Below are 71,683 nucleotides of genomic sequence, written 5' to 3'. Positions count from 1 at the left end.
TCATTCATTTTTAAGATGATTGGGGACCATAATGAAGAAGAGATAAAACCTGGAGGGAAGAAAAACGGGTGTCACTAAAGAGAGCTGAAAAATTTCTAAGAAGTCATGAGTTGTGCCTGTCACATGAAAATACTAATCGAAGAGTATAGATGCCGGTCAGGTAGTAAACCCAATTCGTGTTAAAATCATTATTACTTGAAATTAATAACAGTGGAGTATGTTTGGCCTCATGTTTGAAACGAAAAGAGGTGTCTCTATTTTCCATGCAAGGTAACAAAATTGTACTCCATCTGGAACAGGCGGCCCGGGAGTAGACATAACAGAACCAAATTTTGTCCTGATTATGTTGACATGATTGTCTACAGATTTAAACCTCGTTCGGACGAGAACCCGAGTTCCAACCGAGGTTTCTGGGGAGGTTTTTACGAACTTGTCAGAATTTAGAGGATTTTCGTTTGGTTCTTAATAATCCTGGCGAGTCTCCGATTGCCTTCGTGCGTTTCCTGTAAGCTGCCAAGACCTCCTAGATCACGAAAAAAAAATTCACGATGGTCTTCTGAACAACTGCTTGAGAGCAACACGACAAAAACCAGAAAAAGGGCGCTTTGTCTCGATTTTCCTTCATGTCTCATATTACCCCGTTCTACGGTACCAAGCAGTCGGAGAGTGTAGTCATTCCAGTCACCCCAGTCTAATTCATCAAAGTTCAAGATGATCAAGAGTCAGTCCAGTCTAAAGTCTAGTAGACAACCTAAGTCAATCTAAGCAAGCAATACAACGGGGGCCAAGGCGGCCTTGACCTCCACGATGCACTACTTAGATGTCAGGCCCTGTTTGCCATGCGCTGGTGGACGATAAAGCAGGTGGCACCACAATCATTCTCAGGAGAATGTCTCAACAAGTGGTCGGTCGAGCTTGAACGAATTCCAGACATTCCCAGGGCGTCTGACCAGTACAGGCACTACGCGAACATAGACAAAAAGCTGCGCCGGGTGACAACCTGTGGCCAGGCGAATCAGGCGTGGAGCGGGCTGAAAGAAACACTGAGGCAAATCAAAGGGGCCACTCCTTTCACGTTGGCGCAGGACTTCCTTTTCCGCCTGGACGAGAAGACCCCAGACAAGCAGGTACACAACACTGTAATTTGGCTGGCCGGTAGCACCCTGGCCGCGGTATCCAGTGACACCCCTGCACCACCCCTAAAAGCTATTAAGCAATAAGGGAAGGTGGGGTACCATGTGACACGGCCACCATGTGACATTGGCTTTTTCTCCCAAACGGCTCGCTGTCCAACAGCGGTAAGAAGACTCAAAGGAAGGTATCAAGAAGGGGCATCGACGTCCAACAGGCCGTGACTGTGCGTCGTACAGGGCGGAAATCGAAGACACGAGAAATTAAAACCCCCCCAAAACAGGTAATTGGAACTTTTTTCCATTTCACGCCGCGTCCGCTTTTCACCTTATAAACGCACATAAACGGCCTATGCCTTGCAGGATGTTCTCCTTTGATGTTTTAAGCGTAAAATGAGCTTGGGCTCGCTTCTCTACCACAAGGGATAAGGGCGCAGTTGTTAATTCCTCGAAAGCCACCCCTTCGGTCACGATGTGACACTCGATGTGGGGCACGATGTGACACCTTCTCTAATCCGCGATTTTCCTGTTTTCCCCAATAAATCCTGCTTTTGTGTGTCGTTGGCGTGGGATATTACACTAACCCTTGTGTCAATGTGTTTGAGAGAGGTTAGGGGTGGCTGGGCGTCTCTGGGGGCTCGAAGGCAAAGCCCAGCGCCGCCTGGTGGCCAGGTTTGGAACTACAAAGGAGTTGGCCTCTGCGGACGACACCCATGGCCGGGCGCGGGCCGGGCCGACGTGCAGTCTGTAGCTTCCTTCACAAAAATAAGTTGATTTTTTAAAATAAATTTTATTTTGATTAATATAGATGTGTTTCCTTGCTTTCCTTACCATTTTTGAAATACATCTACGAATATTTCCATTGAAAAACAGCAATTTTTACACATTAGTCTGAGGTGTCACATGGTGCCCAGGGGCTGTCACATGGTGAACTCAGTGGTACACCATGTGACATTTTACATGCACCCATTCAAACTGGGATACCTTCGCAACCAACCGAGATAAAATGAAAAGCTCAACGGGACTTTGAAGCTAAGGGACCCCCCTTTGTCGGCACGAGCAGTATGGATCCGTACAATTGTTAGTTTCGTATTGGCGGGCATCCGCCTAAAAGTGTCACATGGTACCCCACCTTCCCTTACTTCTTGCAACAACAAACCAAAAAAAAAAAAATTGCAAAAAAAGTTGGAGATGGGAAAGCTAGCTTTACACAATGTTTTGGAGTAAGTGTTGACAACAGGATGAGGGACAAAAATAAAAGCAAACCCCAGAGGGCAGTGAGAGGAAAGGGGATTGTCGGTATATTGCCCAATCAATACCAGCCCGATGTAAGAAATGCTGTAGAGCAGGCAGGAATGCGAGAGCATCTGCAAAATTTACATGGATTGAATCTCACCCTGTGGGATTGGACCGAGATCCAAAACGACATGTGTGCTTCTTGCGAACTTCAAAGAGAAGATGTGGTCCAAGCAAGAGACACAGTAGAGATGATGGCTGAAACTGAAACCGAAGCGACTGAAGCTGAGGAAACTGCAGAAGATCCGACTCCAAAGGCCCTGGCTCAAGTGAAAAAGCTGTGGCCTTTCCTTTTTTCTCAGCGCTGTCTCCAAGACCATCATCGGAGGTTGACAGGTAGAGATTGCCCTGAGTAAGTTGCATGAGTTTTCTTACCCGGGTGGAAGGATCTGCAGTCTGAACAGCACTTCTTCACTTGCGTTTTACTGAACTTAACTTTGTGTTTAAAGTAACTGTAAATTATAGAAAAAATGGAAGAAAAGCCGAGATTTTTCTGTGTTTAAACTATTCTGTAACCGTAAATTTCTACAAAAAGACTATAGAATTTTGTACAACAAGTGTAGTTAAACTGCAGAAAAAGTACCAGTTTTTTCGCCCAACTACAGTTTTGACTACAGTTTAGACCAATTTCACACTGCAGTGAATGTACTTCTAAATCATAGTTGCACCTACAGAATTCACTTAAAGAAAGAATGAAGTTAAAGTGTAAGGGAGGGTGGGGCACCTAGTGACACTTTTTGGATTTTGGCACTCACTTCGATACTGTGCGAGAAATGAATCTACTTACACCTCAGAAAGGTTGCTTTGATCCTTCCTTGATCGAAATAACATGTTGTGGCGTTTTGACAACACCTATTTCTATTATTTACATAGCTTCCCGCAGACCTCTGCACTTGTCACTTGGTGCCCCAGCCCGGGGCACCTAGTGACAGGACATATACCTCACATTACCAGCATAGAGCGACGCTCCAGCTAATTGAAAACTATCCGTTTTGGACTCTTTAAGCTTTTTAAATATCAAACCATTCTGAACGGCGCCATTTTCCCCAAGAAACTGCATTTTACTAAATTGCCAATCAAATTCAATGTTCTACGAAATTGTCGTTAAAAGTAGTCTCATTTATGTTTCGTTGTGTGACAATCGGTGACAATTTACTTCGCGGTTGCCAAATCGATGTTTTGAAACGTTTAAATCCTTGAAATAGGTAAATAGAGTGTGTCTGTCACTACCTGCCCCGGGGGCTCATTTTCGTTCAAAATTTGATATTAAGGAAATGAAATCACATGTTTGAGCTGGTTCAGCGAAAACAACTTACTAAAGGTCCTTATTATTCATTAAAAGTGCCAGAACGATCGGCAGTGCAGTTTACAGGAAGAAGGGCGAGAAAACATTTTGTTAAAAAGTCGTAAAATCTGTGATTTTGGGTTATTATTTTCTTGCTTTTATTCTAGGGGCTAAAATATTTTGTTCAAAGTATCACTTTCACTTAAACATGATTCCACAGCACAAGACCTTTAGATTAGCCACCTCAAGGTGTCTGAAAGTGCCATAGGGTGGCTAGGGCACCCCTGTGTCACTAGGTGCCCCTGTCACTAGGTGCCCCACCCTCCCTTAGTGTTAAAAGTACGTGTTAAAAAATGAATTTGAACGTTCAATTTTCCTACTCCTGTCTGATACTACTGCCCCCTTCGACCTTCCATGGTCAACTTCCTTATAGTCTGATGATGAAATCAGATTTTCTGCGGGGAATCGAACCTCGCACCTTTTGGTTGCGGACCAAGTGCCTTATCCACTTTTTTTTTGTAAAATGGTCTACGCCGCCTGCCTGGGAGGGTAATCCACCCAACGTGACCACATAATAAGGCCTGGTGCCGGTGGCATTAGCAGGGAAACTCAGTTAAAACTGCAGTTTTTCTTTAGATTCTTCTGCACTCTTTGTTCTCGACACTATCATGCAGTCTAACTGTCTCAGAACTAATCATTAACTGCACTTACTTCTGTACTTCATATGTATTGTAGTGACTGTAATTTTAACTAAGTCAAAACTGAAATCCTTCTGCAGAGGCGCTCTGTAGTAAGGCTGAAGACCAGAACAACAATTTATAATCAGTTTAAAGTCTGTGACCAATGCACATAAATTGAGGTTCTCAACTCTAATACTTTTGCAGTTACTTTTGAATCCACAGTACTGTTCCAATACTGCAGTTTTTCCACTGAGTTCAAACTACACACTGTTAAAAAAATCAGTTGTAATTTTCATAACATTGGTTGGCATTTTTTTTCACAAACAATTGTTATGAAAATTAAAATCACAAATGATTGAAAATTGTTTTACAATCACGTTATGAAAAATCACATCATGTTATGAAAATTCATATTCGCGTTTGCGAGGTCATTTTAGGGCAGTTAAGCAAAAGGACGACCAAGTGTTCATGTATATGAACACCTATGCGGCCTTATGCCATTTAGTGAACCGATTCTGCTTTTGATCAGTGGGTTTCGAACCCGGGAGCTTTGACTTGTGGTGCGCGCTCTTTACCGCTGTGCTACCACGTCCCACGGGAGGCGGAGGGTCAGCTACTGATGACTCTACCAGCGCCCCTTGGCCACGCCTCTTGAGCTAGTTATGAAATTTACAATCGGATTCGGAGAATTACTATTGTGTGCTCAAAATCAACACTTAAGATTCGCAATTTTCAGAACATGGTTTGAAAATTACCAACAATTGTCAATTTTACGAAATTGTTTCGAATTTTCGCATCAAGTCCTGAAAATTGCAATGTTTGTAAATTTCATATCCGTGTTCGGAAAATTGTCATCAAAACTGTTTTTAAAATTCATAATTTTTTTAACAGTGCACTTGAACTGCAGATCCTTCCACCCGGGTACATTGAAGGGCATATATACACCTCAACTCTGAGGTATGTGAAAATGTCTGTAGTTACTGCAGTATCTAGAATTTTATGTTTGCTTTTGTGAAAACAATTTTCTAATAGCTACAGCTCCTTTCTGAAAGAAATATTTTTAATTTAAGACAAAATTTGCCGAAGTTGGTTTGCAGGGATCCTTAACTTAACATTTAACTAACACTGCTTTCATAACGTAACATAAGACAATGTCCGCTAAAGGTTAAGGGTACGGACTTATGAAAGTACTTGCAAAAGTATATCCAAACAAATTCGAGACATAAAAAAATAACCTACTCTTTTGAAAAGATGTTAGAAGTTAAGGGTAATAACTTTAACTCTTATGATAACGTTATGATGCCCTTATGAGGTAAGTTAAGGATCCCTGTTGGTTTGTCATTCCAAATTGTCACTTAATGAACAATTAATTCAATTGAAAGTTGATGTCCTACGCGAAAAAAAAAAGAAAACACGAAATTCTAGATGAAACAGTTACTACACCAGTTCATTGTATTTTCCTCAAAAGTCAAATTTTCCAATTACAGAAAAATGGACAAGATGAAAGAGAGATTATGTTAAAATGACACTATTGAATAACATGAGTGCCAAAGCTACAGTCTGTTCTCGAGGCTGTTTTATCAGCTGAGTTTAAAAAGCTACCGTTGCCAACAAGTTGAACAGCAAAAATGGTTCTCTTACCAATTGATTTGTTAGAGGAGTGTTTTTTCCTTAAACTGTCTTCTGATAGTGCAATTTTCTGCTTTGGCCAATTTCTCCAATTGCCAGGTGACAAAGGTGGTGCTCTGAATCGGCAATCCATGGTTTTGAAGCATTTACTTGATTCAATGACAAAAATTTGGCTCATCTCATCAGGTTCCCCATAAAATGTGTTGAGTACTTGTGGATTCCATATGAAAAATACTTTCTCACTATGATGTCTTCATGAAGCCTGAAAACCAGAAAACTTGAAACAGCCATAACTACTTATTCATCTTAGAACGCCGCTAACGGTGGTAATGATAATAAATGGAAGAAAATCAGCGAAATAAATTTCCGAGACCTCGGAGAAACCTGTTTTGTTTCTTGCCATACATTAACAGAAAGCGTAATTAAAAATAAAAAATAACTTGACACCGTACGGCTGTGGCTGGCTGCTGCTTACGCGGGGCGGCGGGGCGCGGCGACCGCAGCGCACTCACGTGGTGCTGATGCGAAGTGCTGCCTGATCAAAACAAAAAAACGCAGACCGCTTTCGCTACGAAGCAAGAACATGAAGTCAAGGCAGATTGCGTAATTTTTTTTATAAATCGTTGAGTATTTTTTTTTTTTGATAAATTTGATTAAGTGGCACCTATTAAAATTTTCATTGCTTTCAAGACGCATGACCATCAAAATCAAACGTGCACTGTGAAAAATTCCGTACTTTTGTACGGAAATGGTACAGAAAAATATAGTACGGAGGTACGGAGAAAAGTACGGACCCATGCACTCTCAGACCTTCACTGATTATTTTTACTATATTGTAGAAAATTTACTCTACGGCTTACTGATTTTAGAGCGTTACTATGATATAGTAAATATTTTCATTAACATATCGAATAAATTTTACATGAGATACAGATAAATTAGCGGTAACAAATTTGGTAATTATAGACAATCTTTTACTTACTTACAGAAAATTTACAATATCAGTAGAAATATGATGACAAATTTGTTTATAATCAAAGAATTTATTTTCTGCAAATGTAGAAGATAAAGTTTGTGCTCATAAACAATTTGTCGATGACTACTTTGTGATCTTCAGTAAATATTTTCAGTGAAATTTTTCTCCGTTCAAACAAAGTTGATTGGAAGGTAATGCGCTTAGTCAAAATGATCCTACAAAACATTCTTAGCTTCGACAAGTCAAGAAAGGACTCAATGTAAGCGGCTTTTAAGAGATGGTTGAATTGTGACTTTTAGCGGAAACATCCAAAAAGTTATTCTGACTCTTTAAAATCTTTTCTGTTAATTCTTGTATATATTATCTGTATGTAGAGAACATTTTGCCTACATTTATAGATCATTTTTACTAGAATGGAACAGTAATTTTTTTCTGCTTGATCATAACTGTAGTTGCAGAAAATATTATCAACAGACCACTTTTCTGTAAGGTTGCTGATTATTTTTTCTGTACTTACAATCAAAAGGACTACAATTGCAGAAAAAATAATTAAACTGTAGGTTTACTGAAAAAAATGTCCGTGGAGTGTCGGAGAGTGTGTAAATGGGTACGGAAAAAAAGTACGGAACGTTCCGTAGTTGGCAAGTACGGACGGTCTAGGCAAATTAGTGACCAGACATGTTCCGTATTTTCTCACAGTGTGTCCCCGATTTGGGATAGCAGAAGACATATATTTGGCATCAGTAACAACTTTGACCTTTCAATCACTAACAACCATTTATCTTCTAACAACAAGTTATTCATTGAGTGTCACATGATATCATTCCATGGATATCTTAGGCTAATCGAAGTCCCCCCCCCCATTTTTTTTGTTTTTACATACTTGAACTATTGTTTGGGATACCAGATAAATGAAATAATCATGCTGTTAGGTTAGGTTATCGAGTGCCAGGCCTGGTGGGCTCCTAGTCCTCGGCATTTCAAGCCTAGGTAGAGTATCTGTGTGTGCACCACAATAAAAATGCTCTTTGATAATTTTTTCTAATGCGATGACTTGCCCTGTAATTTGTTGCATCATCAAATTGGTTGTCGCCCACTACTACATATCTTAAAGTGTAAAATTTTTATCCTGCACCCATCAAATGGACCATTTGTTTCATGACTCAGACGATTGTAAGTAACAATACTGCAGCATAAGTAAGGATTAATAGGCCTCTAAAGCTATTAAGTGCGGCGAGGAGCTTCTTTCCTTGGTAGGGCTAAATTGCATTACTTTATTAGAACTCCATCTATTAGTGCGGTTTTGATACGACAAGGAGAGTACGGTCATCTTTTGTTCAGTTGTATTGCGACAAATAAGACGACATATTTCAGTACAGATCTGTACTGTACTGTATCGTACCTTGTTTCTGTTTGTTGTTTCGTATTAGGGCACGGAAATTTTTGCAGTGAGTGATGACCAAAACCTGTGTAGCAACCAAAACAACGATGGCTCTGAACGTGTTCATCTGCTGCTTTCCAAGTGGAAAGGGGCAAAAGTAGCACAACCAATGGTACTTCTGTCTTTAGAACACATTTTCAAACGGTTGACGACGTTTTGGACTGGTTGGAACAGTATAAGAAAGAGACAAGAACTGAATGGATAATCACGGAAAATCTCAAGTCTGTACAGAGGGTGGAGCTCCTTTATGTTGTACAAGGTGCACTCAGTTTGTATTCCTTTCGCTTTTCTTCCATTGTGTGTGTGCGCGTTTTTTGTTTTTGTTTCAGAGTTGAATTTCAGAGGTCTTGGTTTTGCCAATTGGGTAAAAACAAAATCACGGTCATTGACTGTCCCGTGGTCCTTGATGTTGTGATCAAAAAGGTAATCAGAGGAACTGTAAAAAATGACAGTGATTTTCTCACAAGAAGTCCACCATAAAATGTGATTACTCTGAAAGGAAAACATAATCATGTTATCTGCCATGAAACACTCAAATATCTCAGAGTTTCAGAGTGTACCATAAACTTATTTACTGATTACTTGAAGGATTTTATTGGTGCTGGTGAGGCTGTTAGACTCCATGACGCTAAAATTTTGTTAGAAGATGGGCCTACACTGTAAAACCAAACGTGGACAACTCCACATTTGAAATGCGGAGGAGCGGAATTTTCAGTCTCCACACTTGGAAGTGCAGAGTTTGCAGTCTCCACACTTCAAACGTGGAGTTGTCCACGTTTGCACCATGGTAAGAGATAGGAACCATGTGAGCTACTCCACACTTGAAGTGTGGAGGCTGCAAACTCTGCACTTGCAAGTGTGGAGACTTACTCCACACCAGGAAGTGTGGAGTTGTCCACGTTTGGTTTCACAGTGTAGAAAGTATGCAGATGCATAAGTGAATCCCACCAGATGCACAGCGTACCATCTCTATGATCAGCGGGTCGAAGCCAACTTTGGCAAAGTAATGAGGAATTCCACCTAAAAGAGGAAGAAAAGAAATCGTAAGATGGCCGCCGCTAGAACATCACAAACCTTCACTTGTTTTCGGATTGTTTCTGCTCTGCGCATGCGCAGAAGCCCCCGAGCAGAAAGAAATCCTGAAACAAGTGAGGGTTTGTTGTGTTCTAGCGGCGGCCATCTTGCAATTTCTTTTCTTCCTCTTTCAGGTGGAATTCCTCATTAGCTCCGATGATCCACTTGCTAAAGTAAAGGAAAGAGCAGAGGCATACGCAGCAGAGGGTAAGCTTAATTTATAAATTGTTTGTCTTGGTTGTCGGCTGAGCGATAGCGAAGCCTGTTACTCCAGTGGGGTTGAAAAGTTTTTTCTGTCTGTCTGTCTGTGTGTGTGTGTCCGCACTACTCCTCCTGAACGGCTCGGCCGATCTCTGTGAGATTTCGCACACTCTTTGGGTATGTCCTTGCCTCGGCACACGCGAAATTTCACTACCTTAGCTCAACTGGTTCAGTTTTTATAGCCGAAAAACACATAAAAAACGGCGAAAATTGTCTCTTGAAGGAACGGGGGTCTGGGGGGCGGAACCCCCCAGCCCCGACATGTTTAAAAGTTACAAGGGTCAAGATCGAGTTATCTGTAGATGAAGCAACTCTATCTAGAACGAAGGGGGGTCTGGGGGGCGGTGCGCCCCAGCACGCAACAAGTTAGAAGTAAGGGAGAGTGGGGTAATTCCGGACGTTTTTCTTTTTGGTCTTTCACCTTGATTATGCTTCTTGGGTCAAATGTTATTACAGAAGAGTTAAGTATGGACCTTTACCTTCAAAATGATATACATGAAAGCCAAATCTCAGCAACGGTTAGGGAGATATAGGCGCCTAACAAAAGCCCTGCACGTGTCCGGAATTGCCTTAGGCTGGGGTAATTCCGGACGACCTACGGGGCAATTCCGGACGACCTTAAAATTTGATACTACTCGAGCTTACTTTCGCTTGTTTTGAAAAGGGGCATGTTTTTAGAGGGTGTACAAGGACATTTGCTGCGAACTGAAGTGTTGGATTGTCACTCAAAGCATACTATAAGGAATAGTTTCTATCAAAACCCCTACATTGACAACATTGTCTTGAGTAAAGCTCTTAAGCATGGCTGCAATGCTATTTTTCGTTCTTTCTTTATCATTCTTAACGGTGGAGATGCATGTCCACAATTTTGAACCCACTACCTAATCATTATACGGGAAATTGAAGAAAATAACCCTTCTTGTCCGGATTTACCCCACAGGTAGTGAAAATCTTTGATGTTCAATTGTAAGAAAATGGCGAGCCTTACGAGCACTCCCGAAACGCCAAAGTGAAGTCCAATGACCATATAATGTGATAAAATTTTAGTCCTGGGACTGAACTTGACGGTAAGGTACGATAAGTACATGGAAATACTAGAGTCCTTAAGTGTCTAGAGAGGCGCGGGGCTGGAAAACGGTATGCGCAGTTCGTCATACATCGGGAAAGAACGACCGATTTATTTCTCATACTTCGTTTCAAAATGGCGTCCCGACGTTGCCCGAGGCGCACTCGGCTCGCGCTCGGCTCGGGGTTCGGTTCGGCCGGTTCGGGAGCGTCGGTGCTCGGCTCGGCTCTAGGCTGGACTCGGCTCGGCTCTAGGCTCGGCTCGTCTCTGTTCGCGCTCGCGCCCGAATCCGACTCGGACCAGCGTGACTTGAGGAGGGAGGGGGGTTCGTTACAAGATGGCGGGTCAGGGCGACATGCCCCGCGCCTCTCTAGACACTTAAGGACTCTAGGAAATACGAGGGACAGATGCAGCTTTTGCCTATTTTTGATGGTACTCAAATTTCGTGAAGCGACCACAGCCAAACGGTTTGACCTCCTACCTTAGCGATTTGAAATTATCATTTTTAACTGATTATCTTCCTCTGTTAGGCGGGCTTTTGAGTTATCTTCACTCAAACCCAGTGAAAATCGAAGTGTCCGGAATTACCCCGTGTCCGGAATTACCCCACTCTCCCTTAACCGCGACGACAGACAAACCATTGCCTGCCGAAGGCAGGCTAGCGCCGCAGGCCAAGGTAGGTAAGGGAGGGTGGGGCACCTAGTGACACTTTTTGGATTTTGGCACTCACTTCGATACTGTGCGAGAAATGAATCTACTTACACCTCAGAAAGGTTGCTTTGATCCTTCCTTGATCGAAATAACATGTTGTGGCGTTTTGACAACACCTATTTCTATTATTTACATAGCTTCCCGCAGACCTCTGCACTTGTCACTTGGTGCCCCAGCCCGGGGCACCTAGTGACAGGACATATACCTCACATTACCAGCATAGAGCGACGCTCCAGCTAATTGAAAACTATCCGTTTTGGACTCTTTAAGCTTTTTAAATATCAAACCATTCTGAACGGCGCCATTTTCCCCAAGAAACTGCATTTTACTAAATTGCCAATCAAATTCAATGTTCTACGAAATTGTCGTTAAAAGTAGTCTCATTTATGTTTCGTTGTGTGACAATCGGTGACAATTTACTTCGCGGTTGCCAAATCGATGTTTTGAAACGTTTAAATCCTTGAAATAGGTAAATAGAGTGTGTCTGTCACTACCTGCCCCGGGGGCTCATTTTCGTTCAAAATTTGATATTAAGGAAATGAAATCACATGTTTGAGCTGGTTCAGCGAAAACAACTTACTAAAGGTCCTTATTATTCATTAAAAGTGCCAGAACGATCGGCAGTGCAGTTTACTGGAAGAAGGGCGAGAAAACATTTTGTTAAAAAGTCGTAAAATCTGTGATTTTGGGTTATTATTTTCTTGCTTTTATTCTAGGGGCTAAAATATTTTGTTCAAAGTATCACTTTCACTTGAACATGATTCCACAGCACAAGACCTTTAGATTAGCCACCTCAAGGTGTCTGAAAGTGCCATAGGGTGGCTAGGGCACCCCTGTGTCACTAGGTGCCCCTGTCACTAGGTGCCCCACCCTCCCTTACGCCAGGCGTGGATTGTAGAAACAGGCAGCGAGACATCGCGAAGCCTGTTACGACAAGACGCGGTCTGGCGTAAACCTACCTTGTGTAACCATAACATCAATAATGTTAATTGCGGGAGTGTTTATATTCACGATGCAGGCACCAGTTTACAGAAGAGGGGGTGTGAAACGCCCTTTCCTTTGGTGCAATTACGTCGTAGCGCAATTAAGCGGCCCAGGACCCGCCCCGGGTCGCCACATCTGGCAGTCGCCCCACCGGACCAGGGCGCGGCCCTCCTGCGTTTCCACCGGCGCTGTGGAACTGCTACGAGAGGACGGTGCAGGGGCTGCCGAGGACGACCAATACCTGCGAGGCGTGGCATCGTCGCCTGGGCAGCTTGGTCGGTCGGTAGGCACCATTCGTCCCTGTACGTGTTCCTAGCCCAGCTGCAGGAAGAGATCGCAGAAGTGGACGTCCAGACCACCAGGGCGGAGGGCGGCCACTCTCCAACCAAGCGACGCAGTGCAGTGGAGTTGAGGGAGGTCCGCATCAACCGTATCGTGGAGCGATACGACATCTACAAGGACGGCGAGGACCTGCTGTCTTACCTGAGGGCGATTGGCCATAATCTTGCTGGACAATTCTGATGAATTTACGATGAATAACCTAAATCTTGCAGGATGATTCTGGTGAATTCGCATGAATTTACAATGAACAAAGGATTTAATCTTTTGGCACCTGGGGACGAAAGGGGCGGGACCGAGAAGGGCGTGGGTCGGGATAGACCGGGGACGAGTTACTTGGGGCGAGTTGTCCTAGATCCGCGGCTCCTGCTATGGCCCTCGGCGGGCGGCCACACCGAACCACACACATCGCACCACCGCCACCGCGCCGCCAAAAGTGGTCAAAGACACCACCGATCCGACGTCCACACACGGACAATTCGATTAGCCTGCTCTCTCTTTGTTGACTTTGGGCAAAGTTTTGGGTTGGAATTTGACTCGGAACTCGAGCTCCTGCCGCGCTTGCAGTGCACGTGCACTCGCCGCGGCCGCGTAACAATGCACCGTTCGCTCCACCGGGTTACCGCGGCAACAGGGCTTGGCGCTGCATGCGGGTGACCAGAATCTTCCGCAGGCTACTGATGTCCCTGACGGTGTGCGGCGGGGCCGGGGCAGCAGGTGAGCCTAATGCACACAGTGGTGTGGCGCTTGCATCGGCGCAGTCCCGCCAGCCAGGCTGCATCCAGAACGTCCTACCCAGTGGAGTTCCGATCCGGATGCAGCCCTAACGGCCGGATGCCTACTACAGTGCGCACACGATAGATGTTCACTCGAGAGTGAGAAAGAGACCGAACTAGGATTCGTCCGTCACATGCCCGCTCCGCTGTGGGGCCGGGCCGTGCGCCGGTCGCCTCGCTAGTCGGTACAGCTGAGAGATTCCAATGAGTCGTGTCGTCGCTCTGTATCTGTCGCTCTCATGGGGCTCTGCGCACGGGTGCGAGAGAGACAGTGCCGCCTGTTGCAGAAACCTTGCTGCACCCAATTGAATACTTCCAATATTTCTTTAGTGATGAACTGTTGCAGAAAATGGCTGATAACACCAATATCTACAGTAAGACTGATGGCAAGAAGTCAATAAATCTGACTTTAGGTGAGCTCAAGCAGTTTTTTAGGATATGGATGTATACGGGGATAAACCAGCTGCCAAGTATGAGAGACTATTGGTCCAAAGAAAGTAATGTGCTAAATGTGTCAAAAGTTATGTCATTCAACAGATTTCAGACTCTAAGATCTTCATTGCATTTATATGACAAAAGTCAAGAAACCCTTCCGGATCCTAATGACAGGTATGCCAAAGTCACTCTCCTGTTATCTCATATGAAGAAACAGTGCAACAGCTTGCATCAGGAATCAAACTTCTCAGTTGACGAGGCCATGGTGCCTTACAAAGGGAAGAACCAGTGCAGCAGCGCAGGGCGCCACGGCGGAGGGCGTGGAGGGCCTTATCGGTGGCGAATCGGGCGCCGGGCCGGCCTCTGCAAAAAGTTGTTCGAGGACCCTCGGCTCCAGTGGAGCAGGGGCCGGCGATCTGCGCCGCACCGGTGGCGCCGCGCAAGCGCTTGCAGACTTGCGGGTCAGCATAACTCTCTGAAATACTTTCAGCAGGCGTCGCAGGCGTTCACTGAGACGCGTTGAAACTATGGCGCCATTGCAGCAAGTAACAATGCGTGGAGAAAGGGGGAGGGGCAACAGTGCCAGGGTGCGTGAGGCGGAGCCAGCCGTCCGAACACTGCTTCGTCACTCTCTCTCGCACACCTACGGACAACCCCATGAGTGCGAGAGAGACAGAATGACGAAAGCAGTGCTCGGAATCAGACGGCAGGCGGAGCACGGCATGGCCCCGTCCCCGTGGCACGGCGCCAGTAGTCCGATTCGCTCTGTCTCTCTCGCACTCATAGAGTGTGCCGTTGAAGGAGCGAGAGAGACGGAGCGGCGAGTGCGTGCCTCGGAATCGGGGGAGAGGGGGGAGCCCCTGTGGCGGTCGGTCACGTTTGTGTCGGCTCCGTGTTCGTCCTTGATTTTTGGTGGTACAAAGTCGGTTTTCCGGGTCGAGTGTGGTATTGGTCGGTCCGTGTTCACCCAGTGCGTCGAGGGTTGAAGTTTCGCGACGATCGGAGCATCAGTGTTCGAGTTTTGTGCAAATTAGTGTTCGGCCCTTTGTTTACACGGCCTGCAGCGTCCCTCCGCTCGCACATGTGGCAACGTGTGTGCGTCGCAGCGTCCCAGCCCCAGCCTCCAGCCGGCCCCGCTGGCCGGCCCACCCCAGCGCTCAAGCCCCCCGGCAGGCCTGCTGAGGGGCAGCGGTACCTCAAGCAACAGTGACCAGTGTCCAGCCGGCGTCAGTGTCCAGTGCCCCGTGTTGTGAAGATCAGTGGTTTTGTTCTTTGTGCAATCGGATCTAACAAGTGTTCGACGGTGCAGTGGCCGGGTGTCGCCGCTCACCAAGTGCCGTTCAGCCATGTTCAACGAATCGTTCAGGAAAGCGCCCGCTTTGGTTTTCCCTGTGCGTCGCAGCAAGCCAGCTCCCCTCCACAACTCGGCCGGCATGTGGCGTAGCTACACCAGGACCGACCCGCGCCCGCACCCCAGCCTGGAGTCAGCAGCAGCCGAGGAAGGATACCTACGCCGCCTATGGATAAGTGCCTGCTCTGGTTTTGTTTTTTAGGGGTTCCCAAGAACCCCTATTGTCCGAGGTCCGTGGATTCCTTCCCCCCCCCCCTCTTCGATTTTCAAATAAACAACGCTTAACTATTTCAACCATGAAAAAAACGAAAATTCCAAATTTTTTCGAAAATTCATCGTGGAAATTTTCCGTAAACGCAAAAAACACAAATTTGCAACAATCGAAAACGAGAACCGTTCATGATATGAAAAAATGGTTCAAATAAAAAATGTGCCACTCCTCAAAACTAAACCTCCTGGCTCATCAAAGTAACAAGAAATCTTCTGTGTTCTGAGCAAATGGTTAAAACATGAAAAAACAATCTCCATGGCAACGGCATGGTCCCATCGTGCCACCCGTCAAAATTTAAAGTCGCCGATAAAGAGAAATCAAAACGCCGTGAAATTCGAAAATGCCAATGCTAACGCATTGCACGGTGTCCCGACGTTGGAACATCTTTAAAGTCTGTCACTAGTTAAAAGTTCGTAGCAGAAACGACGCATCAAATTAATTTTCGTGGGTTGGCACCGATTTGCTTGCCGTCTGCGCCCTTTCGAAAATCGCGAGGCTGAAAGAACGAGCAGGCGCCCATTGAAACTGCCCCTCCATTGTTGCTGAGGTTGGATTGTTTGGCATGCTCTCAAAGGCTGCGGTTGTCTTGTCATGTTTTCCTCGATTCTGTAGAACAGTTCTTACTCACAACGTAAAAACAGCACGATGGTTGGTTTGACAAACTTTATAAACTCGGGAAGGGTGATTTCGAAACGCCGCTGACTTTCGTTTAACGAACATGAGCACTGTAACTCGCGAAATGGAGTGAGACGGTCATAGTGTTAACTGAATCAGGTTTGACAGAACTCTTTTCTATTGCTGAGTTTGAATTTAGCGCATGCTCATTGAAACTGCCCCTCCATCGTTGCTGACAGGAGCAAAAGATTGGGCTTGGATTAAAGCTAGAGGCTTGAACTGTGACCATGTGCATTTATTTTAAAACATTAAGGTACAAATTATTTGCATTACAAAGTCGGACTTCTTTGAGCCGTTAGCAGGCGGTGACTTTGAATCAAAGCCCAAGTTTTTGCCTCTCTAGAGCTTAACAAGGCTGAAAATGAGCCCACAAAGCAGCCCTGCATTTAGAGCCTACCTCAGGCCTCTACTCCGATTAGCACGCTTAAATTAAATACAATACCTGTTTAAATTCAGGCCAAACCACAATTTCTACACATTTGTTTATATCTCATCTCACTTTTAAACCAGTTATGAAAACGGGAACACCGTGCAATGCGATTAGCATTGGAATTTTTCTCCTTTTTTTCGTCTGGCCGCACGCCGCCCGGGCTGTCGCCCCCCCCCCTCCTCCCGCCCCGCAGTAGGGCGAGGGCGTCGCAGCCAGCATGCAGGAAGGCGTCCCCACCTCCCCCACCCCCCGACCCTTGCGTAGGGGCGGGGCACGGCCTCATTTGCATGCCGCATGTCGTTTTCTGCTGGTTCGCTGGACCCGGCACTTTTACTTTCGGCGCGCAAGATCTGACACCATCGGGACGGTACCGGAGTCACCGGTCCGCGGCTGGAGCCCAAATGCTCTGGGTGTCGCGATCACCCTGAGATGCAGCGCCAGCGGACACACCGCAATGCCCGTCCAGTCCCCATACCCTTGCGACCGAAGAGGATCAGCCTTGCAGTACCTGGCACGGCTTCTCGAGGGGGCGCGGCACAAGCCGCACACAGGCTTGCATCGCGGGGGTGGGCCTTAGGCCTCGTATCGTTCCAGGTCTGACGGCGATGTGTCGCAGATGCCCGCTCTGCAATGTGTTTTAGGCCTCACAACCACAGCTACAAGGTCGCATCAAGAGGAGGGTAGGAGTGAAGTGGGTGAAGCAATTTGAATCCAAGACATACGGAACATGGCCCTGTGAGGACGGGGTGAAGCAGGGGAGGGCCGGACTCGGTATAAGCTCGCAGTGATGAACAGTCCAAAAGACTGCTCTCACTGGGACTTGGTGCGGTGTGGCATATGACCCCGGCCGCCGAGGTAAAGGTTCCTGCTCTTTGTACGGACGGTATGTCATGTTGTGCAATGCAAGCATGGCAGTTACCGGGCCCGAACGGCAAAGGATCATTTGTGGTCTAGCCTCTCAAGTTCAAGTTCAAGTGCCTCGGAATCGGACCACAGGATGCGTGAGGCGGGGCACGGCACGGCCGCATCACACGGCGCCGGAATGCGTGAGGGGGCGTCCCCTCACGCCGAGAAATCGCTCACCTGGACACATTTTGCGCAGAAACTTCGTCGGTCGGAACGCAAGACATGCGAGCCGCGATGCGAAACGTGTGGTGCGTAGTTACACCCGTGACGGCAAATTCGTCTCAAGGACGACAGGGAGACGGACGAATGGAATGCAACGGAAGTCACGATGTTCTACAAGTACAACGTTCATTTGATTTCATCAAACACACCTTTCTTACGTGTGGAGGTGAGATTTTCTGTCATTTGTATCGACTCAAACTGGTGGTATTACGTAACAAACAGAAAACAATAGAGCATGACGGAACTCCCCAAAGTCACGACGTTGTGCCAACACTTTTCTAAGGCACGCAGATCATATCTTCGAACAATTCTGGTCCAGAAACGCTCAAAAGTCTTTCCTTGCGGTGTTGTGCAAGTATTTAGAAATTTGTTTGAAGTTTTAGGTGCATAGTTCGTCATTCGTGTTTATGCAACCCTCAGGTCACGACGTTTACCTGTACAACGTTCACTATTTTTCGCCATAAAAATCACACCTTCGAGAAATTTTTGTGTTGGGTTCACTCTCATTCCAGGAACGTGACATCACGTTGAAACGAACGTGACAGACTGTCACGTTCGTTTGAGCATTGTGTCACATTCGTTTGGGTGTGAATTGGCCGAAAATCAGCTCGTTCACATTCAAACGAACGTGACACAATGCTCAAACGAACGTGACACTTTGTCACGTTCGTTTCAACGTGGTGTCACGTTCCTGGAATGAGAGTGTTCATGCAGAGTACTTCTTCTACTTAGGTCACTTCACCACACCCCTAATTTGGTTGGATTTCTGAGCCAATAAGATCGTGTACAGCCCTGCGGCAAAATAATCATTTTTTTGACCAATTTTCGAGTTGTTCTGAGGGAAACATAGTATAAAACGATCTCATGCGACGTAAAGTTTGTTATACATGTGTTTTGTACACCAAATAACGTTGAACCAGCGGGGCAAGAGAGGTGGGGAAAAGAAAAATTCAATAAGTGCTGGGCAACCTCAAGTCATTTTGTGGTACTCATACAACATACCCCAGCGGGCGAAGCAGGCACCTCCAAACTTAAATGTAAACGAAAATGCACTCAATGGGTGCCAAATAGTCAAAATAAACCACAGACACCGATTTTATTAGAGGTTTCAGTGTCTGTGACTTAAAGGGTTAATGACTTAATATGTGAAGTTTTTATTTCATTTTAGCCCAGGTATGTGGGCTAAGTGCAAATTTTGCGATGTGTTCTTACCTGATGAAAGTGGTGACCACGCTGCTAAACCCAAAATAAACATTTTCCTTGTCAATTATTTTTTACACATCTTGGCATTGATTTAAAATTCTATTTCCGCTTTCTTAGACCCTGCCCTAAAGAAGCTAAGAACATACAGACTAGTGCAGACAGTTGGGCTAGCGGCGGGCGCTGCGTACCGCGGATTTCTCATAGGGTGCTGCGATCCGGAGCTTTTGTAAATTAGCGCCCCGCGCGGGATCGTCCGTTGGACCCGCCCGAGCTGCATTCGGCTGCACTCGGCGCGGCTTCGGCTCCGGGTGGGTGGCGGGGCGCCGGGTGGGGGGTATGAACCATATGAACCGGTGCCGAAGATACCCGAAGACTGTCTTCGAGCGGGTCCATCGAATCGGAGAGGGAGATGCATTCATTGTATCATGGCGAAAGAAGTCCATTTCTGTAATTACATATTGGTTTGATCAAATTTAAAAATTCACTCCCGACATCTGTCACCCCGTATCTGTTTCTCAGGATGCCTGCGACGTGTCTGTGCAAAAACACCTCGAATCCATTTCCCTGCGGATTTCTACGGATTGAGGCTCGTAGGCCACTACGGAATCTATCATTCCAATTCCAGTTTACAGTGAACCGATAGCTCGTAGCAAATGCGAGGTAGATAACGACCCAACCGCCGGCGGACGGGGCTCGGACGCGCGTGTGGCACGGCAAGTGGACAGTGCGTGAATAGTGAGTGCTAGTTGTTGTTTCTTTGGCTGGGGGGATGGGGAGAGAGGGGTGCGACGAGCTGGTGCTAGTCCTGATGGTAGAACACAACCACCAGGGCTCGCCATGAAGGCGAAGCGGGGCGTGCCGGCGGCAGGCGGCCGCAGGATCGCCCTCATCCACGAGATGTCGCTCATGTGGTACTCGGTGAGGTGCCTGTTCCTCCTGCCCGTCACGATCCAGGACGACGGGGTGATGCGCTTCAGTTGGCGCAGCTGGTGGGCGCGCTACTCCCTCGTGGGCTGGCTCTGCTTCGTGCCCTACATGACGAAGTCCGTGTTGACAGAGTACAAGCACGTGTTGAAGTGAGCCACGTTAAAAATGTTTTGTGCAAGCCCAGTTGAAATCTCAGTTCGATGGGTCCTATGAAAAGACCGATGTCCTTTGGGTCGCTCGAACAAAGTCTGATCTCCTTCGGGTCGCTCGAACAAAGACCGACTTCCATTTCCTAACCTCTCAACGCGTCGTGTTTGAAGTCCCAGAACAATCTCTACGTTTTGATTTCACTCAGTTACACACAAATGGCTTTTAGATAATCATTCTCTAATATGTTTGAAACAAAACCCGCAACTTATTGTTAGAGTTGGTTGTCTGTTGCGAGAACCACAAGACAAGCGGCGAATGCAGAAGCGGCGGAAATGGAGATCGGTCTTTGTTCGAGCGACCCAAAAGACATCGGCCTTTGTTCATAGGACCCATCGCCTTTAGCTATACTGACAAGATTTGGAGAAAACGGTCTGAGATATCGCCATGAAAAATAATCCGGTGTTAGTACTACAGGGGCCCCTCAATATTGCCCTTGTAACGACTTAAAGTTCACGTAAACGCACAGATAAAATTTTCACTACGAATACTTCGTAAATCTTGGCGTATATCCCTTACGAGTCAAAATACAAACCTCTTGTAAAGCACTAAAAAAGTGCAATGCTTATTCATTCGTCTAAGAGTGAATCATGGCAAGAGCGAGAATTGATCCAGGAAGCGGAAGAAGGGCATAGTTTGACTTATCTCCAAATTGAGTTTTTATCTTTTGGCTGAGCGATAGCGAAGCCCTTGCCGTGTTTGGGCGCGCTGAAAAGTGACTGGTCGTGCGTCTGTCTGTCTGTCTGTCTGTGACTTTGTACTCACCAACGATTCTCAGCAACTACAGTGGCTATAGTTTCAAGATTTCGTATTTAACGTCGCCTTAGTACCCCCCAACACGAGTTTGTTTCAAATCGTTGTTTAGTATCGTTTGAAATATTCAAAACATATTTTTGAATCAGGTCATTAGCTTGGTTAGGTTGGCAGCGCCGCAGCGCTTACCAATTTCTCATACCTGCGGGTCCGCGGCTCTCAAATACGGGACTTAAGCAAATAAGCAAATAAAACGAAATAAAGAGCAGAAGGGTTTGGAAATGAGATCGGCCTTAGTTTTTCAACATTCTTTAATGATTAAAACCCTTTTGGAACACCAACACAGCGAAATATGGAGAATGGATTCGAAAATGATTTACGTGTTTCGTTCCCCTCTCCCCCCTCCCCTGTCAGAGGGGAATCATCTTCAGGTCAGTGCACTTTTGACAAAGCATTGTAAAAAGGATGTTTTTATTTTGACCTTTTGTATTGTGTGCATCTTCTTATTTCATTCTAGTGTCATCCTCTTTTTAAAATTTTCAAACTAGGGGAATTCAGGGAAATGCACAGATAACTTGTGTTGAAATTGGCAGGCATACTTAGTTTGGACTCGAGAAATTCATTCTATTGCAATGCTGCAAGCTGACAAGAGTACAAAAGTACTAACATGAGTTTATTAATAGAATCAATATATGGTTGTGTATATTTAATCCTAATAGAGTTTGAATTGATATTGGTTTCAAAGAGACGACTCAGGTTTTGAGCGGTGAGTGAATTGGTGATTGGATTTAGTGAGACGATTCCTTTAACTTCACCGAAGTTAATATAACTGGTACTACTCAGTATTGTTTACATGAGTAAGATAAATTATGTCGGTTCATTAAGCCTTGGGTAGCCTTGGCATTGGACTCTATGTGACGAATCACTGGATTTGACAATAATTGGTCCCCGTTAACTGGTTTAGATCAGCCTACCCTAAACTGACTCTCGTGATATTTACTGTGATAACATGTTCCAATCAATATTGTTTTATTCACTAGTTCACAATGAAAGAATGACAAAATATTTCATAATTATAACTTATAAAATTGTGAGTTCATGAGTTAAGAAAAAAAGAGTTATCGAATAGTGACCCAAGCATACGAGTAGCCAATTAAGCGATTCAATGCTGGCAATTGAATTTTACTCGACTGAGGGATTCGCTTTGGTGTGGCATCAGGAAATTGGTGACGACAGAGGGTGCTTCATGAAGACAAATAGGAACAATATACAGAAATTGAATCTGAAGTATTGTATGTAGTTTGCAGTGTACCGGTCACAAAAACTACATTTATTTCAATGCCAATCCTACATTTTCATCTAGAGCTACGCAATTTGGGCCAAAACTTTCCAAGTTGAGATTTATGTATTTCCCTGTAGTTTTCAGTGCGCTGACCTCAATATTAACATCTTAATGTCCCCTAACCCAAAATTTAACTGATTTTTTGTTAAAGTTTTTGAAATGAATTGTACAGTGATTCTTGCAGTTTTTTGAGTGCTGATAACGAAAATAACTCCCATTTTAACATCAGACCTATATTTTCATCCCATATTAGGTCATTTTGGACCAAAAATTTCAAGTCAAGTTTTATATTGTTTCCTGCAGTTTTTTGTGTGCTGAACTCAAAAATTACTTCCAAAATTTTCCCAGACTCACACTTACCCGAATTTTGACCAATTTTGGACCAAAATTTTTAAATTGAGTTTGACGTTGATCCCCGCAGTTTTTGGTGTGCTGATAACGAAAATCACTTTCATTTCGACTCCAGACTTATATTTTCATCGCAAATTAGATCATTTTGGACCAAAATTTTCATGTCTAGTTTTACATTTCCTGCAGTTTCCTGCAGTTTTCGATGTGCTGAACTCAAAAATGACCTTCAAACTTTTCCCAGACTCATATTTAACCGAATTTTGACCAATTTTGGACCAAAATTTTTAAATCGAGTTTGACATTGATCCTAGCAGTTTTTGGTGTTCTGATAACGAAAATCACTTCCATTTGTACCCCTGGTCTAAAGTTCACTGAATATGAGCCCATAAGATGGACGTTTTGTCTACTCAAGCAAAGTCCAAAGTGCACAAAAAATGTCCATTCGCATCGCTCAGCCACACTACGCGCCCAGACTGAACGGCGCGTACCCCTAGTATTATTGTGCCTCAGGATGATTTGCATCATTTTAGACCCAATTCCTAACAGTATAGGAGAAAATCCACTTGAAAAATGGATATAACTCAACTTGACCCCTATTACAGTCTAAATTTTATCGGAAAATGGAGGTAACTCGCCACAAAATTCCATTGCTCAAAGCGGCAAAAGGAGAAAACTCAACTTGTGATCTAATGTAAAAAGAATCAACTCAACTTAACTCCGCATCACTGGTTGGAATAAAGAGGTTACTCCAAAAATGGACCACAGAAATACAGACTATACGCAGACTTCAGCTCCATTTGAATTGTCCCATTGCACACTGTAAAAAATATGTTGTGAATTTACGACGGAATATTTTCCGAAGGGTTTTCGGGAATGTCCAAAAGTGCACTGTAAATGTTTCTTTCCTACAGGAACTTTTGTAAATCAACGTAGGTTCGTCGTTAATTTACGAAGGTTCTTTGTAAATTTACAAAGAAAAATCGTAAATTTACAAAATCTGTCGTAAATTTACGAAGGGCTTCGTAAATTTACGACGGGCTTCGTTAATCTACGACGGGTCTTCGTAAATCTACGGCGGACCTTCGTAAATAAACGAAGGAAGTGTTGGCAATTTTTTCTGCCGAAGGATCCGTCGTTAATTATAATTACGAAGAATCTCTGTATATTAACGAAGTTTCTTTGTTTATAAACGAAGGTTTCCTGTAAATTTACGAAGGATCTTTGTAGATTTACGAAGGTGCTTCGTAAATTTCCATTGTGATTGGAAAATCGGCAGAGATCTTTCAAAAAAATAACGAAGGATTTTGTAAATATACGAAGAGCTTCGTAAATTAACGAAGGAACCGTTGGCAATTTTTTTGCCGAAGGATCCGTCGTTTATTCCGGATATTAATTTTTACAGTGCATGGTTCATCAGATTGAATTAAGTTAACCCCGCAAACAGCTTTTTGTTTCTCCTAAAAAATGATGAAGATTGAGTTACGTATCCCCTTCTTCCGCTTCATGGATCAATTGGTACCAGAGTTTCAGGCAAAATGCCCTTTCAAAAACGATTAGGCCTAATGCCCTTGAAGGGCGTGAAATACTGTTTATGCCCTGAAGGACGTAGATTGTCTTTGTTTTAACCTGTCCCGCGGGGCGTGCTAGGGGCGTCGGGGATGGCCACACCCTGCAGCAGGCAACGCGAGAGGGCACCGCGCTCATGGCCAGCGTCTTCACCATCTTCCTCCCGATTCCCATGTTTGCCTGCATGCTGGGCTTCGCGAGGCTCACCGCCGCGTGGAAGCGGATGGAGGTATTCTCGTTGGAATCGATCCTTGCGGCCAGGAATTTGGGACTGGGCCGACGGAACCTATTTGGTAATCCATCAAATCCAGAGGCTGCAAAACTGATTAATATTACCGTGCGCACGGTGGAACGTCACACACTTCGTTCTATGCAATCCCTCCTCGACAACACTCATGGAAGCTTGCAAAGGAAAGATCTTTGCAATAGAAAGCATTCTATGGCTTTGCATTACGAACTCCTGTTGTGAGTAAGTTAGTTAATAAAATGTGAAGACTAACGTTCGCAATATTGGGAGGCAATGATTTGGAACGTTGAGCTTTTCAAATTGCTATGTAATACTTCGCCAATAAGGGGCAAACAACATCAAAATTTTTTGCACTCTCAATCTTCTATGGACTTTTTTTTCTATATAATGGAAAATTTTTTCTGCGGCTTAGTGATTTTAGAGCGTAACTATAATATAGTAAAAATTTACTGTAACTTGCTGAAAAAATTCTCTATGAGCTGCAGATAATCTCATGAAGGAAAATACAGTATTGCAGAGAAATATTTACTACAGCAATAGAAATTTAATATTATCAGTAGACAGATACGAGAAAATTTTTTTATGACAACAGAATATATTGTCTGTGCACACAGTAAAACTATTCTACAATAACAGTGAAAATTCTTTGTGATGCACAGAAAAGTTAGTCTGTAGTCTACAGAAAAATATTTCTGTGGTGTACAGATTATAATTTTTGTGGTCTACAGTAAATATTGTTTGCAGACCACAGAATAAGGGGTATTGAAATGCACGTTTTTTTGAATTCCATACCGGCACACCCGGAAAAGGGTTCATTCCTGCCTAAAACCACCGCAAACCAAATTTGAGACCGATCGAAAAATATTTAGGGGTCGCTACAATGGCTGAAAGTTGTAAATTTGACGTAATTTTAAACAAAATACAACTTTGGAGTATTTGAAGCCCTGCGCATCCGGTGTTGGTCCTAGCTTGTTGCCCCCGGAGACTTTTTTTTCTCGGGATCCAGGCCGACCGAAAGAACCCTACGGGATGCGTTTTTAGCGAATGGTAACGGAACTGGGTCCATTCTACGCTCAAAAAAGTGTTTTTTTCTCCGCTTTTAATGTTTTAGAGGCCTGCCAAACTTTTGCTTTGCGTCACAAAAAATCTAAACCCATGTATTTTGATAGAAAAAAGGTTGCTCTTTCAAATGGCGGTCACGGAAACAGTCTACGATTTTTGGTTCAGGCTCCAGAGCCGTTTTAAGTTGAAAAATGGATTTTATTTTAGTGAAAATGAGAGCAAATTTTCACTCTTAGTCACGTGCGACGTATGGTTAGGCCACAAGTGCTACCCGGCGAAGTGCAGGCGGTGCGCTGTGATGGGAGAAATTTCCCGGGTAGAAATGGACGGCTTTTATACGGCTGCTTAATATTTTGTGACCAAAGTAACGCGCAGGCGTTCGAAAAATACCTGGATTATGTTTAGACTGTGTCAGCCTCTTTGCTCCCATTCGTTCACAGCAGGTCGCAGCAGCTCCACGCTTTAGACTAGTTGTTATTGCCGCGCGTGATCAACAGAGTTCGCTGGATCGTGACATCATGGGCTTGACCTGGGGCAGGGACCGGCTGAATCCACACTAGGGTGGGTCGAAAATCTCAGAATTAAACGGCGTATGGTTTTGATTGCAGTTGACCATATTAGAAAAGAGATCCCACAATGCTGGGGTCTGGTGACGTCATCTTCCATCTCTTTGGAGGCTCCAAACTTGGGTCTAATAGTGAAAAATGGCACTTTTGGCCCTACAGGGACCAAACCAGGCATCGCCCACGATGCGGCTATCTCGCGATTGGTGCGGAATATGTTCCTTTATATCCCTGCAAAGTTTGGGCGATGTGGCTCAACATCTTGGTTAAGCCCGGGCACTTGTTTTAACGCTAAAACAAAGTTGCAAAACACTAAAAATTGGACTTAAGGGTCTATTATTTGCTCAAAGGTCCCGTATACTTATATAAATGGAAAAGGCTCAAAAAATACAATTTTTTGGTATATATAACTTTGTGATCGGACGAAAATTGTTGCCAGGGCGAAACTTTACACATTTCAGCGAAAGCTCAAAAACACTAAAAAGTGATCTTTAGGAGAATATGTATTACCTGTGGATCCAATATGATCATACTGTTCGAAAGATCTAAAAAAATGCAAAATTTTGGTATATAAAGCTTGGTGTTTGGACAAAAACTCGATTTGTTGTTAATTATAGAAGAAAGTGCAAACGTTCGTCGGGCCATCTCCTGCCTAACAAGGGCTTTGCTTCGCTTTGCTTGTTAATTATTTTGCAACTATCCGGTGCTGTGGGGGGATGCTCGACGTCCTCCCGGGCGGCGAAACGTTTACGCTGACGTTGGAATCGCTGGGCGGCGCGCCTAGCAGCTCTGGCCAGCTTCTGACAACGCCACCCAGGGGTAAGCGTGCCTCTTTTCAGAGCATACGCTGAGAATCCAAACGTTTAGAGTGTAGCGTCAATTGGAGGGATGCGTCTTAACCCGCGGTTTCATCGCACCGAATGATGCGATACTTTGGTACTACACGCGCACTGAGAAAACCTTACAAACTTTTTAGGCCTTACAAAGAAAAGCAGTTTGTTATAACCAAGTATTTTGAGCATACACATGTTTACAAAGAAAATACTTCGTGAACTACGAACTATTTCTTCGTATAACAAAGTAATTTATTTTGTATAATGTATGCTCAAATTACTTCGTATACGAAGTATACGGTTTAAGGTTTCAGGTATAAGGTATAAGGTAAGGTATAAGGTAAGGTATAAGGTTTCAAGCGTTCGAGGAGCAATGCCCCCCCATTTCCCTTCGCGTTTGCGTGAACCATCTCGGTGAAACAACGCAATGCCAGCGAATTGGGCCCTGACTGCTGTCCGTTGGCAGCACCCAGCCCGGTCTCGTTCGACATCGTGGACAGCGACCACACGGAGCTCTGCGACGGCCAGTTGGCGAGGGACTTGACCATCGTGGGCTACCCGCCGTGCGAGTCCAACGGCGGGCCCATCGAGACGTACGCCGTGACCCTGACGTACACCAGCGAAGACAGGGAAGGCCAGCCCCAAGTCTCGCAGAGATTCAACATCCAGCCGGTAGGAGGCGCAGCCAGTCGTGTAAATTTTGTCAGAATGTCAAAAAAAAAAATGTCTGAAATCCTGATCAAAATTCGCGCACCTCTGAAAGCTGAAATTCTGAGCTTTTTGAGCTTTTGCTGAAATGTGTAAAGTTTCGCCCTGGCAACAATTTTCGTCCGATCACAAAGTTATATATACCAAAAAATTGCATTTTTTGAGCCCTTTCCATTTATATACGTAAATGGGACCTTTGAGTAAACAATAGACCCTTAAATCCAATTTTTAGTGTTTTGCAACTTTGTTTTAGCGTCAAAACAAGTGCCCGGGCTTAACCAAGATGTTGAGCCACATCGCCCAGACTTTGCAGGAATATAAAGGAACATATTCCGCACCCATCGCGAGATAGCCGCATCGTGGGCGATGCCTGGTTTGGTCCCTGTAGGGCCAAAAGTGCCATTTTTCACTATTAGACCCAAGTTTGGAGCCTCCAAAGAGATGGAAGGTGACGTCACCAGACCCCAGCATTGTGGGATCTCTTTTCTATTATGGTCAACTGCAAACAAAACCATACGCCGCTTAATTCTGGGATTTTCGACCCACCCTAATCCACACCGTCGTGGATACGTAGACAGACCGCTCAGCTGCAATTCTTTTTCAACGATGACGCTCTGGCCCAGCGCCCAGTAGATCCGCTCTTGTCTCGCAAGCGGCAGGTTTGTGGATCGACGCCAGTGGTCTCTCTTTTGCTGCTGCGGCCGGCGATGCGGCAGCTCTTTGCCGATATTTTGTCTTTGCCATCTGGGCATCTTTTTAAGGTCGTTTAAAACGACGTCGGCCGGCCAGAGACTGCCGAAACGTCCACAAAATATCCGAATATTTTGTCGACATCTTGCTGACACAGTCCAAACATAATCCAGGTATTTTTCAAACGCCTGCGCGTTACTTTGGTCATAAAATATTTAGCAGCTGTATAAAAGCCGTCCATTTCTACCCGGGAAGCTTCTCCCATCACAGCGCACCGCCTGCACTTCGCCGGGTAGCGCTAGTGGCCAAACCATACGTCGCACGTGACTAAGAGTGAAAATTTGCTCTCATTTTCACTAAAATAAAATCCATTTTTCAACTTAAAACGGCTCTGGAGCCTAAACCAAAAATCGTAGACTGTTTCCGTGACCGCCATTTGAAAGAGCAACCTTTTTTCTATCAAAATACATGGGTTTAGATTTTTTGTGAAGCAAAGCAAAAGTTTGGCAGGCCTCTAAAACACTAAAAGCGGAGAAAAAAACACTTTTTTGAGCGTAGAATGGACCCAGTTCCGTTACCATTCGCTAAAAACGCATCCCGTAGGGTTCTTTCGGTCGGCCTGGATCCCGAGAAAAAAAAAGTCTCCGGGGGCAACAAGCTAGGACCAACACCGGATGCGCAGGGCTTCAAATACTCCAAAGTTGTATTTTGTTTAAAATTACGTCAAATTTACAACTTTCAGCCATTGTAGCGACCCCTAAATATTTTTCGATCGGTCTCAAATTTGGTTTGCGGTGGTTTTAGGTAGGAATGAACCCTTTTCCGGGTGTGCCGGTATGGAATTCAAAAAAACGTGCATTTCAATACCCCTTACCACAGAAAAAGATCATAGCAAACTTTTACTGCGGCTTATAGAAAAATAATACTATGGTCTACAGAAAAGAGGAAAGAGTGGGGCGAAGCGGGGGATGAGGGAAAGGCTGCGCAGGTGCCGGCAGGAGCCGCCTCAAGCAGCGGCAGGCGCCAGCAGTCCTCCCTTGTCCCTGTAGCCCCTGCAGACCGGGGGGTAGGCACGCCCGCACTGCATACCTGTCCAGCGGGCTGCCTACCCTCTACACTGCAGGGGCTCCATCTCGGCCGGATAGCAGGTTGGCTCCTGGCGTGGAATCTCAATGTGTGAGGCAGGGGCTGCTTGAAGAGATTTCAGTTATGAAGCTCCCTGACGACTGTTCAAATCTCTCACATCTACCTCTTCAACCCTTCAGAGAATGTATGCTGAACACTAAGCATTTCATTCCTGTAACAAAAAAATAAAAAAAGATGTTATTTATTTAACATGATATCGAAATTTTATTTAGAGACAAGCTTCAATACTCGAGGCGAATCTATGATTGTTCATTTCACTGCATGTTCATGGCAATAGGTGCATTAGCGAAGTTCCAGAAAAGCCTTGGAATTTATCATGCATGGACTTCTGTTACAGTTCCTGGAGCTAACAGTGGCAGTGATGTTGTCTTTACTGCAAAGACTACAGCTGCTGTGAAAGGGTGCTCAACACTGGCTACTTGCGTCACTCTTGGTGTTTTACCTGGAGCTTCCACTGCTTTGTCCACCCTGCGACTACGATTGCTGCACCTCACGAGCTGTATTTTCCTGCAACTTGACTTATCATTTGCTTTTGACTGCTTCTGCGATGCATGTAGTGTAGTTGCTGTCAGCTTTAAACAACTCCTAGATGAAGAACAAAACCATTGTAAGATTAAAAATTTAATAAAATATTTGGCTGGAACCTTAATAATTTTGTTATGAATGTAAGAAAAACAAACCTGAATCCATGATAAAAAATGTGCTCTCCCAATCTTTATTTGAGGGGAACTCGTGGTTTAGCATAGAGACAGTCTTTTGACTCTGTTTCAGTGCAGAGGTACAAGCTAAAAATAAGATGAAACAAAACATCAATGGGAGAAAGAAAAAGAAATATAAATTTTATTTAAAGGCTTTCTTTTGAAAAAAATTTACTCACTTGTAACTCACTACTGTCCTCAATTAAATTGTTGTGCTTCCACTAAACTTCCGCCTGGGTTACTGCTTCTGGTTGCACTGATTTTCACAACTCCATCTTGAATCTTCACCGTCATTCTGCATTCATGTGTGGAACAAAGCACAAACTTTGCCTCTGTAAAGAAGAAGAGATAACGACAATACAAGTCAAAATGTGGTGAAATAGGGTGTATAACTTCAATGAAAATAGGTGTTTAGGGTGCTGACCTGAGATGCTCATTTCTGGTGTGATAGAGATTTGAAATTTAAATTTGTGACTCAGGGGAAAAAACATCTGAAAGGCACTAGAAAAAGAAAAGAAATTTATTGGATAATGTTGACTTAGACCACTAACTTAAGTTCGCTAATTATACTCACCAACCCATGGGAAAAGTTCGTTTCAATAAAGCTCAACCAGACGTGATTGCAAGTTTGCCGCAGTTTAGAAAAGGTCATGGAGTCCTCATTGCAGTTTGTATGGGTCCTGAAAGCAAAGAGATCAGTTAACACAAGTAATAAAACTCTTAAAACTAGATGCAATTAAAAATCGTACCTACATTTTACTCACCAACCCATGGGAAAAGTTCGTTTCAATAAAGCTCAACCAGACGTGATTGCAAGTTTGCCGCAGTTTAGAAAAGGTCATGGAGTCCTCATTGCAGTTTGTATGGGTCCTGAAAGCAAAGAGATCAGTTAACACAAGTAATAAAACTCTTAAAACTAGATGCAATTAAAAATCGTACCTACATTTCCCTTTAAATTTTTCTTTGACAACAAATTATTGTTGTCAGTGTTCTGTTTTCCATGCTAATTAAAAACCAAACGGCCTGGTAGTTTCAAGACAAGAGAATACAACTTTGCGCTGAGCCAGAATGCTTCAAACTACATTGACCATACCTGCAACAAAAAAGGGTAAAGAGAAATACAAGGATAATTCAATATTCAAAGCATTGTGGTCAGAAATAATAGTAACATTAAGAACATCAATGTATATTGATTAAAATGAAGAACGGGCTTGAAACCTAAGGGCGCTACTACAACCAACTCATCAATCATCACTCATTATTTTTCACTTTGACTTTCGAGTACTTTTGGATGAGCGTTACCAAGGAATGAAAATAGCTGTCTTAAATCTAGTAAGGTCCTGCAGCACAGCAAGCTGCAAGACCCTACTTGATTTTGGACAGCTATTTTCATTCCTTGGAAAACGCTCATCCGAAAGTACTCGAAAGTCACAGTGAAAAGCAATGAGTAATGAGTTGATTGCAGTGGCACCTTAAATACTTCAATTGAAGTACAGGCGAAATTTGTATGCAACGGTTTCTGAATAAAAATCTCGTGGAAACAGACCCAATTTACCACAAAATTCTTTAGGGAGTAATGCATTGCTTGGGCAAAGTAAACCTAACCTGAGTTGAACACAACAGGTGTTTTTTTTCGATAGAACACCCTCCATTGCATCAGAGCAAACAACTTATGAGAATGCATTGTTTCTGAGTATCAATAATTTTCATAGAAATCACAGCTAAAAGAATTAGAACAGCAAACATTTCTTTCTAAAGATAGAGAAGCCACAAGCAGCCACTTACAGATTCCGTCTGCTGCGCCGGCCGGGTCCTGCGGCCACTGCGTTGCAGGCCGGTAAATTTAAAAGACACAACTTCTCAATGCAAACTTTAGTTTTCACTGGGAAAGTGTTGTTTTAAACAGATCGCGTAATGTATAAAGTGATGTCTTGTTTACAATTCACTCAGTAGTGTTTTGACTGACAAAACAACAAAAATAGTGGACGAGCATAGGGCTCGTTCATTACGCGAAATATGGCGGTACGAAAGTATGACAATTTCACGAACTGAGACCAGCAGACGACGCCAGTAGACGCTCAAAACTAGCAATATTTAAAAACCCTGATGATTTTTTACCAGATCTATGTTGAGAGTTCGTTCCTCAGCACACAAACAGTACTCCGTAACCTTAATTCTTCAATATTTCCTTCAAAGGTTCGAATAAAGGTGGTAAATCGTGGCCTGACCCTCCAGCCCTGTTTGAACTGCCGCGCCTCTTTTCTGTCAAGCCTAGTTTCAGAAAGTATCAACTAAGCTCTCTGAAGCACTTGGTGAAAGAGCAAACTTTCTGTTTCTAGACAGCGTTTTGTTTTGCTCGAGAGGCAGATAATTTGCAAGATTCGATCAATTTCTTTGGCGTCGGCTGCTCCAGACTCAGTTCGCGAGAGAACGTTTTCGTGTCCTTTACCCGGCAGTGACATAACGGTACGCCAATGCACGAGCCCTATAGCAGAAAAGTTAGGCCCTTAGGGTTTCATCCGCTAGATGTCGTTAGCGTCGCACAATTTTTCAAGTTTTTTGGTTTATTTGAACGAAACTGCTATGCAAGAGTTGCAATAAGTTTTTAAATTTTAAGAAACCTTGTTTAATGTAAGTAAATTGATTCAATCAATGTCAAATCAGTGTCAAAAGGTAAAAAAAACTTCTGTCAGCGTCTGTTTGCCAAGGCAGCAGCTTTTTCGTTTCGCCAGATTTTTCATAATATCGTTCCATGCAATTTCTCATATTTGATGGTCAGTTGTCTCGCTGCGTCGGTGGCGCGTATTTCCTCCAAGTCCATCAAGACATTCAAGCGAAGTACATTATGGAGGCACTGAGCTCTGAGCAGCTTTTCTGTACCCTTAAACAATATGCGGAATCTTCATCAGCAGTGATTGGACTAGATGATGATATCAGTTCAGCGTTGACTACCTTGAAAGGTAACTTTTCAATTTGTTTCGGAGTGTGTCTGTTTCATGCATTTCTCTTTGAGTCCCCTCACACTTTCACAAAATTCCTTTCAGATCAAAGGATCAATGGAAAAAATGCAATAAAATTAACTACCCAAGACTTCTTTAACCTTGGGATTCCTTATGGAGTTGCCATGGACCTGAAGGCTTTGATTGATGCAGTTGTAAGTACACCCACTCTTATGATGCTTGTATGTGAGTTTTCTGATTTTGATCTCATGTCTTTTTGCTCAGAAGGAGGATATGTTATCTGATAAAACTATCAAATCATCAAAGGGTGCACTTGGTTCTCTGGTACAACTCCATCATTTCCTAATCTATTTAATTGTAGTTCATTTGCTAAGTTCCTAGTTGACGCTACCTGCATTGAATTTTACTTTGTTTGCAGGAAGCCCAACAAAGTACAGATGATCACGGTGACAAGTATGAAGAGATAATGAAATATTTCTCCACCGAAGAATTCATGGAAATGAGTGAATATGATAAGGAAGTTCACATGAACATCAAGCGGAAGTATGAAGCAACCACCGCTAAAGGTTTGAATGACAAACTGCTGCCTTTTGCTAGGACTTTTAACATGTATTAGAAAAACATAACATCAGATTGGTCTCATTTCTTAATTGTTATGCGTATTTCCTGCATTTTAGCTCCACTTGGAATGGTTGTGCCTATTCCCCAGTTCATGCAACCAAAGAAGAAGTTGAAAATAACGGATAATGTAAGTGATACTTGCCAAATTTTAATGGATAAATTAAGTTTTTTCTCTCTGTTGTTGAGATCTTTGTTTTGCAGAGGAACAACCAGGATGCAGGTTCAAGTCGAGAAAGTTTCAGTTCTGGAGCAGAATTTTTTGCAAATCAGTCATTTGCTCAGCAGCAGAAACAATTGGCTCAGCAAGATAAAACCGTTTCCAAACCCAAAGTTCTGTCTGAATGCCAGAATAAGCCAATTTTAAAGAAGGTTAAGCCAAAATTAAAAGAAGATGACTTTGTTGCCAAGCTTCCATCAGTAAGTTAACTTATTACTAGTAGCTATGCTACCAAGTCAGTGGACTCATGATATTCTCACTAAAGTTCTTGTGACAGTTACTTTTTTAATGGTATTGGATGAGAGAAAATAGCAAACAAGTAGGAAAAAAATATTTTTCTTAATGTACTTTAGAAGCAGCGTTACTAAGGAATGAAAAGAGCTTCTTTAAATCTGTTAATTATAAGAAGCAGAGCTAGGTTTATAGAAGCAACAGAACAAAAGTTTAATATCTTAAGTTACACGATTAAGCTAATCTGTCACTGCAGATCCCTTCAAATAAACCAAATGGGTAGTTGCTGCCATGACAATTATCTTTCATACCGGAAGGCATCAACCTTTCTGTCTTTGCTTCTCTGAAGCTTGTTCTACTCCTTATACTTTCGAAATGTAAGCTCTTGCCACTCCTTGATAAGGCACAATGAAAAGTGCACAAAGAACAGTTATTTCTTACAATTCGCTTATATACTTTCTGAATACTCAGAAATATAATTTTTCAACTTCATCGTCTCAATGTTGTTGAGTGAGAATATGATAAGCAATGACCGTAGTCCATGCTTATTGTTGTAGTACCTTTAACTTTAACTTTTTCTTTCTAGTATGACATTGACAGCATTCTGTCAAAAACAAAGGGGAGGAATATAAGAGAGCTTGAAAAGTCCCTCAAAGAAAACGCCATTCTCACAACAGCTCACTCTAAACTACTGATCAGAACTCTGGTTCTTCGGGTCTTCTGTGGAAGTGATGGGTACCCTTCTATTGTTTTTATTATTGGACATAAAATTTTCTTTATAATATTGCTTTTAATTATGACTGGATTTTTTGCAGCTCTTACAATAGCAGTGTGACATCAGATCAGAAGGAAGGATTGGCTGCTTCAATTGTGAAGAGATTTCCATTTTTTGCAGATACCACAGATAAGGGAAAGTGGACCTGGGTGAGTAGTAAGGGGTGTCTTATCATAGTTTTAAATGATGCTGTTTTTTTAAGTTTACATAATTCAGTATTTTTTGTTCTTTCCCCCAGTGGCGTGTTTATGATAGGAAAATGAATAGGGGTAGAATTCCCAATGTCATATCCCACCTACAAAGAAAGGGAGATGATAAGGATTGCGCTGCTGAACCAGATAATGAAGATGATCCAGACTCGATTAATGATGGTGCTAGCACATCACCTGGTGCCAGTGCACCTGCCTCAAAAGTTGATGATGTGAGTCAAAGCAAAACAATTACTGCTCAATGCCAGTTTAAACAGAACTTGAAACAATTATTTAAACAAGAGCAGGTAAAGTTTTTTTTCCTTACTGTTTACTGATTCTGTGTTTTTTATTTCCCTTTTCTTCAAGTTCTTTTGGCTGAGTCTTGTGGTTCCCAATGCTGGAGAACGCAAAAACATTCTAAAAGGGATGAAAGACAGTTTTGCGGCAAGAAAGGCTTGGATTCAAAGCACTCACCCAACTATCAATGATGTACTAGACAAATTCCCTCATCTTGTTTCATATGATGGAGAACTTGTAAGTTCTATATCTCTTGTGCTTGCAGTAATATATTTTTCATTTGTTAATTCTTCACATTAATTAATTTCAGATTGAAGAAGAGTTCAAATTATTACATCCAGATTTGAACCATTCGGCTTTGCTTCAAACCCTGCCAGTTTTTATTTCGAAGCTAAAAAGCTTTGAAACTTTGCCACCTCTTGATGACGACATAACAAACGGCAAGTCACTTATAGGATTTTACCGTACTAAGATTATCGTTCTTATGTAAAGCACTATTCAACCTGTTTGCTTGCTTCTTTTTAGATGATATCCAAGGATGTCTTTGGATTGTAGAGAAAATGCCATGGCAGAATTTGAGCAGGTTTGGGAGAGGCAAAAAGGAGAAATTTGAACTTGAAAATCTAGCCAAAATAATCCCTGTAAGTTGATATTCTTTTTTCTATGATCTCTTTTATCTCATTGTTACTGAATTACAAAATTTAATCTCTCCTTTTTCAGGCTGGCACAGATGTGAGAACCATCATCGAACAGAAAAGGATTGCTTCTACTGGGCCAGTGCAGCCCTACCTCATTGTTCTCATGCCAGGGGCAACTATAACAAGAATGTTTGCCGTTGCTGACAACAAAACCATCAAGATTGAATCCTCGTCATTTGTAAAGGGACTTGATGTGCTTTTCAAAATGTATCATGTCTTTGATGTGAATTACCCTAAGGGATGGACTCGCTTCTTTGAATTTCTTGAGTGGGGATTCTACAAGCTTAATCAGAACAAATTGACAAATACTATGAAGGATTTGCTCATGAGGGTAGAATCACAGGGTACTGTTTGAATTTATCAAAGATCCGTGTTTAGAAAAGTACTGTATAATTCTTTCTTGTGTATTAAACAGTAATAATCATTCATGAAGTATGAAATAATGACAGTGTTTTGTCAACATGTTTTTTTTTCTTTGCTATAGCAAAAGTGATTCTATTGTGATAATTATATATTATGGAAAAAAGGGGAGGTCTGTTTAATAAAAAGAAAACTACTTTACTAATCACACGTTTAATTAGATTCTCCCTCTCTTTCTGTCCCTTCACAGAAAACAAAGCAACATACAGAATGCTATGTCTGCATACTTAAAGAACTAAACTTAAACAGAACTTTGGCAATTAAATTAGGTACTCCCCTCTCTCTCTCTCTCGCTCTTCAGAACCATCACAGAAAACACAAGCATCATTAAGAATACCTAATCTGCACACCTAACTAAACCTGGAAGAATTTTGATTGACAGTTAAATTTTGTACTCCCTCTCTCTCTCTCTCTCTCTCTCTCTCTCTCTCTTTCTGTACCATCTCAGAAAATACAAGTAGAATTCAAAAAACTTTATCTGCTAAGAGCTAGAACTAAACATACAAAGAACTTTGATAATTCTAACAAACCTAACATAAATTAAGAGGAATGAAGTCCTAAGGCTTTGGCACTTGAATTTGACACATAAACTAAGCCCAATTTGGTATCTTTAGGGAACAATATCTCCGGGAAAGGGCTATAATGCTATGAAGGAAAACAAAATGCTTGTCACAGGACAATAATAAATAATAAATTAGTACAAAAATTCAGGTACTGCGGGATAACTGTACAAATTCACACATTCTTTAGAAAATGAGAAACCTTGGGGCAATGTGGGTGATCCTTTGATTGAAAGGATTCCAGGGTGCATAGGATCCATGATGCTGTAACGATTTGTGGGCCACAAGCATTGGTTCATTAACAGGACATGCTTTGATGCGATAAGCACAATATCTTCTGACAAACTCTTCTGTTTCCCATTTTACTATGACAAAATAGACTGTTTCTTCATGAACATAAACGTGCTGAATTATTGCAAAGCAGGGGGATGCATCAGCTATCACAAAGAGCCCTGCACGATAGTCTTCACCAGCAATGACTACTGACTGAACGCTGAAGACGATTGACTCTTCTTGGAGACCCTTCGCCATTAAGAGTGCAGCATGTTGAGAATCTCTGACAGTGGTCTCTGATGGTGAATGAAGTTCTATTTCTTCTGCACGATAGGTGCTTTTCAACATAGCACAAAGCGTGCTTATCTGGTGCATTTGAGCCATACTCATAGGAATGTTGATGAAATTACAACACACTGCTGCATACTTGCAAAAGATGTGATGCCTCCCCTCATATCTGGCGCACCAATATAGAATTAAAGGCCCAAATTTCCTTAACATGGCACAAAAATGGGCCATGTGGTGCAATTTATTTATAGGCTTCACTTTCCTTGCAGGCGTAGCAGCACGCACAAAAGCTCTGGGAGGAGCAGGCTCCTCAACTTCCTCAGGTTCATCAACATCCTCTTCTTCCTCTTCTTCTCCCTCTTCATCATCGACAACATCCCCAACATACAAAGTTTGGAAAAGGCGAAGGAAACTTGAAATCTGCTCATCCAATCTGTCACTATCTAGAAGTCGGTGTGCTCTAGAGAATAAAATCAACATGATCTCTTGAAGAAAGTTCACTAATCGAAGGTGAGGATGGTCTTCTGGCACTTCTGGAACTAAAAATCCAAATGCACGAACCAAACACCACATCTGAATACCAGACTGATTCAACTTTCTATTCTTCTTGTTCTTCAATTTCTCTTCAGTAATGTTGACTGATGGGCGGTTCTTACTGTCAGGGATCCCGTAATTGAATGCAGCCACACGAGCGTTAAATACACTCAATGAGAAAAATTTGTCCGTCACAACAAAAGCATACAGTGCCAAGATGATCACCAGATGGCAGACACCTTCAAGCATGTCATGGAAGATGTCAAAAACAGCATCTTCAGGAACAGAGAAGTTTTTGGCTTTCTTTAAGGGACAATCCCTTTTAACGCCACACTCACGGGAAAAGGCTGGTGTAGTTTTCACCTGTTCTACATGAGCTGCAAAAGATTCTGCAGTTCGGGGTTCTCCAACAGTTGTGCAGTCTCGATGCAATTCTTGCCTTGAAATCAAGCAACTGCGACAAAAATGTCTCGCACTTGGGCTCAGAAGTCCTAGGATATCATGAGCAGCCAATGAGTCAGCACAAAGAACTACAAGAGTGGCTCTTATGCAAATCAACTCATCACCTATTCTAACTGTAACTCCTTCGGCGGATTCCAATCTCTTCAAATCTTGGAGAAATGGCTCCAAAATTTTATCAAATCCTTTCATTGCCTTGATGTCTTCAGAATATGCAAGGGCTAGTAGGTACACAGTAGCCAGTTGGGAGTTTTCCACTGGTGGGAAGTTCTGAAGGCTGAAGTAGAAGGCGGCCAACTTATGGATAGATGTTTTGCTCCCAAGAGCATTGGTGACTTCCAGATCATCCCAATTCAGTTGAATGCGTAATGTATGGGGATACTGAGAGATCAGGTCATTCTTCTTCACACTTGAGCCATCTAAATATGAACGCATCACACCATCACTACTTGGTTCTTCTGAATTAATGAGATCTCTCAGCTTGGGATTAGACAATATCAGCTTTAGAGTTTCAATGATGGGAATGTATTCAAAGGTCATTGGAACTTGCGTTGGCTCATACTGATTAGTCTGAGGGTTCAATCTATAATCTGGTCGCCAATCCAAAAACATTGGTACGGGGACCACAAGGCCCATTTCCCGAGCAAAATAATTGAGCTGTTGCTTCATAGTTCTGAGATGAATGAATGGATCTGAGACAACTAGTTCGCTTAAAAGTTGCCTTGAAGCTGGAGTATTGATCTGTTCATTTCTAAAAAAATCAATTAACTTTAACTTGATTAAATTACTAGTATCAACCATCATATTAAAACATTCATGTTGCATTCGTTGAATACTAGCTGTTGTCATTGCACTTTGCCTGAGGTTTAGAACCATTCTTGCGGCAGATCTCGTTAAATCAATGTCTTGAATTGCAGCTTGTAGATTGTCCAAATCTTCACCTCCTCGAGCTTCTCCATCTTGATTATTGCCTCCTTGGTTGTTCCCAGCTTCTTGTTGGTTGCCTGGTCCTTCGTTGTTCCCAGCTTCCTGTTGGTTTTCTGGTACTTGCTGGTTACCAGCCTCTTCGTTGTCTGCTCTGCCTGGCTCTACTTGTAGAAAGTGAATATCTCTGATGTGGCGTAGAAGGGATTTGGGAGCATTGAAGAGGTGTTCGCATTGACCTTGGCCACACTGAATTGGTAAATCATGACCAACTCTCCGGAAATGCAAAGCAAATGGACCAGACCCGACAATGCTGAGGTCACATGCTGAGCACCTGAAAGAAAACAAAAAGGCGAAATGGGTAAGAATAAATCAATTCAATTTTCCAGAATTTAAGAATTTTCTACACGAAGGAATAAATGGATGTGTCACCAATGATATTTGAAAACCTTTTTAATCATAATATTAATTAGTTCTCAGCGTGAATTTAATTGTTATAAGGTTTACTTATTTAAATGTAATGCGCACCTGAACTGGAAGTTCTGTTCCTGCTGGGCCAAGTGTTCTTGCAGGGCCATGGCCATCGTGGAATTGAGTTGGCATTCATTGAAGCTGAAAAGAGAAAGGCAAACTATTTAACATGTTGATTGAAATACAAGATCACAGGATCACAATTAAATAGACCCGAGAGAATAGATAGTTTTAAAGTCAAAAACAATAAATTGGTTATGTGAATTGTAAGCTAAATGTAACACTGAAAGCTGACAAAACACAGTCATGAATGTTGGGGCAGCCCTTTGTGGTGAATGCATAAGCATGGTTTGAACAGCTTTTTCAAATATGAAACTAGTTAGACCAAAATCAATGAGCACAAGTAACTGTTTTGAAGACAAACAAAGAGAAAAAAAAACTGAAGTTTTCATGCCACAACATAATCATATATAGCAATCAACTTGCCATAGAAAATAAACTGTCTGAAAATTAGGTAAGTTGGAAATAATTTACCCATAAAGCAAGCACATACCTAGTTTTCAGAGCTGCAGATACCAGAAGAATGGGCAGGGAAACAAGCAGGAAACTCCAAATCCAAGACAACCTGGAACAGGATACGAGACGGATGAGAGGAAGTACAAAAACAATTAACACGCCACCATTAGGCTTCTCAAGGGATAAGATAAGACATTTAATTGGTTAAAACAAATCATTTGACATGTCAAGATTTACCATCTGAATACTTGTGGGCTTAAATAAATCAAGAAGTTTCAGCCTTTATGAGGTTAACAGATAAAAAGAAAAATAAACAGAACTGTGTCACCAATTTAAAAGAAATGTTACTCATATTCAATAAATTGATTCTTGAAACAAAGTTGTCCCCCTGAAATAAAGTATGAAGAAAGATAAGGTTAACTTAGAGGATGCGTACCTCAGGCCTGAGCTGGAAGTTCTGTTCCCAGACAGCCATGGTGGAATGAAGACGGCATTCATAATCTCATAGACAATCAACGATAATCTGAAAAACAAAGACAAAATTTAAATAAAGCATGGTGATAGACACACAAGATAAATGAAAAAAAGATTAACCGGCCTATGGACTTTAAATTAAAGGCAGCCTTTGGAAAAGTAGTGTTAAATTAATATGATAAATAGCCGGCAGCACGCAACACACAAAGAAGCTGACAAAATACGTAAAGTGGAAACATGGATGTGACCAATCAACTTTCCTATGCTACATAAAGTGAATCACCTGAAACCTAGCCAGCTTGATAAAATTATTTCAAAACGAGTACATACCTAATTTTCTCCTTTCAATGTCATGGAAACCAGAAGAACAGCCAGGACTAGGCCTAGAGAACAATCACAGACTCCGTCCAAATCCAATTCAACCTGCAACACGATACAAGGTAGGTGAGAAGTGGAAGAAATATTTTTAAAAATACAGCTCAAGGGCACTACAGAAATTCAAATAAAATAACAGACAGAGGTGGAACATTCAAAAGCGAGTTAAGTGTTTGATTTCTATAGGTTATGGTGGACAAGACCAAGCTTATAAACATCGACTCGACATACGTGTTATAGCGATGAAGTTATGCCATGCACATTGAATGCAGAGTGACAATAGGCCAAGAAAATTGTCCACAAACCTTCTTGGAGTTAAAATGGACGAAATCCCCACACTTCGCTCTGGTTTAGTCATCTGCTTGCTTCTGTCGCATTCGCACTCCACTGTAACTGCGCTCCGCTCACCCCCTCCCCTCCTGCTCCATCCCCGTTGTAACACCGTCGCTGATAGGCCAGTGTCTTACCCCACCACTCCCAGCTCCAGAGGGAAGACCCAACACTCTAGAGGCCAGACTTCAAAAAAATTAAGATAAAACCCTTACATTTAAAATTGAAAAAAAAAAAAAAAACAGCGTTTTGTCTGTCTCTCTTGCACTCAAGGTGCGTCCTGAACCGCAGCGCAGACTGATTCCGAAAGTCGTTCCCGTCGCCCTGTCCCTCTCACACCTTGACGGCACGGCCCCCAAGTGTGAGAGAGACAGCAAGGAGAGCGAGTCTCGAAATTAGTCTGCAGGTGCGAGAGAGGAAGAGCAACTGGAGCACTGAGCGGCCAGAGCTCAAGTTCTGCGACCACCTGGCAGGCCGGCAGCCGTGCGAGCATCTATGCAAGCAGGGTGGCCTACTCTGCAGGCGTTTGTTTTTTCCGTGGTACACGCAGTATTTTTTTACTATGAGTACCAGATAACTTTTACAACAATCTACAGTAAAAAGATACTATATTCATGAAATACTTTTACTGCACTCAAACTGTAATTTTTCTCTGCAGGTTTTTACTGTGTTTTACAGAAAATAAAGTCAATGAAAGGTTTTCAGTTCGTTTGCTGTATATTTTTACTATAGCTTATCGTAAATTTCACTGTGACTACAGTAAATTTCTTTTTACTATAGACATATTGAAAAAAAAGTCCATAGCGATGCGGAGAGTGTGTACACCCTTATTTCAAATTTAATTTTACTGTATTTCACGCTACTTATTCCATCGTATTTCATCGTTATTTCCATGTTATTTTACGTTCTTTTGACGTTATTCCGACGCCATTCCTTATTATTTCAAGGGAAACAAACTCCAGAATTTAAGTTTTTCCCCCTCCGCAAAACAAAGAAAACAGTTTGAGAGTTCGTAACACAATGCGGGAGAATACTTTTCAAGGATTTTGGAATGAAGCACTGTGTGTTTAACCGCTGCCATTTGGCCCAGCAGGTTATGTTTGAGAGCCTGACGGGAGCACCGCTGGTCTTGGGACTCAGGTGGGTCCACCAAGTAACTCCCTTGGTTCTCGCCTACGCCGGCGTCGTCTCCGTCACGCTGTGGATCGAACTGGGTACGCACGCTTCCTTCTGCCCCCCCCCCTTCTCCACCTGAGTTGGTCGTGAAACACGAATACAATTACGCAACGCCGGAACTGCACCAAAAATTATTCATTTTCCTGTATCGGGCCGGTTTGTCTCAAAATAATGTATACCGTATTAGTATAAACGTATTACACTTGCATAGACGAGACAAAATAATATATATTAATGACTCGCCGTAAAACGATGTCATATGAGGCTGACCAAGGGTTTTCTCCCCTCGATTCGTGTGTTGTTTCGATTTGTCTTGATAATTACCTCATTTCACCCCCTTCTACGGTCTGCATTTGCGTCGCCATCTCTTAGCATACCTAACGTGTAAATGTCCCGTGCTCAGGACTGCCGCTGTGGATTTTGCCGCCTCTGACCCAATGCACCTACGCCATATTCGGAGTGGTGGCCATTTGGATAAGCTGCTTCTTGGCTCTGGGCATGTTGGCCTCCAGACTTGGACGCCGTTTGGCCGCGGACGCGCAGCAAATGGGTGCAGACGGCATACGCATGCACCGCCTGCTGTGGCTGCAAGTCGTTAAGGCAAACACTCCAACCGATCGTCATTTCAAACTGGAAAATTTTCTTGCTGTGTAGCTGTTAAATATCTATATGCGATTTCGCAGTTGTTGCAGATATTCTGCGAATCGAACACCGTAGTTATGGTGCCTTACATGTTCCTCATGTTCGTCATGTGCGTTTCCTACGTCTTCTGCTTCGTCCACACATTGCCGGGCCTTTTAAGAGATCTCTTTAGTCTGGTATGTTGTCAGTTGTGTCCGCAACATTTCTTGTCACCTCTCAACACTCCATAAAACAAAAAGTTGGGACATTGACGGTTTCACGGTAGGTTTATCTCCTGGGATTCATGCGGAAATCAGTTCCTTTCCAGGAAGAACTCCGATGATTCCCAGGAGGCGGTTTTGCCCACCTTGATTGTTTTGGCACATTGGTGAGCGATGCGAACCTTTCCCAGGATAATTAAATTCGAGTGTCCAGTTGTTTCATATATTATCAAGGGTGCCGATGGTTTAATTTGCCTCCATTTTGACGCCGACCCAACTTCTTATTTCGTTGGGATAACATACGAACAAAATTCCCAAATAGTGTTTGACTCGGGTAATTGCCGATTTGTTATATTGCTAGTAAATATTGCAGCCAGCGCCCCTACAATTTTCATTGCTCCCTCTCCCTCCAAGCAAATACACTTTCATTTTGAAGAGGAGGAGTGGGGAGTTGAGATTTTGAGTAAGGCTTCGCAGGACCACAATTGACCGCACCCATTTCTACCCCAAGAGTGTTCCATTCTTACCCAAAGTGGCGTCCCATTATAACCTTGTACAGTTGCAACTTGTATAGTTGCCAGAACAAATGTATGGTGCAAAAATGAGTTGGTGTCTACTTAGCCAGTCGTGGTTTGCTTATGCTGTGCAGAATATCCTGCATTCCCAGCATCTGTGGTCGGGCCTGGTGGCCAACGCCATTCTATTCGGCACACCCGGCGGCGGCTTCCTCGTAGTGTGTCTTTCGGCGCAGTTTGTTGTAAACCAGGTGAGGTCCAACACTGCTTAATTTTGTTCATGGGAGTTAAACGTTATGTTTTGATTTCGTAGTTGTGTGTTTCTGTTAGATTTTCTGGATACCGCTCAAAGGCCTTTTGAGGATGCCTCAGTCGACTAAGAGCAGTGCAGTCCGTTCGGAGGTAAAAACCGTTTGGGATTTGCGAACCCGCTCTATCACAGTCTCTGCAAACTTACATGTGTAATCACACTGAGAATGAATTGGTCACCACCATCACCCTTTAAATGGGTGTTGCAACTTGGTTGCCCAAATTTTGGTAACGAAAAATTCATCACCCGAAATTTGGTAACAGGCGTTTGGTCGCCCAAATTTGGGTAACGCCGTCGGTCGGCGACGCCGTGAGGTTCCCGATGACGTCCCTCCGGGGCCACCACGATGACCGGAGGCCTCAACGCCCCATTGGGTCATCGTGGTGGCCCCGGCGTCATCGGGGACCTCACGGCGTCGCCGACAACGTTACCCGAATTTGGGCGACGGTTTTATGACTGCCCAAAATTTGGTCACCGCGGGCTTGTCACCCAAATTTGGGCAACGGTGCGTGCGTTACCCAATGAAAGGGCGATGGTGGTGACTCTTTCATTCTCAGTGCAGGGAAATTCGAAGGTTATTGTAAGGCGAAAAAAGTGACTACTTAACATTTTCGGAATACTCGTGTCAGATGTCATAATTTATGGGTAAAAGTTCCTTTCTGTACTCATACCTTTTGAGTAGGGCCCCACGTCAAAGGATAAGCTACCCAGTCTTCAAATTCTGGCAATTATATATATCTTTGCATTGGTAAAAGGTCGCGATTCCCTTTTTTTAAAATATCTCTTTTAGTTTTCCTGGAAAACCAAAAACAAGACCAAAATCAGATAAAATCTCTCAAATTTGAAGAAAAATGAAAATGGTCCTCGTAAGATAACTTTTATAGCCTCTTTCTGGACTGGTATTTTCAAATTTGCCAACGCTATCTTTATCCCATGCAAAAAAATAGATACAGTTGCCAGAATCTGAAGACTGGGTACCTAATCCTTCACTGTAAAAAAAGTATTACTGAAATTTCATAATTTTAGTCTGAAGTTTTTAAACAGAGTAGTGGTCTGAAAACTCAGAGTAATTATTCAGACCATTCTGTCTGAATTCCAAATTTAGACTACTTGTCTGAACAACATTTTCAGACTGCTACTCTGAAATATTAAATAAAAGTGCCATCTATAAATAAAAGAGAGAGAAATCAAAAAGAGAACAATTTGAACCACCAACGTGTGACGGTACCTTCTTTCCACTTTACACTTGTTCGCTTCGGCCCGGGTTCGAACCGGGACTTTTTGGTTACGAGACGAGCTCGGTACCACTGCGCTACGGGCGCTGCCTGGCGGCGGGGGAAGCCGTGCCGCGTGACTCTCTTCAGAAGATACCAGCTCCTTTCGGCAAGTCCAGAGTGCAAGTTCGGACAACTCTTACGGTTAATCTACCGTACACAGACAAATCTGCGTGAAGCGCGGGTGTACATTATTATTTCCGATAAATTGATACAACGCCTTACGCCTAGACTTGATTAGTAGACAATCTGTCAAAATTTTCATACCAGAATTACGAAAACAGGTTTCAGGATGACAAGTCTGAAAACTTTATCAGAATTTTCAGACCTTTTGCTTAAAATTCAGACTAACCGGTGTGATCTCAAATTTTAGAGTTCCTAGTCTGAAAATTCAAAGCAATTTTCTGAATTACCGATTCAGACTGCAAAGTCTGAACAAATTGTACTGAAATTTCAGAATTTTTTTTACAGTGTTTGTCGTGAGGAGAATTTGGAAGAAAACGACTAGGAGTTTATGTAAACCTCTATAAATCGGAAACTAATCAGAGTTGTGGCCCCCATCTTTGGGAATAGATCAATCTTAAAGTGATTTAGTTTTGAACACAAAATGACAAATAATATTTCTAGGACATGCAAGTTTCACTTTACAGTATCCTTAAGCCCGCTTTTGGCAGATACACTACTTCCTCAAGGACATTTACTGCAGAAAGCCTGTCGTGTCACTGTGCGGGGTTCTTTCAATTGACCATACTACAATCGTCAAGGTGAGTATGAGCATTGCTTGCCTTTTGGCTTCTAAAACGAAAGCACATGCACTGTCTATATTTTCTTATTTCCTTGTTTCAGGCGGTGGTCTCATGTACAACATACATCTTGGTTTTATCCCAGTTTACGGCTGCATCCAAATAGGCCAAATTGTACCCCGACAGAGAGAAAATAACTCAGCGTTTTGATATGAAATTATTCTGTTTATTTTTCGAGGCCACCAAAATCAAAGGATGTGGGTACGAGAGAGTTGCTCTCAAAGTACGGAACTTTTTGCAAATATTTGAATAAGAATATTGAATAGTATCTACTTCATGCTTTGCTGTTAGTTTTGAAGTCCAACACCTCTCCATAGTCTCATTTCTGATGTCATTTCGAGGCGTCATGAGACGTAATAGTCGGGTCACTGGTTTTAAGAGTGCATACGACCCCCTCGGTCAGAGGTCAAAACAAGAAGTGCGGGAAGTAAATGCGGCGGCGACGGGCCGTCCAGCGCGCTGCGGCCATCTCGTAAATACACTGAAAAACCACACGTGGTCCAGACCGCACCACTGGTGTGGTCAGACGGGCGCCATTTTGACCACATCAGTTGGTGTGGACCACACCAACATCATTTGGTGTAGCGTGGTCGGACCACGTTTGGCCACGTTTTGTGTGGTCTAGACCACATCAAACGCACCAAACGTGATCTAGACCACACCAAGCGGTGTGGTAAAAATGGCATCCATTTGACCACACCAGTTGGTGCGGTCTAGACCACGTGTGGTTTTTCAGTGTATCCGGAATCTGCGATGTAGGCGTAGGATGAGTCAGTTTGAAATCCAAAACCGAATGAGGACTTTCAAAACCGTCCATTCTTGACCTCTTTTGCCGATTGGCGGGTGCGCAGGCGTTGTACCAACCAACCAGTGCGATGAAAAGTGGTTCAAACGGATTGCATCAATTGGCGCTGACTCATGAGCGTTTGGGTTTTTGGAGCATGCGCCATCCAGAGCGTGTTCGCAGAGGTGTGCTCCAATTAGTGCAATCTGACCTCGAAACATACCGAAAGCTCGTGCCAAACCGATGGATGATAACGTCCCAACCATCGGTGAGCGGGCTGCACGGCAAGTGCAGGGTGCGTGGACGGTGCTGCAGAGGGAGGAGGGGGCGGGGGCAGAGGCAGAGAAGGAAAAATTGGCGAAGAGGTGACGACGAGCTGGCTCTCGAGTACACCACACTAACGATGGCCATGAAGGCGAAGCAGGGCCGCAGGATCGCCCTCATCCACGAGATGTCGCTCATGTGGTATGCGGCGAGATGCGTGCTCATCCTGCCCGTGACGATCCAGCACGACGGGGTGGCGCGCTTCAGTTGGCGCAGCTGGTGGGCGCGCTACTCCCTCGTCGGCTGGCTCTGCTTCGTGCCCTACATGACGAAATCAGCGTGGACAGTATACTGGCGCGCAGGGAGGTGAGCCAAAGTGAGAAGCGGAGTCTACTACAAATCCAAAGGTCAAACTTCTCACCATTCCGGGGGCGACAGGCGGGAGTTTTGTGTTTGACCTCTGCGTAAAAGCCGTACGCCGGACGGTTACGGCCCAAAGGCTATGTCCAGACACAAAAGCCTCGCCATTTTGAGGCGAGACTTTTGTGTCTGATCATTTTGTCGCAAGACTGGTTTGTCTGACCAAATTTTGGCGAGACTTCAAAAATTCACGGAACAAACTCATTGATCTTAAGCGCTGAATCTTAACTTCAACTATAAGGCGAAAAGATGCCATGTAAATCAAGTCATAATCAACTTGTAAAATGTTCCTAAGCTAAAGTTTTTCGAAGTTTAAGGTCGGGTCTGCTGCGTTCGACATGACAAAAGGTAGAAAGGTAAAATAAAAAATAAGTTAAGTTTGGCGATTTTCACTGGTGTGCGGGTGATTCCGTGCGTAGGGGGTCATTTTGGATGTACCAAATGTTCTTTTTTAAAGTTCAACTTTAGGGGCTAAATTAAGTGTAGATGGCATACATAGTACCCCACAGTACCCCTCTGAGCGTGGCAGCGCTACAAGTTGACTTTTATTTTCACTCCCTATGAAATACGGCGGAATTTACAGAAATAATGACGGAATTTACAGATTACGGAATTTACAAAGTGAAGTTTTTAGTCTCCTGAACCGCTGGGTTACAAGATAGGTAAAAACTGTTGACGGTGTCATTTTCAGCATCCAAAATAGCATTTTTCAGCGAAGGTTGTGGGAACTTTCTCCCTCTGATGGAGGAGCTACGGCCCGAAACGGAATTTACATCCATTTTTACACCCTTACCGTTTTGAACTCTTCTGACGGCCTGGAAGCGTCGTTTGACCGCCCCAGGTCCCGTGGGCACGGGCTTCTGGAAGTGTTTTTTATGTTCTTTCGATCCCAAGTGGTCGCGAGTTTCTAAAATGAAAAGGAACCCCAGTAGACCGTCATTTGTAAAAACAGCATAGGTCACATGGTCACACGGTGGACATTTTCCCAAAGGCTGTTTCCGGTTCAACAAGTGATGATACAAAGGTCACCCTCCGTAATTTTGTGAAGAATAAGTCAGGGGAGAGAGTGAAATAGCCAGTTTTCTTTTGATGTGGCTGAGTCATATACTACAGCATGGCAATGTTGTCTTATAGGTGTTGGTGACCATGACGGAACTTACAAAACGACACTTTAGCAGCTTACGAAACCCAGATAAACAAAAGTTAGATCGACTTATCCACATGAGGACATGGTCTTCGTTTAGTAAAACAAATTTGAATTGCCCAAGCTACCAAATCAACCTCAGTTCAGGCGCAAGGCCCCGGTGACCTGAAATGACCCCCTACGCACGGAATCACCCGTGCCCCATTAACCGCCAGCCAGGTTTTCTGGTAAGGTGTTAGTTGACAATACTCTATTCTCGCCAAAATACTCTCCAGCATCGCATTTGGGCTTGGAGTGTGGTCAATGTGGAATGACATCTAGCGATCGGGAAATAAATCACGATTTTTCTGACTAAGTGCTGGAATTTTAAACTCAGAACGTCAATTAAAAATTCGGATGCAATTCAAAGCACTATAGAGAATAGCTCTAACATTAACCTGTCTCGCTCCGCCTCGCAGGGGCGACGGGGATGCCAACGTGCTGATGAAGGCCTCGCGAGAGAGTACCTTCATCATTGTAGCCATCTACATCATCATCTACCCGATTCCCATGCTCACCTGCATACTGGGATTCGCGAGGGTCACCGCAGGGTGGAAGCGAATGGAGGTAAGAAAGGTTGGAGCAGAGGCAGTTTGATCCAGGATGGAATTTCGAGGTCATGATCGTTTCCCCGTGCATCGGCGTTTGCGGGTGCACTCCCAAGACCCTACTGAGCTTTTTCTTCGGAATACGAATAAAAAGCTTACTATAATTACACCGCAGTGAAGGAAGTAACTTTACTCATGGTGAAGAGTTCACAGTTCACTCGAAAGGCAAAGGCGGTATTTCAGTGTACTTTTTGGCGATACCATTTGGAATCGCCAACAAACGGCCTTACCGAAAAATCACGGAAGTATCCATAATGCCCATAATGGATGCAGCCCTCGGGTCTTGCTCAAAGAATGTTCACAATTACCGTGAAACGGGGTAATTTCGGACACTCGGTGTAATTTCGGACAACTCTGCCCGGAAGCATGGCGATGATGCTCCCATCTAACGGCCAACTTGGAGGCTTGTCCCGTTGCGCGCATCGCATCGGCCACACTTAAAACCTTCTGATCAATCACCCGGAGGCCAAATCAGGGGTAAACTTTAGGAGAAAGAGTGGTTTTTGTATTTAACCATTTTTACCTAAATTCACTTTATGCGTAAAAACTTTGACTGGCAAGCCGAAACTGTTCATGGCCGGTTCATGAGGTGATTGTTTGTCGATTCGATCATGTTAAGAGCATACTGTGTCAAATTTTCATTCACCTGGGTCGAATAGTATGGTTTATATGGGCTCAAAACTGAAAAAATGTTACTTTACGGGGTAATTTCGGACATACAAACGTCACGCCAGGGAGAGTGGGTATGCCCTGAACACTTCCAATTTCGCAGGGTTTGAGTGGTGGACGCTGAAGAGCTCTTCTGAAAGTTGAAGATAATCCAATAACAACGATATTCCCCAAAGCGGTTGCTGTGTAAACTTCGAATTTCATAAAAATGGGGCAAAGCTACATATTTAATATTTAGTTTTATGTGCATATCCTACGTAAAAGTGTCAACGACTGTTTTGTGATTAATTTTCTTTCATGTGACATGAGAGTTGGACTTGGCGAATGGCTGCATAGGTCGCCGGTTTACTTCAATTGAAATGCAAAGTTTTCCACTGAGCCCCTGTATCTTCCTAACCGTACATACGACACGACTACTTGCCCTTCATATGCATGTATGTGATGTAATCTTGTAGAGGAAGATTTAAAATTCACTTTCGCGAAATAAAGTATGGCCCGAGTGGCCTAAGAAAGCTAATCGGTCATAAGATTAAAAAATAGAAGCTCTCTAAATGGCTCTACTATTTCCACCTGAAATCGAACTACATATGAGTGCAAAAACATGCCTTCAAATTGAATGAGCACCCCTACCTTACCTTTACGTCTAAACCCTTACGAATTTCTCATATAACCATGTTAGCACTTTAGAAAGAGACAGTGATCGATTTTGGGACCAAAATCAGAACGAAAAGTCGCTTTTTCCAGGGGTGTCCGAAATTACCCCAAAACACGGGGTAATTTCGGACACTGCTTCGGACCTTCCACTGTAAAATCGGTGAGGTGCAGTTATTTGAAATAAGCGCCAAATCGAAGCTTAAGGTGGGTAGATGATAAATTTTAACCCTCAAGTCCATGACAGCACCACGACTTTCACAATTTCAAAAAAAAACTATCAAAAGTGTCCGAAGTTACCCCGTTTCACGGTACACTGCGTTTCGGGCGTGTCAAATGTTTCTTTCAACGCAATTCCCTCGACAAGCACTCGGCATCTAATTTAACCACTGCCATTCTGCCCACCCACCAGGTTATGTTTGAGAATCTGACGGGAGCGCCGCTGGCCTTGGGACTCAGGTGGGTCCAGTGCGTAACTCCCCTCCTTTACGCCTACGCCGCCGTCCTTGCCGCAGTGCTGTGGAGTAACCTTGGTGCGTGTTTATGTGGCATCATCATTAGTCTGGCTACTGGTTTACAAACAATTTGGTGGCGAACAACTTAACACTGGAATTCAAAGGGTGAGACATGTCACCAATTTTCTGCGGAACAATAAGTACCATCGAAAAAAAAGGTCGTGCACAGCAGTGGTGCAAATGCCATCAGGATGTTCTAATTGAATTTCTTATTTCCAATCAGAACTCAGGTTTTTCCTATTTTCTGATTTCTGATCGTAAATCAGGAGTTATTTCTGATTTCCGATTGTCAATCAGAAAAAATCCTGATTAATTGCCGACTTAAGAAAATTCCTGATTTCTGACTGTCAATCAGAAATTTCCTACTGATTGGCAATTCTGACAGGATTTCTGATTTCCACTCAGAAATCAGAAAAGGACATTAGGACATTCTGATGGCGTCAAAATACAGATGCCTCCAAAATAAAAACTTTCCGAGATATCGGTTTCAAATTTGGCATGTGACAAATTCAGCCAAATTGACTAGAGCCATTTTTATTTCATAGACATCGGATCATTTTTCTAGCGTATCGAGGCCTCATCACCAGTTATCAAAAATCGGACTTCCGATTTGGATCGGACTCAGCTTTGACCTCCCGGCGAAGTTGTCGTTAAGCCCTATATTTCCAAATGTCTTGTTTCCAGGATTGCCGCTGTGGATTTTACCGCCTCTGACGCAGTGCATATTCGCCTACTTCGGTGTTGCGACCATATGGATAGGTTCTTTCTTGGCATTCGGCAAGCTAGGCTCCAGGCTGGAACGGACTTTGGCTGCTGACGCGAGGCGCTTGGGTGCAGTCGGCATACGCATGCACCGCCTGCTGTGGCTGCAAGTTGTTGAGGCAAAAGCGCACCTTCATTCTCAGCAGTTACTCATATGTGGAGCTGTTATTCATCTACGATTTATGATTTTGCAGTTGTTGCAGGCATTCTGCGAATCGAACAGCACGGTGATAGTGCTTTACATGTTCTCCATGTTTACCATGTGCGTTACCTACATCTTCTGCTTCGTCTACACATTGCCGGGCCAACTTCAAGATCTCCTCAGTCTGGTACCCTGCTGTTCTAAGGGGAAAAGGACCACACTAAATAGGGTACTTCGGAGAAAACCTAGACCGGAAGTCAGCGCCAGAGCGGAAGAAACAAAGGAGCTTCGCGCGGCTGTGCTGAGCGGTAGAGGGGGTAGAAATCGGCGGAGTGGGGGTGAAGGCGGCGCGCCCATGCTGCCCTTACTCTGCTTACCGCTCAGCACGGCCTCGCAACGCTCTTTTGTTTCTTCCGTTCTGTCACTGACTTCCGTATTACTACGTTGTTTGTTTCCTTTTGGGGGGGGGGCAACTAGCTTGGCACAAACTTGAGCATGCGAATGACACACGAATTTATGCGCAACAACTCACACTTTCGTGCTTAGTTACGAACGAATTCATACATTTTAAAACACGTGGGTAATTCTTTGTGGAATCAGCAAGCTCAAAAACACGACTGCCACCGATCCTGGTGAAACTTTACTCGGAAACCCCGAATATCTTGGGATTCGAACCATCGAATACTCGCTCGTCGGCCTTGCGGGCTAACCTTTTTTTTCAACAACTTTAATAAAAATAAATAATTAACACATTTACATCATTAATACACAACTTGATCACACGATACATATGACATACAATCTGGTCACTAAATTGTGGGTGTAGTGAGACGCCAAAAAAAAAACAAAAAAAAAACTTACACTACGGGACCGCTTTGAGAGCACGGCTGCAGGATGCCGATGACTCCAAGCGCGCTCGCTGGACGCTGGGAGGCCACAAATAAACAAACCAAGGGCGTGTTGCGGGGACTGCGAACAACTCGGGCTGTTCGCGAAGATTTTGTAGCGAGCGCTCAAATATTGCGGTTAAATTTGGTCAAGTGAGGCAACCAGTCTGACATTTAAGACCAATAAGTCTCCCTTTTCAGACCCATGGTCTCAAAATACACGACCAGTTAGAAATCTAAGATCAATCTACCTTCCTTTTCAGGATAATAGTCTGAAAAGACGATTCACAGTACATGGTCTTGTACTTAGTCTGAATTTTCAGTCACCCCTGTCAGACTTTTTGTCCGGATGGTCTAAATTTGCTTTTAAGACTGCGAAAGTCTTAAATTTCATCGGAGGATTCTTCTTTTGCATACTTCTGGTCTTGTTTCGGAAATCAGACCACTAATAGGTCTTACATAATTGGTCTGAATTTTAAGATTTTTTTTAACAGTGAAAGTTTGTTTTCAATAACTGGTACTCAGTATTGGTTATGGTTTAAGCTGAATCTCTTTACAATTTACTCTGAACTCAAGCCTAACGTTGCAAAAGATAAAATAGCACTAGACATATGAGTAAGATAAATTATGTTGCTGCATTAAGCCTGCAGTAGCCTTGGCATTGAACCCCATGGAACCACTGGATTTGACAATAATTGGTCCCCACTAACTGGTTAAGATCAGCCTACCCTAAACTGAATCTCTTAATATTAACTGTGATAACATAATCCGATCAATATTGTTTTATTCACTGGTTTACAATGAAAGAATGACAAAATGTTTCATAAATATTACTTATAGAATTGTGAATTCATAAGTTAAGAAAAAAGAGATATCGAATAGTGACCCAAGCATACGCGTAGCTAATTAAGCGATTCAATGATGTCTTGAATGTTACTCGACAGAAGGATTCGCATTGGTGTGGCATCAGGGAGTTGGTGGCAACAGAGGGTGCTTCAGGGACGCGTACCGAACGTGCGACTCTTCCATTTGATTGCTCTTCGGGAGAGGAATCTATTGGCGGAGTCTCACGTACCGTTCGAGTCTTGATTAGCGACTGTGGGGCTCGAAACACTATTAGAATTTTGGTCCCCTCCACCGGTCTTCTGACCCTCTGTGCGCCGCCAATCTAGAGATGTCTTTTTTTTTTACTGAGCAGTTGCCAAAATGAGAGGTCCTATTCAAAAACATCTCCGGCTACCGTTTCCGGTTAAATGATGGTGTGTGGTCGTTTCCGTTTAAAGAGTCGGTGGTCAGGCCAGGTGATCAACGCGTTACTTTTCTTCACACCCGGCTTCGGCATTCTCTCTTTATGCCTTTCGGCGCAGTCTATTCTTAACCAGGTGTGTGTGAACGCTGCTTTTGTTTCGGATAGGGGTGGGGGAGGAACTTTAGTTTTGATTTTTTTCTGTGATTCTGTTAGGTTTTCTGCAGGCACCGTAAAGGCCTGTTGAGAATGTCTCTTTCGGGCGACAGTGGAGAAGTCTGCACAGAGGTAAATGTGAAACACGACACATTCGTTGCCAATCCTTTTTTTTAGCGACCAGATTTTGCCTGGAACGGAAAGCTTGATGGAACTCTGCCGTATTGCAACGAAGGGACAGTTCCACAACGAGATACTTGTAACGAGAAAATTAGGCCAACAGCTGAAAAGCCCACCTCTTAAAAAAACGCACGCCATGAACGGGTCCTGGTTTTCCAAGGGACTCTTGGGAAATCGCCTACAGTTTTTTCCGTAGACCACCTGGAAAAACCAGGATTCGTATTTTCCCTGCGTTGACCAGCGCCCACTTTTGTTTGTCAACGGAAGGTAATGGCAGGGAATCGCTACTTGTCCTAAAATTTTATTAGTTTTAGCTTTGTTCCCCTTGTGCGTTTATTTGAAGTTGTCACTGTTCTTTAGCGGATGTGGCATTCTGTTTATTGAATAACAGCGCTTGTGATATGATCTTAATGGTGCCGTTGATTGATCAGCAGGGATGCTTAACTTATCTCGGAAGGGCATCTTCACGTTATCCTAAGCGTTCAAGTTTTAATCCGTAACTTGTGACTTCATTGCAAAAGAATAAATTATTTGTGTACCTTTGCAAATTGGTATTCGAAAGAAAATGCAACATTCTTGATCTATGGCGACCATTGTGTTGTGTTACGTTGTGAAAGCAGTGTTGGCTTAACATTTGGTGGGTGAAGGATCCCTGTTTGGCTCAAACTTACGTTTTGGCAGATTGACCTCTTCCTCATTGACATTGACTGCAGGAAGCCCGTCGTCTCACTAAGCGGGGTTTTGTCAATTGGCCGCACCACCATCGTCAGTGTAAGCGTTACTTGCTTCATCGGTCAAATTTGAATACGGGTCCTGCAATTTGAACTAGACGTCACAAACTCTACTAACTCAAGTGTCGACATCGTACACTAGGGTGGGTCGAAAATCCCAGAATTAAACGGCGTATGGTCTTCTTTGCAGTTGACCATATTAGAAAAGAGATCCCACAATGCTGGGGTCTGGTGACGTCACCTTCCATCTCTTTGTAGGCTCCAAACTTGGGTCTAATAGTGAAAAATGGCACTTTTGGCCCTACAGGGACCAAACCATGAATCGCCCAGGATGCGGCTATCTCGCGATGGGTGCGGAATATGTTCCTTTATATTCCTGCAAAGTCTGGGTGATGTGGCTCAACATCTTGATTAAGCCCGGGCGCACCCATCGCGAGATAGCCGCATCCTGGGCGATCCATGGTTTGGTCCCTGTAGGGCCAAAAGTGCCATTTTTCACTATTAGACCCAAGTTTGGAGCCTCCAAAGAGATAGAAGGTGACGACACCAGACCCCAGCATTGTGGGATCTCTTTTCTAATATGGTCAATTGCAAACAAAACCATACGCCGCTTAATTCTGAGATTTTCGATCCTCCCTATCGTACACCCCACCAGGAGTCAACCTGGCATGTACACTCACTCCATCTGGAGTCAACCTAGCATGTACACTCCACGCTGGAGCATGCTTCCCAAGTACACTCCAGGTGGCGTTTACCTGCAAGTACACACTGAAAGCGTAATGGTCGGACACATGGCCAAGTTATGGCGTGACAAAAAGTCACACCAATGGCGTGACACGAAATCTTCGCCGAAAAACGGCGTGACACGAAATTTACGCCAAAAAACGGCGTGACATGTGAGTCACGCCCTCATTTGGCGTGAATGTCAACCCTTTTTATGAGACAAGTCACGCCAAAAAGCGGCATGACAAGAAATTCACGCGAAAAATTGGCGCGAATTTTTCAGTCACGCCGATTTTTGGCGTGACTTTTCTGTCATGCCGTATAATGGCGTGACACAGCGGCACGAAGTCACGCAGATAGATTTTCAGTGCACTGTTGCTCTGCTTTTACGTGCAAAGGGTAGGGGACTTCAGCAAAAGTGTACATGCCAGGTTGACGCCAGGGGGAGTGTACATGCCAGGTTGACTCCAGCGTGGAGTGTACATGCCAGGTTGACTCCAGGTCGAGGGGTGAATCACTAGTGTACTCATGTGTACAAATTTGTCCGTACTCAGTGCACTCGCAAGGTTTAAAAGGGCGAAATTCACAAGTTTTTCGACCGATTTGGCGTTGAGTGCCGTTTAAAACGTCAAATACAGCCTTAGAACGTTTACAAATGTGAAATTTATGAGTAAAACAAGCTTGTACACCTAGGTGTACTCACGCGTAAATCTTGCCGCTGAGGCTGAAAATGTAAATGGAATAAGGTACAACACTGAAGACTTGTAAAAAAACATCTAAAAACTATGATTGATTTTAGTTTTTCTAGAAAAATGTCCCACTTAGCATAAAATTTTATATAAGAAATTTTTAAAGATCTTTATCAAAATAATAATGTCAGCTACATTTTATTAGTTTCATGTAAGTACACTGAAACATTAACTAAATGGAGAGTATTTTGAACTAGCTTCTAGGAACTGAATTTGGTTGTAAAACCGTGTAAAACTTTACATAAATTCTTAATGTTACACATACCTCATGACTTAAGTCTGAGAGGGAGCTACTACTGCTTGCATCACCAACGTCAGCTTCATTATCAGAAATCTGCAGACAGGAAAAATATCAAATAAAAGTCAAGAGCTGTGCACATTGATGCAACACAACTTGTTTCACCCAACACCTTACCTCACTACTTGAGTCGAGGGAGCTACAACTGTTTGCATTACTAACGTCAACTTCACCAGCAGGAATCCAGAGACAGGAAAATTATCATATTAAGGGGGGACATCACTCCAAAAACAGTGCTTTTGTAAAAACGTCATAAAAACCAAACGGAAAGAGAAAAAATGTTTATATTTTAACAGATAAAGTATAAAACAATACAAAGTCAATCCGCCATGGCAGTACAGCGCTTTCGTTGAAAACACATTTTTGAGTGTTAGGTTAGACCATTTCGCACTGTTGCAGCGCTGGACGCCAAACGGTTTGACCTAGAACAACGAAATTTGGTGACAGCCTTCCTGAGATGTCTGGCTATGGTGGGTACCTCAATCACATTTAAAAAATCATTTTAAGTTGTATTTGTTACATACCAAAAAAATTTGAAAAAAAATTTTGGTCAAAATTGTTCAATTTTGATTGTTAGAAAAATAATAAAAATTGACCAATGCAATTTATTATGCTACCCACCATAGCGGCATGTCGTAGGAGCTTCCATGCTAAATCTCCCCGCTGTAGCTCAAAAACTGCGCCCTGGAGGCCTGCAACCGTTTGTAATTTCATGTTCCGAGAAAAACGCGATCAAAGTTGAGGAAACTGGGCTTTTCCCCTACGCATGTTTGCGGCCCACAACCTCCTAAAACTGCAATTTTTTGAATTTCAGAATGCGGTTTTCACCATTCGACGCAGAAAAGAATGGTCTATAATATAAACTAATAAAAAAAAGTTGCAATTTTGAGTTGCTGTTGACAGACATAACTTTTGACCCACATAACTGTAAATCCACATAACTGGTGACAGAAATAACGGATATATTTCTGAAATAAAAAGCATTTATTATTTAAACTAAAATTATAATTGCTACAGACATAACATTTTACAGAAATAACCAAATCGCATATACATATAACTGTTGACAGACATAACATTTGACAGGCATAATATTTGATAGACATAACCGTCGACAGACATAACTTTTGACAGACATAACTTTCGACAGACATAAGGGGTGGTCGCGGCAGGGGTGCTGGGAATGTTCCGTCCGCTTCATCGAGTAATGAAGGAAATGAAGAAGAGCAAGAGCTGCCCGAAGGATTCATGGATGAAGCTGAAATAACAGCACGGCGGACTCAGCAGCACGCGCTTCAACAGGCTGCGAATGCCGATGCAAGGGCAGCTGCTTCCAGTTAGGCAGAGGGGCAAGATGAGCAGTGCCGCCTCTGCTTTGACGCCCCTAGAAACCACGCTGCAGTGCCGTGCGGGCATCGCATCTGCTGCAACACCTGCGCGGGCCGGGCGGACGAGAGCGCCACGTGCCCACTGTGCAGGAAGGAAATTTTGATGATGATTGAAATTTTTGACTGAGTTTAATTGAGTTCTATTTCTTCTATTTCTCCTCTATTTAATTCAATTTTTATATATATTTTTTAATTAAAAGTTTATTTCTGAATAAAGTTATGTGTATTTAAAGTTGTGTGTGTTTACAGTTTTTAAACACAATTCATCCTCTTTTATGTCTGACACCAGTTATGTCTGTAGCCAGTTATGTCTGTCAACAATTATGTGGATAAACGGTTATGTGGATCTAAAGTTATGTCTGAAGCAGAACTCCCGCAATTTTTGATCATTTTGGAGTGATGTCCCCCCTTAAAATCAAGAACTATGCACTTTGATCCAACCCTACTTGTGCAACGAACCTCCTGGTAATTTCTTTGGGGCGGCCCGCCAGTTTGATATCGTGATGTTGATTCGGGAACCTCTTCGTTTTCTGCATCTCTTTCATAATATCTATTGTATCTGGCCTTTCTTGGCCTCTTCGGGCGCCCCATCTTGAACACAATACCAGCAGTAATTCGTAACCAATGTACCAAGCGTCGGCACACCACACCGATCGCATGTGTCGAGGGAGAAAACACCTGTGGCCTACTGACTCGACTTCATCGTGGACTAATGATGTCAGTGCAGTGCTCGAAAAACCTTCTTTTTCCAGAAAGCATTACGTGTGTTGTTAGTCTTCGAGAATTTCTTCGCCTCTCAATTAACGCTATAAAACATGTGTTGGTTGAAACTAGAGTCAACAGGTCATTTCTCAATAATATTTTTCGGATACTTTTAGTTAACATTTTGCTTAGAGTAGTTTCCTTGGTTGGTGCATCAATTTTCATTTGTTTTAACACAACTGTAAAAAAAATGGAAAACCACAACTAATAATAATGATTGAAAATCAAAACAAAAGGCTAATTTTTTTAAAACTATAATTTTTTCACGATTTTTCTTGTCATTTCGTCGCTGTTTTCATATTGTATATTGGCTACTCATGTACTCATGTGTACACTAGGACGCTGAGTGATTCACCCCTTCTCCAGGTGGAGTGTACATGCTAGGTTGACTTCATGTGCAGTGTATTATGTCGACACTTGAGCTTGCAGAGAATTTAAAGTGGAGCTGGGGCCAGCGGTAACGAAGGGTGGGGATCCGTAACAACTTTTTGTAAAACTTTTTATTTTTCAATCCAAAACCTTTTCCTTCTGTGCTTGTTACCGAGCCTTCGTAAGGACCTTGCGTTGTATTGTGTATACAACACCTTTGGTACGACTTATTTTCTTGTTGCAGGCGGTGGTGGCATGTACAACGTATATCGTGGTATTGTCCCAGCTCACCCTAGAATTCTAGTGACGAGTAAAGACAAAACAAAACAATTCGTTAAATCCTGGCAGATGACGTGGATGTTATTTGTGTTATGGGTTAATAAATGACCTCATTTTCCCTTGCGAAGAAAGAGCTGGGGTGACCGGTCCTTGTAAAACACGACAAAGTTTTTGCTCCTCTTAATTCCAAGCCCTCCCATCGCTACATACAGACGTGCTCCAGCTAGTGCATCATCCGAAAGTAGCAGGGCCGGGAAACACATCGATAGCTCGTGGTAATTACGCAGATAGCGACCCGGCCGCCGAGGGCCACGAGCCAAACATGCGTGTGGCACGGCAGGAGGATGGTGAGACCTGGCGAGGGGAAGGGGGTTTACAGGCGGCCGCCAGGAGTTCCGTCATGTGCCTGCACTGCAACCACCAGGGCTCGCCATGAAGGCGAAGCGGGGCGTGCCGGCGGCAGACGGCCGCAGGATCGCCCTCATCCACGAGATGTCGCTCGTCTGGCATTCGGCGAGATGCCTGTTCGTCCTGCCCGTCGCGATCCAGGACGACGGGGTGATGCGCTTCAGTTGGCGCAGCTGGTGGGCGCGCTACTCCCTCGTCGGCTGGCTTTGCTTCGTGCCCTACACGATGAAAAGCGTGTGGAAAATATACAGAGACCTCGTGAGGTGAGCCCAAGAAAAAATAACTCCAGCCAAATTTGTACACCAAAATTCATGAAGCATGTAAAACTTACTAATATTCAATGAAGTGCATCAACATTTATTAAAATTTATCGAAATTCTACTCAAAACTCAGCAGGTTTAGCCTGAAATTCAACGAAATTCGACTGAAATTCATCGAACTTGTACCATCAAAGCGCTTTCGCTGTTGACATGGTTTAGAGAAGAGTGCGCGCGCTTGTGCATTCCAAAAAACCATATCAAATATCCTCGGGCATTATATAACGGACTCACTTGTATTATATTTACTATGAATAAAAAGGTTAGCAAGGTCGTTTGTAACACAAAGCCGGACAATACTTCGTAAGTTACTTAGAAAGACTTCTCTACTTTTCAACACTCGTGTATATCTTGTCAGAATGTCAGAATTGTGTCTGAATACCTGATCAGAATTCGCGCACCTCTGAAAGCTGAAAACATGTTCTGACATTCTGCAGAACTCAGGCCATCAATATCAGCATAAGTTTTCAGAATTTCAGCTTTCACAGGCGCGCGAATTTCGATCAGGATTTCAGACATGTTTCTGACATTCTGACAAAATTTACACGAGTGAAGCTTTGAAGAGTGTAAGCCTAATGAGCCTGTTGAAAAGGAGGCGATTTCCAGGGAGTTCCTGCGATGTCCAGGAACTGTGTTCACCCTTCTCACCTTGCAGCAATAGTGATTGCCTGTCTCGAGCCGCGTTTCAGGCGCGACGGGGACACCCGTACTCTGCAGGAGATGTCGCAGCAAGGCACGGCGATCATGACCAGCCTGTTCACCATCATCCTCCCGATCCCCATGTTCGCGTCGATGCCGGGCTGGGCGAGGCTCACAGCGGGATGGAAGCGAATGGAGGTGTGTATGCACAGAGGGTACACTGCAAGAAAAAGTGTGAAAAGTACAACAAGCTAGGGCCCGCCCTTCCGTCGAACCGAGTTGCCAGCTCCGCTTCGCTGCGCCGGCAACTCGGTTCGACAGGGGGCCGGCCCAGCTTGGCCTGCCGGCGGCCTTTCCTCGGGCCTTTGGCCCTCGCATCAGACCCAACTTGGCCAGTCGAAGGCCCGGGCCTTCGGCCCGCTCGCATCACACACCCCGTGAGCGGGTAAAGCACAGTTATCGATGTACCATCGTGACTTTGGCCCGCCCTTCTATTCACAATATGCAATAGTCCTTACACTTTTTACTCCAACTGTCCTAAGAATATGCCCATTTCATTGGTCTCTTCGCCCTCATTCCGAAAATACCCATATTTGCCATGCTACTGCAACTCCTTGCAATAGAGGCACAGCAGGAGCGCAAAACGAGTCCGTCGCACTTTTCCCCATAACTCATGAAGGCGGGCTCCTGGACCCCCCTTCCGACCCCTCGTTGAAGAGGCCTTGCCAAGACCTATCCAAAACTTAAGTAAAAATTTTCAGTCGGTCGACCCCCTTTTTTCAAGATCCTGATGTGACTAATAGACGAAGTCGGGCTCCTGGACCCCCTTTCCGACCCCTCGTCGAAAAGGTCTTGCTGAGACCAATCGAAATCTGCAATAATTTTTTTTAGTCGGTCGACCCCCTTTTTTGAAGATCCTGATCTGGCCAACTCGTAAAAGCGGCCGATGGGGTCGGGACCAGGTCCATTCATCTTGTCTCGTCGCCCCGATTCCAAAAATACCCCTATGTGCCGTGCTAGCACCAATAATGGCGGAAATCCCCCTCCCGCTCATGTAAACCATGATGCACCTGCAGCAGCCCTTGTGCGACCCGGACGGGATTTGCACCACCGGATTATTTGTTTGGACGGTACTCCTGGAGTACCCTCCAAATCTGGTTACTCTAGCTCAACTCCTTCCTTGTACACAGACGCCAACAACAACAACTACAACAACAACAACAACACACAGACACAAAGGCAAATGCATAGGCCCTCCCCCTATTTTTTGAATAGAAGGGCGGGCCAAAAACTGTAGAACAGAAGTACAACAGGAATTGTAGAAAGTGCAACGAGAATTGTACACTCCCATTCCAGGAACGTGACGTCACGTTGAAACGAACGCGCACTGCGAGGAAAAAGAACAGAAAAAGTACGGAACATGTCTAGTCAATAATTTGCCTGGAGTGTCCGTACCGTTCATACTACGGAACTTCTGTACTATTTTACGGTGCTCGATGACATGAGTTCTTATGGGACAAGTACGGACGTCCCGTAAATTCTTCCGTACCTCCGCACCATTTTTGCCTGTACATTTTCCGTACAAAATTATGGAATTTTTTACAGTGTGTTTTCGCTTGCAGAATGAGTTTAAATTTGGTACAATGAGTACTGAGTAAATTGAAACAAAATAAAGGCAAGTTCTAAAGATAAACAAGGAACAAATTAAATCCGATTTAGAACTTGTATGTTTGTCACTGTAAATTTGTGACATTTGTACGCACAATGTAACTTCCTTGGCTTATGTCGACTCTAAAACGTTTCTAGGTACTTTCGTCCTCGTTCCAAAGGCCAATTTTGCGAGTTCTGCTGTGGCTTGTTGGTGATGAGCAACATTAAATTCATTCATATAAGTTCATCCTTTTAAACACTAAATAAAAATTTAATAAAAACTTTAATTTAGAGCCTTATAGTTTATATTAAATTCGACTTCACGGGAATGTGTAAGTTGTTCATCATCTACGGCAAGAAAAAAACCCACAACAAAAGTACACAAATTCCTGGCAAACTAGTTGTACTTTCAAAGTACAACAATTGTTGAACAAAGTAACAATGGAACCAGCATGACGAGTGCTGTGCAGTCCAGGCCTCATTCTCGTTTGTACAGTTCTCGTTGAACTTTCTACAATCCCTGTTGTACTTCTATTGTACAGTTTTTGTTACACATTTGCTGTACTATTCATACTTTTCCCTGGCAAAAAGGCGCATATTAAATTTAATAAATAATTAATTTGTAATTAATTAATTTTTTATTAGAGTTGACTTTAATTAAATTTTGTTAAATGCTAATTAAATCTTGTTAGTGGCCAAGAATAGAGCTATCTATGAACACGAATAGACTAATTAATAGGTCAGGCTGAAATGAAATTTAATTATTTTTAATATGTGAATAATAAGTTTTAATTATATTTAATTAAATTTATAAGCGCTAATTAGAGCTTTATTAAGCTGTAGTTTAATTAAAACACATATGATTTAATTAAATCCCGAGATGGCCTCGTTCCATATAACCACAGTTGCCCGAAAAATATTTATAGACTTCTGCGAGGTCATTTTTAATTTCGGTCAACTGTGTGCGAATTTTAGAAATTGTCGGCCCGATTTAAGCACTCTTGCCCGTAATTATTATCGTTAATTGAGAAATAGCAGATATATATTTCGGCGTGTCGTGCAAATATTTGACTTTCTTTTTTTTTAAAAAAAGGTGTAAACTTGCCCAAATTTTAAAATATTTTTTTTTTAATTTCTTTTAAATTCTTTTGGGAACTGGGCGAGCAGGTTACTAAAGAATTTAATTAAATTTTAAAAAAATAAATAAATAAATAAAAGAAAATGTCACCGATATGGACGTCTTGGCGTGAGTGTTCGCGGTCGAGATACTCGTGCTCGCGCGCAAGTTCACCGTACTGCAGCATTTTTCATACTGTCGTCCAGCTTTAGCCTGAACAGTGATTGCAGTTCATGTGGTCTCAGACAGCGGGGACTGAAGAGAGGCTAGGTCGACTGACTATGAAAAATGAAACATCCGCTTCAGACGCACGCTCTTCTGTAAGAAATATTCTGAAGGTGCTGACAGTTTATAGCTGACAAGTAGATTTTTGAACGAGACCCATCTTTAATCAAGGACGGATCGAGAGACGGGTTCAGGGGGGGGAGGATGTCGTAAAGGTTGCCTACATACAGGGGCAAAGTGCGACTAGTTGCCTGCCTTTCAGGCGGCAGGGAGGGGCGACGCCCCCCTCCCTCCCCCTCGGATCCGCCCTTGGCTTCAACGTGGTGTGACCAAAGACCAAAGCTTGCACGTTAGGCGCCAAAAGACCCGAACAGACTCAGCCGTCAAAACACGGGGCGGTAGACACTGAGAGACGGTTGCAAGCAACCGCCCTACACTGCGATTCGAAGTGTGAGACAGTCTCACACTATTTAGTGCGAACCGCTCTGCCTCGCTGTGAGCCACGTTCGTCTAACGATTGCAAGACTTTTAAGTATGAGACACGGCTTGTCCCACACTTGCTACCTATGGCTCCCTGCGGTCTAATGCTACAGGACCCACGCTAGCAAGTGTGGGAGTGTGGACATCCGGCCGGCGCACAGTGGGCTAAAACGCCCAAAACGCGATGAGAAGTGGATATTTTGAAATCGAGGAGTGGAGTCCTACAAACTAGCAGATATTTTCAAGGAAGGTCTGGGCTATACGAGACAATTATCTGCTTGCCAATATCTCATTCGTGTGAGCCATGGGGAAACGCCAAACTTGGCACATTTTCACGTTTTCGCGCAATGTTTGTCATTGGTGTACTGTTTGCCCTCTACTGGCCGTCTCGTTAAGAAAAAACCAACATGTTATATGTTTTTGGAAAGCTGACGACGCGACCAATCCAGAGCATTCCACATATTTACATTAAGGTTACCCGGTTAGAAGAAACAAGCCGGAGAAAGTAGTGTAAAATCGTATCTAGGACTTTTTTCACTTTGAGATAAGTCGAGTTGCGAACATTTGCGAAAGGGTCCGACATATGTCCGTGGTAGAGTGGACCGCCGACTTTCCGGTGCATATCGCCGTTTGCCCCCGTTTGCCCCCGTTTTCGAGAAAAGGGGCCCCAAAAGTGGGTAAGTGGATAATCAAATGGCAATCAAATGCTAGATCTACCCCCGTCGTTCACTTCTTTGGGCTTGATTCTGTCAGAAATAGTTTCCCCGCTGCCGAAAACCCCCAGATACCGATTTCGGTGGCCATTGATGCCCGCGTTACGGTTAACCCCCCTAACCAATACTGAATCCACCCTTGTTCATTTTTCGGGCTTTATTTTGTCAGAAATGGGTTCCTTGCACTCGAAAACCCCTGGACACAGATTCTGGCCTTGATAGGCCCCCTCAAGAATTATCATCGCGTTTTGGGCGTTTCAGCCCACTGTGCGGCGTCTCACTCTTGCAAGCGTTAGACAAACGTGCACTACAAACCTAACTGTCTACTAAGTACACACTTACAAACGCATGCTTGACGCCGTATAACTCCATGCGTGACGCATGCGTTTGTTAGTGTGTACTTGCAAGCATGCACTTGTAAGTGTGTACTTGGCCAAGCATGCGTTTGTAAGTGTGTACTTGCAAGCACGCATTTTGTAAGTGTGTACTTAGTAGACAGTTAGGTTTGTAGTGCACGTTTGTCTAACGCTTGCAAGTGTGAGACGCCGGCCGGATGTCCACACTCCCACACTTGCTAGCGTGGGTCCTGTAGCATTAGACCGCAGGGAGCCATAGGTAGCAAGTGTGGGACAAGCCGTGTCTCATACTTAAAAGTCTTGCAATCGTTAGACGAACGTGGCTCACAGCGAGGCAGAGCGGTTCGCACTAAATAGTGTGAGACTGTCTCACACTTCGAATCGCAGTGTAGGGCGGTTGCTTGCAACCGTCTCTCAGTGTCTACCGCCCCGTGTTTTGACGGCTGAGTCTGTTCGGGTCTTTTGGCGCCTAACGTGCAAGCTTTGGTCTTTGGTCACACCACGTTGAAGCCAAGGGCGGATCCGAGGGGGAGGGAGGGGGGCGTCGCCCCTCCCTGCCGCCTGAAAGGCAGGCAACTAGTCGCACTTTGCCCCTGTATGTAGGCAACCTTTACGACATCCTCCCCCCCCCTGAACCCGTCTCTCGATCCGTCCTTGATTAAAGATGGGTCTCGTTCAAAAATCTACTTGTCAGCTATAAACTGTCAGCACCTTCAGAATATTTCTTACAGAAGAGCGTGCGTCTGAAGCGGATGTTTCATTTTTCATAGTCAGTCGACCTAGCCTCTCTTCAGTCCCCGCTGTCTGAGACCACATGAACTGCAATCACTGTTCAGGCTAAAGCTGGACGACAGTATGAAAAATGCTGCAGTACGGTGAACTTGCGCGCGAGCACGAGTATCTCGACCGCGAACACTCACGCCAAGACGTCCATATCGGTGACATTTTCTTTTATTTATTTATTTTTTTTTTTTAAATTTAATTAAATTCTTTAGTAACCTGCTCGCCCAGTTCCCAAAAGAATTTAAAAGAAATTAAAAAAAAAATATTTTAAAATTTGGGCAAGTTTACGCCTTTTTTTAAAAAAAAGAAAGTCAAATATTTGCACGACACGCCGAAATATATATCTGCTATTTCTCAATTAACGATAATAATTACGGGCAAGAGTGCTTAAATCGGGCCGACAATTTCTAAAATTCGCACACAGTTGACCGAAATTAAAAATGACCTCGCAGAAGTCTATAAATATTTTTCGGGCAACTGTGGTTATATGGAACGAGCCATTCCCTAAATCCCTACCCACGTTAATGAAAATGTTGCATACCAGTAAGTCAGTCAGTGTTGAGATCTGCTATTTGAGCGTGAGACGGCATTCTCCATGGCCGCCCAACTCTCCAACACTTGTGTGTCAGAGGCAAGTCCAAAAATCACATCACACTTCCTAGAGCGCGATGGAGGAGAGTGAATAGCCTGCGCGACTAGTGCATGTGGCGATGTGAGTCAACACCGCGAGCTAAGGGACTAAAGTAGACCTCAGCGCCATCTAGCGGCGGACAGACTTTTATTAAGCTTAATTAAATCTTGCAGGGGATAACACCAAGTTCCTTAACATATGGCAACACCTACTTACTCGAGAGAGGATTTAACGACGAATATGACTCGACACTCTTGTTTGTCACCGGACTTTTCAAAGAAACCTTTGGAAATCACACTTAACATTAACTACATAAAGTCTTTATTAAAAATGATAATAAAAGCTAATAAATGTTTATTAAACCCTCTTTGTTAACAAGTTTTAATCAACATTTAAAACCTTTTATAAACGGTACTTGTTAAAATTAATTAAAGTCAATAAGCACCCGTGATAAAATTAATTAAAACACAGCCCCTAATAAAAAATTAATTAAGAATTTATCAAAATTTATTAAATGTTAATAAAAGTTTTTTACGAGGGTTTCTTACAGTGTCTCAGATTAAAGTTAACTGAATAAATGTGAAATTCTTCTAAAATAACTTCAGCGGTATTGGTTTTTGGAGGATACCCATGAGATAAACTTAAGCCAGAAGTTACGGCCCCAGGCTCCTTTGAGTATCTCTTTCTCAATGTCTTCCGTCTCCCTGACGAATAATTATATGCTTCTGGCCTTCAGCCTCTGACAAATTAACTCATAATAATGCACTGCAAATCCGAATGTCAGCCAGTCTCACAATATTTATTGCGAACAACTATGAATCACTCTTACAAGTAAGGGTCATGTAGGAGCAATTTTTTATATAAAGCTGACGAGACAAGACCAACGGTGCCGATTTCGAGTAAATCAGAGAACTTCGGAAGTTTGGGATTTCCCTGAATGCAGTCCTCTCTACAGAACAAGTCTCCGTTTTCAACCGCTGCTATTTCGGCCGCCAGGTTATGTTTGAGACTGTGACTGGAGCACCGCTGGTTCTGGGACTCAGGTGGGTCCAGTACGTAACTCCTCTGATGCTCGTCCACGCCGGCATCGTCTCCGCCACGCTATGGTACCAACTCGGTGCGCTTCCTTGAGCTTCTATGCACTGCTTAGGGATCGAAGTTTCCCGGAAATCTTCAAAGTTCCCGAAAAATTTCCGGAAAAGTGGAAAATTTCCATTTTGTTTGGAAATTTTGGAAAATTTTGAAATTTTGACTTTTTGAGTTAAAATGTAATATAAGGAGGAAAAAAATTTTATCCATAAAAACAAAAATGGATAAACAGGTTTAAGGAACCTTTCATGGGAACTAAGACCACCTCTAAATCGGTCAAATCAGTCAAAATAGTCACATTAGCGATTGGCATTTTCACTTCCTAGACCTAAGATTCCGCGTCGGCCTGGAGGGAGTTGGCTGATGGCCTACACTGCAATAATGTCTTACAGTGGAAAGCTGCACCAACTTATTATGGTGGAGATTTTCTCCATAATACCAACGAAATTTCTGATGGTATGTTATGAGGTCAGCTGCTTCACCATGATATGGAACATTTTCACCATATTATGGAGAATCTTCATTGTACAACATATAGAATGTACACCAGCAGCCTTTACTTGAACTCTCGTTCCCGTGCCGGTTTCGCTGGTGTGGAACGAATAGCTTGTTAAACCATAGTCGTACAGGAACTAGAGGATAATTTCACAACGACTAACTTGTAATAACACATCAACAGTCCACTTTCGAAAACAAGTCGTTAACCAACAACAAATGTTGTAAGTCAACGACAAGTATTGTAAGTCGAAAAAGATTTTGTTATGTCTGCAACAAGTACTCATGGAGAACTTTTGTCGCTAAATTTATTTTGCATGGTTCTTTTTTTATCAATAGTAATTTCACTATGACTTGGCGAACAAATTAGATGAATTTTCATAATCCGCTTTAATTGAGCAGATAATTGCAAAAGATGTTGTTTCCACACAAATTGTATCGTTAAGGGTGATAACAAGAATATTGTTCTTCAACGACAAATTGTCGCTGACTTGAGTCAACGACAGTTGTTTCGCTTTGGTGCATGATGAAATTCCATGTTTTGGAACGACTAAATTTTTACTCATCTGATTGTTTCTGTACAACCATTTTTTAACAGTGAACCTGTGCCCTCTGCGCAGCACGCATATGTGAGTTGGCCATTCCAACTCCTCCTACCGGAAGCGCGCGTGAAGGCGTAAAATTCAAACTGGAAAACAGAAGTGTATTTTTGGGTTAACTAAACTGAAAAAGGTGACGCCGATAGGGCTGAGGGAGACATGTCGCTCGCACAATGTAAAATGTATCGTGCAATACACTAAGGAAATCGTAAAGACAGATTTGTGTGCATTAATGAGTCAAAAACTCAAAAACACCAAAATTTCCAATATTTCATACTTTTTCAGGGGTCCGGAAATTTTTCGAAATTTTCCGAAAAATTTCCGGAAATTTTCCGGAAAGTTTCCGGCACTTCGATCCCTAGCACTGCTAGAAATTGTTGTTAATTTGTGAAATATTTTAGTACGAAACATTTCGTAAAATATTCTTTCAAACAGGTGTCTTGAAATTTGGAGATTATTCCGTACTTTGACATTATAAATATTGTATTAGCCACAAAACTACATATATTTGTGATATTTTTAGCAAACAATTTGTAGACAAATGAAACAGTTGTGAAATTGACAAGATACGTCGGAGAGATTGCCAAAGCCAGCTGGCCATCGAGGTTCAAATGCCCTTGCAGAGCTGTGGCAGCTAGGCTGACGGTGAGCCAGAAAGTCTTGGTTTAGAGTCTCCAACGAACATTCTTTCTCAGCACTATTTGCTGCCTGCTACGGTGCATGTTACAATTATCACAAATATAACGGAATGTTTTTTAGATTTACAAAGTATCTTGTAAATTGATGTTTACGATGACTTTTTGGACTTTACGGCATATTTCATGAACTACGTTTTACAAAGCTCTCGCTTATAAAAATTTCCAGTGAAATCTTTGTAAATTTACGAAAAAATTTCAAACAGTGCGGAGCAAGGGCACACTGTCAGATTAAGTCTGGAGGACCACTCACAGGTAAAACTTGGGTGCAGTTGTACGCTTCATTCAAGCGTAGAACCACGCTTGAAGACTTTACGCCCTTCTTGAAGCGTACAACAACGCCACAAGGCAATGCCCCATGCACAAGTTTCCAAACGCTATGAATACAGCACGTATGGTGCAATGCCTTAGACATAGTCTTGTGTACACGTATAAGAATTTGACTTAAATTATTTTTTTACTGTGAATTGTACGAGGGACTGCAGTGCGAGGGCAAAAGAGTCAGTTCAACGTGAAGCTGACAAGAAGCTGTCCGTGCTGTCTGCTGCAGAGTGCAGAGGTCTAACAGCGTTGTTGATGATAAACTGTCCTTTGTTCAGGACTGCCATTTTGGATTGTGCCGCCTTTGGTGCAATGCGCATTCGCCATGTTCGTTGTGACAAGCATGTGGATTTGTAGCTTCTTGGCTTTGGGCAAGGTCGCCTTCAGTCTAGGATGTCATTTTGCCGTCGAAGAGGAGCACATCGGTGCAGCCGGCATACGCATGCACCGCCTGCTGTGGCTGCAAGTTGAAGAGGCAAACATTCCGATCTTTCATTCTTTTGAGAAGTTACACTGAGATTGAAAGAGTTAATAACGGGACTAAAATTTTGGGTGAGAATTTTTATGTCACCCACATTTGGATAGAAAATAATATCTTGCTCAAAATATGATGTTGATCAAGACTCTTTCA

General features: G+C 43.3%; 3 protein-coding genes and 1 long non-coding RNA gene across 4 annotated transcripts; 3 read left to right on the top strand and 1 right to left on the bottom strand.

Moving 5' to 3' along the window:
• Positions 1 to 26,870: 26,870 nt before the first annotated feature.
• LOC117644064 lies at positions 26,871 to 28,620 on the top strand. The gene is made up of 3 exons (XM_034383250.1): positions 26,871 to 26,978; positions 27,459 to 27,664; positions 28,564 to 28,620. The coding sequence occupies exons 1-3, from the start codon at positions 26,876 to 26,878 to the stop codon at positions 28,618 to 28,620; spliced, it is 366 nt and encodes a 121-aa protein (XP_034239141.1). The 5' UTR covers positions 26,871 to 26,875.
• A 680-nt stretch (positions 28,621 to 29,300) lies between these two features.
• Positions 29,301 to 31,098, bottom strand: LOC117643548. The gene is made up of 6 exons (XR_004587624.1): positions 30,809 to 31,098; positions 30,659 to 30,735; positions 30,414 to 30,566; positions 30,217 to 30,321; positions 29,979 to 30,121; positions 29,301 to 29,687 (listed from the first exon to the last, which is right to left on the bottom strand). It is a non-coding gene; the product is annotated as an uncharacterized LOC117643548 (long non-coding RNA).
• Positions 31,099 to 33,079: 1,981 nt separating this feature from the next.
• On the top strand, positions 33,080 to 36,016 carry LOC117644063. Its single transcript, XM_034383248.1, has 11 exons — positions 33,080 to 33,194; positions 33,279 to 33,388; positions 33,459 to 33,518; positions 33,613 to 33,760; positions 33,872 to 33,942; positions 34,017 to 34,232; positions 34,850 to 34,998; positions 35,079 to 35,187; positions 35,277 to 35,459; positions 35,596 to 35,763; positions 35,837 to 36,016. Exons 1-11 carry the CDS (start codon positions 33,080 to 33,082, stop codon positions 36,014 to 36,016), a joined length of 1,509 nt encoding a protein of 502 aa, XP_034239139.1.
• Positions 36,017 to 36,057: 41 nt separating this feature from the next.
• LOC117643914 lies at positions 36,058 to 36,662 on the top strand. Its single transcript, XM_034383087.1, has 2 exons — positions 36,058 to 36,167; positions 36,247 to 36,662. Exons 1-2 carry the CDS (start codon positions 36,087 to 36,089, stop codon positions 36,577 to 36,579), a joined length of 414 nt encoding a protein of 137 aa, XP_034238978.1. The 5' UTR covers positions 36,058 to 36,086; the 3' UTR covers positions 36,580 to 36,662.
• The last annotated feature ends 35,021 nt before the right edge of the window (positions 36,663 to 71,683 follow it).

This window comes from Thrips palmi, unplaced genomic scaffold, assembly GCF_012932325.1.
Source record: "Thrips palmi isolate BJ-2018 unplaced genomic scaffold, TpBJ-2018v1 HiC_scaffold_17, whole genome shotgun sequence".
Lineage (NCBI taxonomy): Eukaryota > Metazoa > Arthropoda > Insecta > Thysanoptera > Thripidae > Thrips > Thrips palmi.
The sequence above is the reverse complement of the archived record's forward strand: the minus strand, read 5'-3'. Positions and strand labels throughout refer to the sequence as shown.

Coding starts and splice junctions, on each gene's coding strand:
- LOC117644064 (XM_034383250.1), top strand. CDS start 26,876: ATGCTCGACGTCCTCCCGGGCGGCGAAACGTTTACGCTGACGTTGGAA. Junction 26,979..27,458: donor TCTGACAACGCCACCCAGGG/GTAAGCGTGCCT, acceptor GTCCGTTGGCAG/CACCCAGCCCGGTCTCGTTC. Junction 27,665..28,563: donor AGAGATTCAACATCCAGCCG/GTAGGAGGCGCA, acceptor AACATAATCCAG/GTATTTTTCAAACGCCTGCG.
- LOC117644063 (XM_034383248.1), top strand. CDS start 33,080: ATGGAGGCACTGAGCTCTGAGCAGCTTTTCTGTACCCTTAAACAATAT. Junction 33,943..34,016: donor AGTTGAAAATAACGGATAAT/GTAAGTGATACT, acceptor TTTGTTTTGCAG/AGGAACAACCAGGATGCAGG. Junction 34,233..34,849: donor TTGTTGCCAAGCTTCCATCA/GTAAGTTAACTT, acceptor TTTTCTTTCTAG/TATGACATTGACAGCATTCT.
- LOC117643914 (XM_034383087.1), top strand. CDS start 36,087: ATGCCATGGCAGAATTTGAGCAGGTTTGGGAGAGGCAAAAAGGAGAAA. Junction 36,168..36,246: donor ATCTAGCCAAAATAATCCCT/GTAAGTTGATAT, acceptor CTCCTTTTTCAG/GCTGGCACAGATGTGAGAAC.